This window comes from Melanostigma gelatinosum (genome assembly GCF_949748355.1).
Source record: "Melanostigma gelatinosum genome assembly, chromosome: 15".
Lineage (NCBI taxonomy): Eukaryota > Metazoa > Chordata > Actinopteri > Perciformes > Zoarcidae > Melanostigma > Melanostigma gelatinosum.
Window position 1 is genome coordinate 14,298,785 of NC_136648.1, and position 72,089 is coordinate 14,370,873.

General features: G+C 43.2%; 3 protein-coding genes across 9 annotated transcripts in view; 2 read left to right on the forward strand and 1 right to left on the reverse strand.

The window, feature by feature from the left end:
- The first annotated feature begins 6,342 nt into the window (after positions 1-6,342).
- LOC306789362 (neurocan core protein-like) lies at positions 6,343-50,539 on the forward strand. Of its 3 annotated transcripts, none has more exons than XM_079285274.1 (20): positions 6,343-6,677; positions 24,198-24,277; positions 27,835-28,038; positions 29,015-29,197; positions 29,705-29,879; positions 31,131-31,258; positions 31,730-32,014; positions 32,817-33,014; positions 33,157-33,246; positions 33,333-33,490; positions 33,588-33,747; positions 36,429-37,916; positions 41,284-41,400; positions 45,779-45,892; positions 46,802-46,853; positions 47,056-47,162; positions 47,543-47,625; positions 48,123-48,267; positions 49,283-49,465; positions 49,684-50,539. In XM_079285274.1, exons 2-20 carry the CDS (start codon positions 24,205-24,207, stop codon positions 49,800-49,802), a joined length of 4,062 nt encoding a protein of 1,353 aa, XP_079141400.1. In that variant the 5' UTR covers positions 6,343-6,677; positions 24,198-24,204; the 3' UTR covers positions 49,803-50,539. The 3 variants fall into 3 exon arrangements, with proteins under 3 accessions (XP_079141400.1, XP_079141401.1, XP_079141402.1); XM_079285275.1 differs by having other exon boundaries at positions 32,871-33,014; XM_079285276.1 differs by lacking the exon at positions 32,817-33,014.
- Positions 50,540-53,098: 2,559 nt separating this feature from the next.
- LOC306789615 (transmembrane 6 superfamily member 2-like) lies at positions 53,099-55,882 on the reverse strand (the record flags this gene model as incomplete). Its single annotated transcript, XM_079285638.1, has 10 exons — positions 53,099-53,308; positions 53,407-53,526; positions 53,613-53,705; positions 53,826-53,927; positions 54,392-54,516; positions 54,599-54,681; positions 54,766-54,869; positions 54,996-55,093; positions 55,173-55,276; positions 55,791-55,882. 10 exons carry the CDS (start codon positions 55,880-55,882, stop codon positions 53,099-53,101), a joined length of 1,131 nt encoding a protein of 376 aa, XP_079141764.1.
- Positions 55,883-70,159: 14,277 nt separating this feature from the next.
- The window catches only part of LOC306789253 (myomegalin-like), a 35,906-nt gene continuing 33,976 nt past the window's right edge, over positions 70,160-72,089 (forward strand). For all 5 annotated transcript variants that reach the window (XM_079285105.1, XM_079285109.1, XM_079285107.1 and 2 more), the window contains exon 1: positions 70,160-70,674. In XM_079285105.1, coding sequence (XP_079141231.1) covers positions 70,534-70,674 — 141 coding nt within the window. In that variant the 5' untranslated portion in view covers positions 70,160-70,533. The remainder of the gene's footprint in view (positions 70,675-72,089) is intronic.

Here is a 72,089-nt window from a genome sequence, read left to right on the forward strand (position 1 = left end):
CATTGAGATGTAAGCAAGAGTCTGACAGCCACTTAGTGACATGGACCATTTCTTCAGTGAGTTTGTCTGCTGCCTGTTTGATGTTGGGTGCATGTACAAAAATGACTGTGTCGTCAGCGTACATCTGTATATCCACCCGTGCACATACTGATGGCAGATCATTAATGTACATGCTGAAAAGAAGAGGACCAAGCACAGAGCCCTGTGGAACACCGACACTGTAATTGAGGATGGGGGATGAAACACCGTTGATCTGTACACACTGCGTTCTATTGTCCAGGTAGGATTTGAACCAGCATAGGGTGTCAGGAGAAAAATTAAATTTGGCCAATTTTGTAATTAATATGGAATGATTTACTGTATCGAAGGCTTTCTTTAGGTCTAGAAACACTGCTCCCACCACTCCCCCTTTATCTAGCTTGGCTTTAACCTGTTCTGTAAAGAAGCAGTTGGCTGTTGCAGTAGAATGCTGGGCTCTAAAGCCAAACTGCATGGGGTGGAGTCTGAAGGGACTGCTATTGAGGTGAGCAATTACTTGTTGTGCTACACACCTCTCGGCTACCTTAGAGAAAGCGGGGAGAATGCTTATTGGCCTGTAGTTATTTACATGGGTTCTATCACCTGCCTTAAAGATGGGTGTAATTATAGCTGGCTTCCAGACCCTAGGGAAAGCATTCTGTTCAAAAGACAGATTAACTAATTTAGTGATGGGATATAACAGTGACTCCTTCATATTCTTAAGAAACATGGTGTCTAGTCCGAATACATCTAAGGCTTTAGAGTTTCTAAGTGAATCTATCACCTTCAGCACATCAGTTTCAGAAATGGGTCTTAGGCTGAAGACTGGTTGAGTAAAGTCTGTGGAGGGGAGAATGGTGGGCCCATTGTTTGCATTCTGTGTGAGAGACTTAACGGTATCTACAAAGTAAGAATTAAAGGCGGTGGCGATCTCCTGCTGGTCACGTGTTAAGTTGCCATTTAAGTTAACCTGGATTTGATCTTCTGAGTTGTCACCAGTTTTCCCTGCCAGCAGCTTAATATTTTTCCAAATTATTTTAGGGTTGCCCTTTGCTTCAGTTAATATTTGGATAAAAAAGTTAGCTTTTGCCTTCCTGATTTCTTTTGTGACCTTGTTTCTAAGCATAACAAATCTGTGTCTATCAACAGTTAGTTTGGAACTGAGGGCTGATTTAAGTGCCCTATCCCGTTCTTTCATGATCTTCCAGATGTCACCCTTTATCCATGGCAGAGATGTTTTTTGCCCATGTTTTGGTTTTGAGACCTTCTGGAATCTACCTTTTATGGACTGGATGGTGGAGATCATGACCTGACTGTCTTCCTCAACATTAAGATTTTTCAGATTATATATCCAATTAATCTCTTTGATAGTGTTCTCAAATTCAGTGATGTTACCCCTAGGTATTCTGGGACGTTGTGGCTTTCTGTTTGTGGTAAAATTAAAACGGTGTTTAGTGAGTTTCCGGGCTATGAGTGTCAGATTGTGATCAGAGAGACCTGTCACCATGTTGAATGATTTAGTGATCCTTTCTGGTTTATTACTGAATACAAGATCAATCTGTGACTGGGTTGTGGAGGTGATCCTAGTAGGGCCTTTGATCAGCTGAGTTAAATCAAAAGCATCAACAACCTGCTTTAAGGGTTTCCTGACGGATTTGTTCTCCCAGTTGATGTTGAAATCACCCATTATTATGACCTCCTTTTCGAGATTACATCCTTTTAGCATAGATTGAATTTGCTCAAAGAAAATGCTTTTGGCAGTGGGTGGACGATAGATTCCAATAAGGGTGAGAGACATTTGGGGAGACAATATCACATTCAAACCAATACATTCAAGATCGTTTTCACATGGTAATTGAATCTGATTACATTGAATGGTATCTTTGATGTAAAACATTATTCCTCCATACCTATTTTCGGATCTATCCTTTCTAAATACATTATATCCAGATATGTTAACAGCAGCCGGGGGGGAGTTACTATGTAGCCAGGTCTCAGAGAGGCATAAATAGTGCAAATTAGAATGCTCAAGTAGATGTTTTATTTGATCACTTTTGGGGATGAGACTGCGGATATTCAGATGTCCTCCGAAAAGTCCTTTGGGTTTGGCGTGAGTGTCCCAAATTATTCTAGCATGGTTTACTGTACGGAGAAAACTGTGTTTTCTGAGTTTCAGAATCGCTGGGTTTAGACTTTTGCGTGCTCTTTCCAGTTTCAGAGCGAGCTTCAAACCTTGAAACTTCTACTGTGCAGAGATGACATAACAAAGTATGAAACGATGTCTGTAATGACCATCTATCTGGTTCCATGAATCGTAAAAATGAGACCAAAGTGAATATTAACTAGTCGGCCTGTGGTTAGACAGTGCGGAGGTATCCCATGTGGTTATCATCGGAGGTATCCCATGTGTTTATCATCGGAGTTATCCCATGTGGTTATCATTGGTGGCCGCCATCTCCCTGACTTCCTCCATAACTGCTCGGCTGCCTCCCAGATGGGGCCTCTTGCCTCGCAAAGACTTAAACGCAGCATGGCGGCTAAACCAAGTCTGAACAACTGCTGAGTTTATCAAATCTAGTTGAGTTCAGACCTCTCGCTATGGGAGGTATCCTGTTTTCCTCCTCTTTTTATGTGGCTCGGTTACTGGCCTGTTTGATCTCTTCACATTAACAGCATGACCATAAAAACAAACACATGAAGGAGGCCGCCCCGTAAATTCTAAGCAAACACAGGAGCCTAAACAAACATCTCCATCAGTGTGAAGAAATGATGAGGCCGCTGAAAGCTTCATTAGACTCCCTGATTCCTACCAAAAACAGCATGTGCTACTTGGCTGTCTTATTTCGCTCCCGTTAAGAAGCTATAACAGCTTTCCAGAAGTCATGTTTGCGTCATCCTGCCTCCCTTGTGTATTGTGTGTTCTCCATTGTGCGTGGATGGCTGCTCCCTCGCTGGAGAGTGATTGACATTGTCTGTCTCTTTGGCGAGGCGCCTGACATTTCTAAAAGTCAGAGCTCACATTAAGGCTGAGCCAAGCATCCTTGCATATGTGTTTGTGTGTGTGTGTGTGTGTGCATGAATTAGTGGCTATGAGCAGCACATGTGCAGCATGCTGTAAAACTGTGTAATTCAAAGTTTAATCTCGTTGGACACAAACATGCTCAGATATCCACTTTCACTTCCTGCTGTAAATTATATATTTAATATTCAGAAGTATATTTTTGCAACAGCAATTTCATTTGGAGTGTTGTTCCCTGCTGCATGATCAATGCTAGTCCCGTTTTTACTCTAATTGTAGCTTTGCTTTGGTCTCCACCATGTCCTGAGGGAAGTATCTGCCTCTTTAGCTTCTGACTGCTCCACTATGTTCACCAGCTAGTAGCTACTTTGTCTTTCGACCTCGATTTTATCAACAGCTGCCTGTTGTGTCCCACAATGACGCTGAGAAAGGTTGCAGACTGTAAAACCAAAACAAGGAGCTGAAAGACATCAAACAAATCTGTTAGTTTCTGGCTCTTAGTTTTAACAGTGAGGAACTGAGAGCTGACTGGATAAACAAGGTTGACTATCGGTACGGGGAAAGACTTGCTATAATTCAACTGGAGATTGTCTTTCCACAGTGGCACTGATCTCTTTCCAGCCCACAGAGGTATGGGAGTTTCCAATAACAAGTATTGATCCAGTCTGATATTGACGAAGTATTCCTACAGTTTGTGGTCTTCTGACATAACTATTACAAAGATTAATGGACATTGTGTCATTCTTTGTTCTAGCCTGCAGAATGATGAAGTACAAATGTGATTAAGTGCACCTCTGGTCAACAGAAAAGCTTTTTCTTTCTGTCAGCACATAAATCTGCAGGCTGCTGGGTGTAGTGCTGAGTGACTCTACGAGACACACTGTTTATGACAACAGGGCCTGAGCCAGCTGAACGTCTTCTAAGCAAATGTTAGTTCAATCATCTAAATACCTCATCGTGCTTTCTTGGTGTCTGTCTCTTTCTTTGTGGCACAAAATACAAAAAAAACTTTCTTCCAAAGAAATCCCGATTTCAAACGCAGAAATTCAGATTAAACAAAGCAGTTTGATGTCTTGGAGAACATAGTTCAGTCATATTTAATTGTATTTAGTGTGTAAACATAGTTCGCCTCTAATCCCGTTGCAACTGTTATTTTTTGGCTTCGGTTTTGTTGGCATTCAAAAACAATGGTGTGTTAATACTTTTGTGAAAAGGAAGGAGAAAATATATGCGGCCACAAAAACATTGGATCAGAAATAGCAGTGGTTAAGGCCTGATGCTCCTGATCCAGTCAGTGTGTTTGTTTTACAAGCAGACACAGTTACGGGCAAGTGTTTTTTGACTGGACCCTCATCGGCGCTGTGAGAGTGATGGGAAAAACAGAGACAAACAGGACAGTGGGGGATTCATCCGGCTCTTACCGGGTGTCTGATTCCCTCTAAACACAACAGGAGGAGGACCGGAAGGAGATGCAGGAGAATTAAACGTTTTACTGAACAAAAGCTTCAAGGCACAGCTCCAGGGAGTTCGACCTGAACAAAACAACCCTGTGTTTATGGCTGCACCATAAAACGGAAGTATTCTAAACGTCTGGTGCGTGGTGAGGAATGCTCCCCTAGTGCAAGTCAATATGAATCATGTGTATTGTTGGTGAATGCAGCCCCAGGCCTGGCTCATCACCCAATCAATTGCCTAGCTATGGTCAGATGTTGGTCTTTGCTCACTCTTTAGTACCCTGTCATGGCTGGTAGTGTTTGGTGTTACAGGTATGTTGTTAAATCACTTAACATATTTTTTCCACTGCACATTCAGTTGACTGTACTCTGTTCTAGCTTTGATCTCAGATGTTCACTGAGCATATTGTGTGTTGCAACCCCATTGTTGTCCTGCCTATACCTTTTTGGGTGAGCCCATGTGTTAATACCAGAGGTGGGGAGTGTATCATTTCAGGATGCATTATGGTGAGCTCTCGTGAGCACAGTTTCCCCTTTTTGAAAGCTCACCTGCTGCTGTTTTTATTTTGCCTGTATTGTCAAGCCAACTGGTTGCCTTATTTGTTTTGATTCTTTGTTTCTTTTGTTCCAGTGAAGCATTGTCTGACCAGCTGGGTTTGTTTTTGATTCTTTTTGTGTTCCCCTTTCTTTCAGTGAAGCGGAGTGCCACATTGTCGGGAGGCTAAGCACTCACGCCTGAGGCTCCTTCACCTTATGCAGGAAAGTACCAGCGCTGGGACACAATGTAGATTGCACCATTTTTCCTGCGAGGATTGTTGCGTTGCACCCGATGGAGCCAGCGCTAGAATTCATCGGTGAAGTCGACCTCTCCACCGGTGGCATTTCTGATGACTGACCCACAGGTATAGGTTAAACTGAGGTTCAAATGAATGTTGAAAAACCAGCGCTGCATCACTTGCCCGAATCCCAAATGAAGTGCTCTGACTTATTTAAAAAAGCAAACAAGCTGAATTATCAGACTTTAAAAGAAACATTTCACCTTTGTTCTACAAGACCTCCTATACACATAAGTGAAAAGAGGAATTGTCCTCAAGGGTTCGAGTCATTGATTCCCATGATTAGCTGCTCGATCGATGTACAAAACCAACTCCTGCCTCCATTACTCAAGGGAAATGCATGTCATGTTGAGCAACCGACTGTAGACCTGCAGTATGAGTCTGATGCTCTTCTGCTCATTTCTTCATTGATGGAAAATTGTGGAGGAGCTGAGCCTGTGCTCAGATGGCCTTGGTCAAAGCTGCCAACTATAGCAACAAACAAGCTTTTTATAATGTGCTAATGGAGACTGACTTGAGTATTGACCTTGCTGCAGTGTTGAGATGTTGGCTGTTGTGAGATGTGTCTGAGGCAGCTGTGTTTTCCACTGAATTCTGCTCGGCATCGGTCAAAAAGTTAGTCCTGGACTAATTTGTCAGAAACTGTATGATTTTTATTTTATTTCAACAGAACAGAAGGCCTGATGTTAGGTGATGCACAAGTTGAGTTGATTGATCGAAGGTATGTGTAGAAACAGAGGATGTGACATGAGGATATCAGGGGGTTTAGGTCAGACTGTAAGCTCATGGGTACATTTCAATTGAATTCAGACACCGGATCACCCTTTGAGGTTCATGTAGGAATCGGATTACGGTCATAAAGTACACCTCCCCTCCTCTCGCTCTCTTGCACCCCCCCCCCCCCCCCACCCTCCCTCTCTCTTTGAATGGGGGCGCTGGAGCCGTCTGCCTGTCACTGCTTTGCCTCTTTGTTCAAACTGATCTTGCTTCTCTCCCTCAGCGTTGCTGCTGGCGAGGAGGGGGTCGGAAGCAGCACCTTGCTGTGTGTGTCCGCGCGCATCTATTCCGATCTGGCAGATATCAACGCGTGACGATGAACGGCGCATAGGCTGCAGCTCAGCGGAGGAGAGGATAACGCTGGTGACGGAGTGACAAGTCCAAGACGTCTAGCGCTTGTGCGCACACTCACGCCGGTTTCTTCTGCCTCTGCAAAGTGCTGTTTTCAACCTTGTTTCGTCGCTCGGCCGTCTCTTCACCCTGTGGGAGCTTTGGGGAGCACCGGCACTGAGGCGCAAAGCTCACATTCCTGAGGATTGCACCACTGAGACGGGTCTCGTTTTGACAGAAAAGGTAGGACTGAAAGCATGGAAATAATTTGCTTCGCATGCACGCTTTATGAAATCAGTCATTTGGTCAGTGTGTGATATCTCAAGTCACCGGGTGGCAGGAGGCGCCTGAGACCGCTCAGCTGCTAGAAAAGGATTCAAAGTGGTTTTATTTCTTGGTTTAAATATAAAAAGGCACTTAAAAAAACTGAGGTTGCAATTCATGAAAATTGTGAAGTTCTTTTCACAATGCTTAATCATGCAATATTTAATGATATGCATATATAGGTTATTCTTGATAAATGCCTTTCCTCTCGCGCATTCACAGCCGCAACCTTCAGACGCACACACATCGCACCGTATGGGATATATTTAATTATTTACAGGTCAGAGCTTTTATTGTTGGTCTATATTTACTACCCATGTTGGGGCATGCATAAATCATCAACCCACCAAGTAATCGTGTGTCCTACGCTAAGGAGATGTCCTGTCTTCATAAGAACTTTGGTTACATATCATCTTTTAAATCTTCCTTTACAGATGTTTCAATCATTAGAAATCAGAGGGGAGAGTGCCTTCTGTTGAGAGATGCAATTGTGGAAGCAGATCTGAACTCTTGAACAGGTGTTTGTGAAATATATTATGTAAATCACAGTAATTTGGTGAACAACATGTGCTGAACATATGCCAAAAAATCTGATCTGCACCTGGGCATGGCATCAAAGATCCTGTTATATATAGGAACTGGATTATCAGTGATCCCAGGGGTTGATCTTTACATTGAAGTATCTTAGCTTTATAAACTAACACTGGAGATACAAAATGATTAAAAAGTGAGCAAATTATAGTAAAATTAGTGATTGCCTGGTGCCAAGCAGCTGAATGGATTTGTGAACGTCTTGTATTGATGCTTTCTCTGTAAACAAACACTGGCATGTAAAAATCACAGGGAAGGAGAACAGTCTGGGTCACCTTGACAAATTAGCTGTATTGTCTGAGAATATGAGAGCCCCTGCAGCCCAATAAAGCCCATTCTGTTTCTATTCACTAAGTGCAGGTCTTTTCTTCCTTGGCCTTGCTAGTGTGTCCACCACCAGCTGTGTGTCAATGCCACAAAGAAGGACGTGGTTAATCAGGCAACACCGAGCTATACGAGCCTGAAATGTTCGACGTGTGTGTGTGTGTGTGTGTGTAAGAGATAACAGAGCAGTAGTGCCTGTGGGACGAGAATAGTGAGGAATGAGGCTAAGAGACCCAGCTGAAAGTTTACAGCATGCATTTTTCATTCTGTCTGGATGTGTGCAAGTGTGTAGCCTATTTGAAAGGGCATCCATGAGCCCCGGCACGCATACAGCAGAGATGTGTAGATGTAGATGACTGCACTCATACGAGCACGGGGATCAGAGAGAGCGGTGTTGTGGGGAAGAAAAAGGTCTGACTAAAATAGAGTACAAGCTCAGTTCTGCTGCTTCACTGTCTCTGCACACTTTGCACTCAATCAGCCTCAGTGTTGTTTATCATGTCTGGCTCTGAGACGGCTGCAATTCCAGGAGACACTTTGAATCACTGGAAGATGAAAAGAGCAATGTTAGATGCTTTCAGATAGATGAAACACGAAGTGAAATGATCGGCCGATCTGCAGAAAATGCCACACATTCCCATGTTTCTGCCTGCAGCTTCTCAAAAGTTATGATTTGCCGCTTTTCTATCATTTTAAATTGAATATCTTTGTTTTGGGCTGTTGGTCGAACAAAATGTTAAGACGTCACCTTGGGCTTAATTTTTTTTGACATTTTATAGATGGCTGAGATCATAATCTGCAGATTAATTGGTCATGGAAATAGTTACTTTAAGTCCTAAAGTACTGTAATTTTTCAAAATAAAACGAAATAAAGGAGTTTAAGTGAGCAGCTTTGTCAAACATCTTGCTGATGGTGTATTTTCAATAGAAGCTAAAGTCAGTTCTCAGTCGAGGTTTGATATTCTTTTCTATGGTATGAAAGTGCCCTCACCGGTATGTCACTCAGGTGATTATGGGGTCCATCCCCCTCGAATACCGTGCTAATAGCGCACAGAATAGCGCCATAAAAATGCAAATCATGGCAAGCGCTCCTTTGTAGTGACAATCAAAATAAGCTTCACATCTGAGTCAGCCGCAGGCTTGTTTCTTTACGGTTATGCTGCCCTGGCAATGTGTTGACTTTGTTTGGATACAAATGTGATGTGTTCTGATGTACAATGCAGCAAATATTTGAGACTTCTTTGTTGCAGTCTGTCATAGCAGTAATTCACAAACAGCACATTAAACCGAGAATTGAAGTGGGAAGTTTATGATCTCTTTGAACTTTAAGGTTCATTTATAGCCAGAACGGGAACAGGCTTTAGACTAACAATGTCCTCACAGTGACTGGAGCTAAAACTGTCAACGTGTTCAGCACTGGACAGCTCCCAAATCTCAGAGCCCAAATGTTCCAACCGCAAACATTAGTCAAATAGGAAAAGAGCAGTGAATAGTTGTGTTTTGAGCTGCTGGATGGAAACACAATGTCTCCCTCTCTGCCTGGAATAGGCCTATTGAAACCAGAATGAGTCCCCAGCCACCAAAACCCAAAAGGGATTGGACAAACCAATCCATCAATCAAGTTGTCTTTAGCCTGGGAGGGACTAAAGCAGCCCACCAGGCCAATCATTACAAGCGTAGATGAGACCACAGCTGAACAGCTCACCCACACAAAGAGAGAGGTGCCTCTCTTTGTCTTTGGCCAGAGGCTCTCCTCTACGGTACTGACTGGTCGAAGACAAATGTTTGGCTTTGCAGTTGGCTGAGAAGAAGCTCTTTTAGGCAGGACCAACATTTTTATCTGCCTCTGCAACACAGAAGATTGGAATGATTAGTCACTTTCAAAGTTAATCGTCATTGCAGTTAGGATTTTCCTAAAGTCTCACCGATGGAACACGTACTCAACACTTCTTTCTTGTTGTGCTGTTGTGAGAATGAGTAGATGGCTTGTGCCTCTGTGTGCATTGGCTTTGGTTATACATACTTGAAGGACAGAGCTCTCTGTTTTTAGTCTTTTCTCACCAAGTTAATATTCCACAGACTCAGCACAGCATCAAAGATGAGGGATTTTTGGAAGAAGCTCCTCCACCACGTCTGTGTTTGCCTGTTCTTCCATATAATTTCATTGCGACTTGTTTTTCTGACCACCTTTCCCAGTGGATGGAAATGTGGTTGTGCTGTGGTGGCCTGTTTATGGAAGCTCTCAGCATCCTGTGTGTGTGGAGTCATAGACTAATCTACTCAAGTTAATAGCTGCGTCTCATGCACCTGATCCTTTATTGACTTTGTTACCAAGAGTTGACCTCAGAACCTTCACCTTTGACCTCTGGTGTCTTTATAACACAACTGGTGTAGAGGCTATACGACTAGCCAGTTCCTATGTATTTGTCGTCTGACCCTAAAATCATTCTCCCCTTCAATATTGCTATTTACTAAAACAAACATTTTACCTACCATACATGGGAACTTCATCATCTAGATTAGATTACTGCAATTCCTTATTTTCAGGCTGCTCTAATAAGTCTCTTAAATCTCTCCAGCTGATCCAGAATGCTGCAGCTCGTGTACTAACAAGAACTAAGAGGAGAGATCATATTACTCCTGTATTAGCTTCTCTGCACTGGCTCCCTGTAAAATCTAGAATAGAATTTAAAATCCTTTTACTGACCTACAAAGCCCGAACTGGTCAGGCTCCATCATATCTTAAAGAGCTTATAGTACCATACTGCCCTACTAGAGAGTTGCGATCCAGTGATTCAGGGTTACTTGTGGTTCCTAGAGTCTTAAAAAGTAGGACGGGAGCCAGAGCCTTCAGTTATCAAGCTCCTCTTCTGTGGAACCAGCTTCCCGTTTCTGTCCGGGGGGCAGACACACTCACCACATTTAAGAGTAGGCTTAAGACTTTCCTCTTTGACAGTGCTTATAGTTAGCGCTTTATAGTTAGGGCTGGCTCTGGCTTGCCTTGGACCGGCCCATGGACAAACTGGTATAGGCAAAAACTACAGGGGGACTTCCTACACTGAGCACCTCTCTCCTCCTCTTCTTCACCTCCGTCTGTATGCATTGATGTCCCATTAATGCTCATTACTAACTTTACTTCTTCCCCGGAGTATTTGTGCTTTCTCGCCTCACAGGATGACCGCAGTTTTATCTGGACACTGGTTCTTCAACCAGCCATGGCCCTGCTGACATCTACTACGATCTTCATGATTAACATTATTAATCCTATTACCGACACCATTAATGCACAGTACTGATTATTAATCCTATTACCGATACAATTAATGCACGGTACTCATTTTGTCTCTTCCCCGGAGTCCTTGTGCTTCCTCTCCTCACAGGTTTCCATGGAGCATGGTTTCATCTGGACCCTGGTCCTTCCTCCTACCATGGCCCTGCTGACTCCAACTGCTAATATCACTTTTATTATTACTCACATTACTATTTCATACTACCGATACCATTAATGCACATTATTGACCTGCTTCTTCACCAGAGTCTCTGTGCTTTCTCGCCTCACAGGTTCCTGTGTATCCGGGTTTACCTGGACCAGGTCTTGCCTCCTGTCGTGGTTGTGTCATACATTGAATGTGCTGTAATTACATTGAATGTGTTGTAATTCACTATCCTGTTCTACACATGACATCATTGCACGCCTGTCCATCCTGGGAGAGGGATCCCTCCTCTATTGCTCTCCCACAGGTTTCTTCCTCTTTCCTCCCCGTTAAAGGGGTTTTTGGGGAGTTTTTCCTGTTCTGATGTGAGGGTCCCGGGACAAGAAGATGTCAAACGTGTACATATTGTAAAGCCCTCTGAGGCAAATTTGTAATTTGTGATTTTGGGCTATACAAAAATAAATTGAATTGAATTGAATTGAATTCCTTTAAGCTGCTTTTATTATCATTTTGTAAAATAACATTGGATCAAATGACTACATGGCATGTGAAAGGGGCCGATCGTAGTGATGAACCCACTGTGACAGCCCCCGGGGTGGACAGGGGGTTTCACGACAACACTGACCAATAAACACAACCAGTCGGCAGATAAACGGTTCAAGTGAGGTTTTTACTGAAGGTAGAGAGGGGAAAGAGGTAGGATAGACACTCAAGAACACAATGTCCGCTTTCCAGAGGGAGGGTCGGGGTCCAATTCCACGGGTCGGTGCACAACGGGTATTCCTCAGACGGTCCAGGGCGCGGGCAGGAGCAGGGTAGTCGTACAGGCAGGGGTCGTGAGCCGGGCGGGTAGTCAGACGTTCCAGGGTGATCCAGGGGTAAGGCAGTCTTCTCCAAGGGTTTCTCTGATTAGCTACTTCTTCTGCTTCTTCTGCTTCCTCCTCTACTCCTACTCTCTCCCGGTTTCCTGTTGCCTGGGCCCTTTTGTAGTCCCCTCCTCCTCCTCTGATAGGGTGTGGTCGCTCCCTCGTCTCTCCTCCTCAGGTGTGGCTTGTTGGGCTGATGGTGGTTTGGCGCTCTTTTCCCTTCCCTGACATGGGGGCTCCGCCTCCATGTCAGGCAATATCGTCCCTCTATCACTACCCCTCTGGGGTTGCCCCTCCGGCTGCCACATACCCCCCCCCTTAAATCCGACCTGGGGGGAGGACTGCTCCAGGAACCTAGGGCGTCCCGTCTTGACAGGGCGTCCGCGTTTCCATGAGCGGCCCCGGATCTGTGGACAACAGAGAAAGCATACGGCTGAAGGGATAAAAACCAGCGGGTGACCCTGGCGTTATTGTCTTTCGTTCTGGACATCCATACCAGGGGGGCGTGGTCCGTGACCAGGGTAAAGTGCCGTCCCAGCAGATAGTACTTCAATTCCCCCAGAGCCCATTTGATGGCCAAACATTCCTTCTCGACCGTGGCGTATCTTGTTTCTCTAGGTAATAGTTTTCTGCTTACGTATGTGATTGGGTGCTCCTCTCCATCCCTCAGCTGGGACAGGACGGCACCCACCCCGGTCTCGGAGGCATCCGTCTGTACCACCAACGGTTGGGTAAAGTCCGGGGTCACCAGCACTGGTTCGGAACACAGTGCTTCCTTCAGCTTCTCGAAGGCGTCCTCGGTCTCTGCCGTCCAGACGATCCGATCTGGCAGCCGGTTTTTGGTTAGGTCCGTCAGGGGCGCTGCAAGGGCCGAGAACTGGGGAACAAAACGTCGGTAGTAGCTAGCTAGCCCAATAAATGCTCGTACCTGTTTCTTTGTGCGGGGGCGGGGCCACTCCCGGATCGCCTCGACTTTCCCTACCTGGGGCTTGACGCAGCCGCGGCCGATGGTGTACCCCAGGTAGTCAGCTTCCCGGAGGCCGAGGCGACATTTCTTGGGGTTGGCTGTCAGCCCCGCCCCTCGCAGAGCTTTCAGGACTGCTTCCAGTCTTTGGAGGTGAGCCCCCCATTCCTCCCCGTGTACGACGATGTCGTCCAGATAGGCTGCCGCGTATTCTCGATGGGGACGAAGTACCTGGTCCATCAGTCTCTGGTACGTGGGGGGGGCTCCGTGGAGACCGAACGGCAGCCTCTTATAGTGGTACAGGCCCATGGGAGTAGTGAAGGCCGTTTTTTCCCTGTCTTCGGGGGCCACTGCCACTTGCCAGTAGCCTTTAGTCAAGTCGAGGGTGGTTATGTATCTGGCCCTCCCGATGCGCTCTATCATTTCGTCCACCCTGGGCATCGGGTAGGCATCAAATTTTGAGATGGCGTTGAGCTGTCTAAAATCATTGCAGAATCTGACTGAGCCATCTGGTTTCGGAACCAACACTATAGGGCTGCACCACTCGCTAGTCGAGGGTTCGATGATGTCTGCCTCCAGCATACTCTGTACCTCTCTCTCTATCGCCCCCCGGCGGGCTTCGGGGATGCGGTACGGCCTTAGTTTTACCTTCTTCCCGGGCTCGGTGATTATCCGGTGTTGCACCAGTGTGGTGTATCCGGGGTCCGGGGAGAACACGTCTCGGAACCGATCCACCATTTCCCGGACGTCCTGCTTCTGCCGGGGGGTCAACTCTTCTCCCACGGGTACCTCGACTGGCTCCGTTTTTCCTGGGGTTGTAGAGAGAGAGAAACAGAGCATGGCATCCCTACTCACCCATTTCTTGAGAAGGTTAACATGATAGATCTTCGTCGGGTGCCTTCGACCTGGTTGCCTGACTCGGTAGTTTACCGGCCCCAATCTTTCCATAATTTCATAAGGTCCCCTCCATCGGGCTAAAAACTTACATTCCGCCGTGGGCACCAGGACCAACACCCGATCCCCTGGGTTAAACACTCGGGGTTGTGTTCCCCGGTTGTACACGCGGGCTTGGGCCGCCTGTGCCTCGGCCATGTGTTCTCGGACTATGGGCCAGAGTGATGCCATCCTCACCCTCATCTCCTCGACGTGGTCCACCATGGTGCGGTAGGGGGAGGGTTGGTGTTCCCAGGCTTCCTTGGCCAGGTCGCGTAGTCCCCGGGGTCGTCGACCGTACAGGAGCTCGAAGGGCGAGAATCCTGTAGACGCCTGGGGCACCTCTCTAATGGAGAACATAAGGAATGGCAGCAGTTGGTCCCAATTCTTACCGTCCTGGTCCATGGTCTTTTTCAGCATTTTTTTCAGTGTCTGGTTGAATCTCTCTACTAGGCCGTCCGTTTGGGGGTGATACACCGACGTCCTCAGTTGTGTCACCTTCATCATGCCACACAGGTCCTTCATGATCCTAGACATGAACGGGGTCCCTTGGTCGGTGAGAATCTCCTCCGGTATTCCGACCCTGGAAAACAACATCACAAGCTCCCTGGCTATGCCCTTGGTGGCCATGGAGCGTAGGGGGATGGCTTCGGGATACCGGGTGGCGTAATCAACAATAACCAGGATGTACCTGTGTCCCCTGTTGGTCTTGGGTAGGGGCCCCACTAGGTCCATCCCGATCCTGCTGAAGGGGACGGTGATGATCGGCAGGGGCACCAGCGGGTTTCTGTGATGGGGTTGTGGGGCCACTTGTTGACATTCGGGGCAGCTCCGGCAGTAATCTTCTACGGCCTTTTTTATTCCGGGCCAGTGGAACCTGGCCCTCACCCTTTCCAGGGTTTTCTCCACTCCTAGATGGGCACCTAGGAGATGGGAGTGGGCTAACTGTAGGACAGAGGGTATAAAAGGACGTGGCACCAGTAACAACCTGAGGGGGGCCCCGTCCCTCATTACTACCTGGTATAGGAGCCCGTTATATATGGCGAAATGTGTGGGAGGGAGGTCTCTTACCCCGTCCAGTGGTCGTCCGTCTACGGCGGCCACCTGCCGAAGGGCGTTGGCTAGGTTGGGGTCCTCCAACTGGGCCGTCCCAAACCTCCCTGTGAGGGGCCCGGGTAAGATGGGCTCCTCCGGGTCCTGGGGAAACAGCCCGGCCAGCTCCTCTTCGTCGAGGGAGGGGGTATCTGCTTCCTCGGGGATGGGCGGCGCCTCTCCTTCGGGCTCACTGGGGCTGGAGGGTCCGTCGTTCTCGATGGCTGTGGCATAGACGTCATCGGGGTTGGGATGGGTGGCCTCCATCAACGCCCGGGCCACGGCACTGGCGACTCCTTCCGATAGGGGAGAGGTGGAGATCTCCTCCCCCAGCCCACAGATGGCTTTCTTTTTGTACTTTCGGGGAGGGGTCGTACCTTGTTTCACCACCAGGCTGCGCCAAAGCTCCTGGAACACGGGCAGGTCTCGGCCGACGAGCACCTCTACGGGGAGTCCTTCCACGACTCCTGCAGTGCCGATGTATCTACCCCTCGTCGTGTAGATCTCTAGGGCGGTGGTGGGGTATTCGCGGGTCTCCCCATGGATGCACGTGACCGCTCGGGTGCCTGTTAGGAGCGGGTACTGAGCATACGTGGGTCTCACCAATGTAATGGCGCTCCCGGAGTCCACCATCGCTGAGGCGTCGCGGCCGTTGACTTTGACAGGGGTGAGGGGCATGTGGTCCTCGTGAGTGGCCCAGCATCCTGTAATCAAGCCGCATGGGCGACTCCCCTCACTGGCCGTGGGCATGGGTGCGTCCTGGCGGTGAGGGCATTCCCAGGCGATGTGCCCGATCTCGCCGCAGTGGTAGCACCTCCTCTCTTCCTGTCCAAACGCCGGCCGACGTCGGGGAAAGCCTGGGGGGAAGGAGGGAGACACATATTTATTTTCCTCCGTTTTAATTTTTCCTTTGCGGGTGGGCCCCTCTAATGTCTGGTTTCTTCCCCCACGCACTAAAGCTTGTGCGGCTTGGTAACCCTCCATTATTTCCACCAGGTCCTCGATGTTTCGGGGGTTTCTCTGGCCTGCCAATTTTTTTGCCTCATACGGGAGTGATCTGATGTATTTGTCCATGACCACGCGATCGGTGGGTGACACCTCGGTTGGCTCTGCGTGTAGCCAGGCCGTCGTAATCCTTTTGATCTCATGCATCTGGGCTCGCGGAGAAAGTGAGGCGTCATATGACCAGTCATGAAATCGTTGGGCTTTTAAGAACAGCGTGACCCCGCATCGCTGTAACGCTTCCGCTTTCAAAACCCGGAAGTCAACTTTTCCAGCGCGCTCTAAGTCCTGATACGTTACTTGCGTTTCATTGATCAAAAAGGGGGCTATTAACTCTGCCCAGTGATCTTCTGGCCATTTCTCGCGGAGTGCCGTTGTCTGGAATATTTGGAAAAAAACTTCAACATCGTCCGCTGCCGTTTGTTTGAGCAGGAAGCGCGCTGGATTGGCTTTCTCCACGGTATGTTGCTCCTGTTGGTTTTGTAACATGCCCTTGATTTCGCTTTGCATGGCCTCCGCGCGTTCTGTTTGCAATTCCATATATTTCTCCATTTGGCTTTGCTGTTGGTATTGTTGTTGCTGCTGGGATTGGAGGATTTGCATTTGTATTTGCATGGCTTGTTCGTGGCGCTTTTGGGTTTCTTGGTTGCTAGCGATTAGCCCCGCTAGCAGCTCTTGAAATGGCACCGGGGTGGCCATGCGTACTGGGTCGGTTGGTCTATCGGTCAGCGTTGCCAGAACCGGGTTGTGCCCACCTTCTCCACCAAGTTGTGACAGCCCCCGGGGTGGACAGGGGGTTTCACGACAACACTGACCAATAAACACAACCAGTCGGCAGATAAACGGTTCAAGTGAGGTTTTTACTGAAGGTAGAGAGGGGAAAGAGGTAGGATAGACACTCAAGAACACAATGTCCGCTTTCCAGAGGGAGGGTCGGGGTCCAATTCCACGGGTCGGTGCACAACGGGTATTCCTCAGACGGTCCAGGGCGCGGGCAGGAGCAGGGTAGTCGTACAGGCAGGGGTCGTGAGCCGGGCGGGTAGTCAGACGTTCCAGGGTGATCCAGGGGTAAGGCAGTCTTCTCCAAGGGTTTCTCTGATTAGCTACTTCTTCTGCTTCTTCTGCTTCCTCCTCTACTCCTACTCTCTCCCGGTTTCCTGTTGCCTGGGCCCTTTTGTAGTCCCCTCCTCCTCCTCTGATAGGGTGTGGTCGCTCCCTCGTCTCTCCTCCTCAGGTGTGGCTTGTTGGGCTGATGGTGGTTTGGCGCTCTTTTCCCTTCCCTGACATGGGGGCTCCGCCTCCATGTCAGGCAATATCGTCCCTCTATCACTACCCCTCTGGGGTTGCCCCTCCGGCTGCCACACCACCCAACGCTGCAGTCCCCTTCTGCGGAGCATTTTAGCATCTTTTAGCTCATTTTTTAAAATGTGTTTAATATTTTGGTTAATTCTCATTAGCTTTGTTCCTAAAAGATGGAAGGGTCATTGAGTCATCGACAGCGTTCTAATTTTCATTGGCGCCAGTTCTATTAAAGTGAATGGGGCGGGCATGGCAAGCCCCACTGTAACCCAAAGTATCTGTGTTGTTTCACCTTTGACTGAAAGATGCTTTCACAGAGTAAAAAAAACAGAACACATTGCGTGATGGCGACTAAATGTGCGTGCTTGTTTTGGTCTCGAAACAGATCATGGCTCTGTCCAACAGCTGCATACAGCTCAAGTCAAGATAGCTGCATCATGATACATATCCAAATTATCATCACTGACCAGACTGCAATCATCAACAAATCAATTTATTAATGGATCTTATTCACTGGACATAATGATATGGTCTGTCAGTTCGGTAAATATCCTAGGACTGGACTGTATGTCTGGGTTTGCCTCTGCGATTTCCATTCATGCTACTCATCTAGCCTATATTGTTAGCTAGCACACACGTAAGTAATGACAGCGATTAAGCTAGAGAGGCTGTTACATTCCCCAATACTGCAGCGACGTGTCTGTTTCTTTTACACCTTCACAAGGATTATTTCTCACCGTTAACTGTTTTGTCTCCAAATTAATGTAGGACGTCTCAACTGAGAGATTGCTTGCTAACATTAAACAAAGTGCAAATGCTAATTCAGTTAATTGACAACCAAAGTAACAAGTACCGGTATAAAGGCCCAGATTTAAAGAGGCACATCAAATTTAGCAATTTCGAGATAGTTGGCGAATGTTATTCCTTTTGAATATTATTGAATATCACTAAGAGTTTTATATTTGGTTAGTTATCGATAACAAAGACAGACAAAAGTTACTGATTAGCTGGTGAATATAGTGGAGTATTTAGCAGCTGAAGAGCCAGCTATCATCCCCCAAAGTGGCCAAAAGTTCAAAAAATTTAGGTTTAAAAGATTTATTTTGACAGTATTTAGTTCATGCATTACATTACTGTGCATAATGCTTTTCATAAAATACTGCATGGTTAGTTACTTTAAAACCCCATGGAAAAGTATATATAGAGGCCAATTTCCACCAGGAAAAGAAAAATGACATACATTGTTAGACATATCTAATGAGTCAAAATTATAGTTTTAAGTAATAATCACACAATAATCTAAATTATGGGATAGTGTGGTAACTACGGTAAGTCAAAATTGTTTCTCAAAATGTGTGCAAGTAATATGTAGGTTTTTCATATCAATGTTTCATCAGTTTTCTTGGCTGGAATGGCTCACCAGAGTCACAAGGACACATTCTTGACAATTTATTTCGCAAAACAAATCATTTTCTTTTCTTTGTAGTCTTTATCCGAGTTAGAAATGATTTATTTCCTCTAAAGGTTCACTAACAAAACGTTGGTTGATTTGATCCTTTTTGATGCATTACAGAAAAGAGCGATGATTGATTTGACCGAGGTCGCTGTCTGCCGCTCCCCGGTTTCTATTCCCTCTAAAAGCTGTTACAATGCTTCTGAAATATGTATGTGCACACTTATAAATAGTGTGGCTCCCTCATATTCAAATCAAATTCATTTAAATAGATTTTTCTGTCTGACACACGACCTTTTGTACATGCACACACAACGAAAACACACATGTGACGGTGCCAGAAAGAGAGTGAGAATGAAAAGGCGGCGAGAGAAAAAGAGCATTTCCGAGATCATCTGCTGCAGGTCTGTTGAGTGTCGCTCCGCAGCAGCTTAACAGCTCTACAGGAATCTAGCTAACAGATGGATGTTATAAGAGCTGTCAATCTCTCGCATGAATGCACAAATTGGTGATACATGCATTAAACATCACATCAGTATATTTCCTTTTGGTTTGCTGTTCCACACTGAATAATTAATGAAAATAACAGAACATGTGTAACTACCTAGTTACAACAAGTCTCTTTTTCACCCGACTTGTCTGTTTAGAGCAATTCAAATGTCCTCCTCTCTGCGCTTAACTGCACACGCATATAAAATCCTAACCTGGCCCATCCTAAGCGAGCTGGTTTAAATAGCCTGTGTCTCCATGCCCAGTAATATCAATGGTGTCAGTGTGAGAGGGAGAGGTGTGTAATCTTGAATCGGCGAGACCAGCTTTCCAGAGTCCTCTCTCCAGCTGAAGCCAGGGCCAGAGCTGCATGAGTATAGTTGCTTTGAATGTGATCAGTCACCACACAGGCACACCGAACACAATGGGTGTCTGAATGTGTGTGAGAGTGTGAGAGAGAGAGTGTGCACAATGCATGAAGGGAGCAGGAAGTGAATACCTGATTCAGCTCAGCTCAGCTCTCTTCTGATTAAGTTCCTTTTTTAAGCAATTAATGTTCATACACACTGGTTTAATTTCTCAATGGCAACAAATCTCCACCGCACCATACTACCTACCACTGTGTTTTCTTCTGTCTTTACAATCCGTTAAAGAAAATTGCGTCTGTGTTCGTGCACAGAAGTTACAATTTTGCCCACAAATCTATTAAAAATGCAACATTTTTACAAACAGCAAATTAAGAAGAATCATGGAGCTTCCACCGTAGCTTCTCTGAAGAGCTTTCATCATGGCAGTGCAGTATTGTCACGACAGTGATAAAATTACCTTCCTTTCATTCCTCCTCCTTCATGTGCTTCCTCTCCCAGCTCACCACTTTGTCTGTCACTCATCCAGAGCTGTTATTCTGCTGTACACTCCGCCGCTCTCTGGAGGTAATAGTTTTGTGAGACATGATTAAAGAAAAAGGGAAGGAGAGAAATCACCTTCTCCTGTCTGGTCCCAGGAGGGGGATACAAGACAGGGGATACAAGACCGTTTGACTCTTTACTGTAGAACTGGCTCTGCTTCCATCCCGAAGTCTACAGATTTCGTTTTCAGCCTCTCCTCTTGAGTTAGCATACGTTATATTTTTAGACACTAATTCTGTTGCTTCTTCTTGTCATCATGCCGTTGCCCAAGAAAAGAACTTCCTGTAAGAATACAAAAGAAACTCTTGGGTTTTTCCTGTCTGAAATTCATTTTCCAAAGGGGGAAAGAAGAGCGAGTTTTTTTTCTGTTGGGTAGAGAACAATATTCTTTCAAATGCCAGGCAGAAAGAAAAAAAATATTGGTTTATTTAATGTACAAATAAATATATAGCATATAGCATATAAACAGGAGCTCAAGAGTTTTACTTATTCACGCCTTAAACAAGTTGAGGAGGAAAAGTTACTTCCAAAGCTAACTGCATTTAAAGCTATTAGCAAATATCAAGTTTTTTGGTTTTGGTTACAAGTTATTTGCAAATATCAAGTTTTTTGGTTTTGGTTACAAGTTATTGAACAAAAAGGTCAGTTCAGGATTGACACAGCTGTGTGGAAACCACATCCTGCTACATCAGAGTTGAGGCAAACGTTGGTGGCTCTGTCTTGCTTCTGCTTGCTTCAGCAACATTTCTCAAACTTGTTGATACGTCCTCATTCTCAAATCCTCCTCGCTTAAGTGAAAAATATTGTTTGGAAATGAACAATAAAACCTAGCCCTGGTATGTTTTAGTGTTTATTCATAATTGTATTTTCTAAGGTAAGTAATTCTTATAACCGATCACATTTTAATGGTGACTTTCTACCAGGAACATGTAGCTTTCTCATGCTAAATGACTCCATTTAGCCCAATGTGTAATTACCAGCTGTTAAATATAGAGGACCCTTCTTGTTGAGTTTCTACTGGAAACATTAAAAAGTCAGATGGAGAACTCAAGGAGTTAGTGTTAGCCAGCTATAAAGTTTTTTTGCCAGATAAATTGACAGTCGCCTGTTAAAAGTGAGAGGTACTTCAATCTGAAAACCAGGACCCATTATTTCCAAAAATGATTTGGAAATCTGCCACTGTTATCTTTGCAAACTGCATTATGTGGGTTAATTCACAAACTAAACATTTCGTTTATTTGTTGTCTTGACTTAAACTGAGATACCAGCTGCCAGTGTGTGCTTGTGTGTAATGTGTGAAACCGGCATGTTTGTGTACTTTGTGCACATGAACTCAGGAGGTGAGTTTCAGTGACCTACCTGCATTGACTTTAGTTTGATGTGGGGCTTTATAGTAGATGTACAATGTTGCTTGGGTGTGTGTGATGACTCAACCTGGCCTGCTTAAGTAAACCTTCACAGTCTGTGAACACACACACACACACACACACACACACACACACACACACACCTACACACACACACACACACACACACACACACACACACACACTTTAATGTAGCATGATGGAAGCATTGTAAGAATAATGCTGTGCTTACAAACACGATTTATCAGCTGACATGACGTGTTCCACACTTTTCATGTTTTTTTCTTTAAAGCTATTTTCCCACCAGCTGCAGAAGCGAAGGATATTTGGGTCGAGGGGCCCGTCTTGCCTGCGTCACGACGCACATGAGGCCAGTTGGGCTCCTGCTTCAACAGATTGACAGCTTAGCGCTGAGCTGTAATGTGGGACTGCCACCCTCGTCTGTTAGCTCTCTTTGGATCTCTGTCACTCCGCTCGTCGTCTCTTACAATGAGCTGAGAATGCGTCCTATTCAGACAGCATCGTGGAAATGTGTCGGGTGGACATCCACATTGAAGTTCACTGAAGCATTTTAGAGACTTCTGGCTCTTTTCTCCTCAAGACACAGCTGTGCCTGTGAAAGTGAAGAGTGGCTTTTTAAAGTGAGGCGTTCACGACATCTGATGTCTCCTCCTTAACAAAAGGTGGTACTGGTTAGTATGCGGCCGGTGTGATTGGCTGGCCAGTGCACTGTATGTTGTAAATCCCTTCTGGTAAAACTTTGAAAGGCGGATATCTATAGAGCACACACAGCGTTATATGGTGTATCGCATCCATAGAGATGTCCATAGGCTGAACTCTGTATTCTGTTGCTGTGGATAGTGGCTGCTGGGCCCCTGCCAGCCCCTGGCCCTCCAATACAACGCTCTCTAACGCTCTCTCTTACAAGACTGGGCAAAGACCTCGGTGTCATGACCCTCTCCAAGCCTTTAGAAATCCTTTGTCCCCCACCCAGCTAGCTCCACCAATGGTTCAGGCCTTCAACATGCAGAGAGTCCAACAGCTCAACCCCAATCTGTCACAGCCCATCACAGGGTCCTAACCCACCTTCATAGATTGGATGCCTCAAAGTGTGTGGCACAGTGGGGTCCCACCCGCACCAGAATCCCCCCTTTTCCAAGAGACACCAACTTGATTGCCCACCATTAAAAATCACTCAAGAAATTGTTGTTTAATGGCAGTATTGGCAGGCGTCACATGGCCCTTTACTTCTCTGAGAGGAATGTTTTGCTTTGCCTCACTTGCTCCAGTTTTATGCGGTTGAAGGTTTTACTGAGCTTTCACATGGTCAGAGAAGAGAGCGACCATTATTCCTGTAATTTATAAGGGGTTGAACTGGTGTTGCGTAATCTCCTCTCTGAGCATCAGAGATGCTGGTGACACGAGTTGCTGTTACCTTGGTGAATGCAAAGAGGTCTTTTGCTTTCCAGGATAAATTAATACTTGAATCTAGACAGTCCAAACATGTTGGATTCATTTCTGCTCCAGCTACTTAAAATTCTTCATATGGTCTATTGCAAGCCTCTGCTGATGATGCCGTTGTAGTCAGGTAGGTATAAAGAACCAATGTTTTGTAAATACATCATTTGGATTTATTTGTGTTGCTTAGCTCCCCTTAATCAGCATTATAATACAAAGCTAGTTTTCTTCAAACAACAAACAAACAACTCTCTTCTTCATTTAATACCAGTACGGGGCAATAAAGCTCTGTCTCGGGCGTCTCTCCATTGAGCTGAGAAGCTTTGGGGCCTGAGCCAAATCCTCCGGCAATGTCAACAGCTCATTTCTGATGTGTGGTAGGATTCCCTCTATGCTGTGCAGTAGGAATGCACCAGAATCACTTTTTTTCACTGTGGTGTGCTCAAACTTAATCCATTTTTTTTTACTTCAAGAGTGGTTCTCTTAAGAATCATGATCCTGCATTTGATGTATCACTCTGTGATCAGACTAAACAACGTCTGATGGCCGGTTTTAAGCAGGTATAAGACCAGTACTGGATGACAATGTTGTATTAGTGAAATAGACAGTGGTAGCTCAGGTGGCAGAGAGGGTGAAACATGTAAATATGTGTGGACAAAGGCATTGTCTAAATGGAAAGCACTAAATACAAGTCAGTCAACTAAGTGTCGAAGTGTCTAAGTGTTCTAAGTGCCCTTAAATATGCAATGTTCTTTATTTATTTTTTACATTATAACACCAATAAATACAATGGACATGATACATTATCCGTCCCTCTCTGTGATACAGTGTACATGACTGTAGGTCCGATGTTGGGAATTATTGACCAAAATATTTTTGATGTTTTTTGGTACGATCATGCATCTTTATGGCAGTAAAACAGACTTCATGTTCTGCTAGTTTACATTATGTTGAGTTGTTTTGTTCACATGGCAGACTCACATCATTCTCTCTTACTGTTTGTAAACAAACACACATTGTATGCATGTTGATGCTGAGGGTGACAGCACTGGACACACATGCGTGCACAGATGAATTATCTTATTGTATGACTATGGATGAAGAAATACCTTTTTGATGATAATATGCTTACATGAAGGAAGATGGAGATTCTTACAACTCAAATAGCTGCAGCTAAACTGAACGATAAACAAATATTTGCAGTATACACAAACCTTTACATTTCTAGCCTCTCTCTCTCTCTCTCTCTCTCTCTGCAGGTCCAGGATGGCCCTCAGTCTGTGTGCCGCTGGGCAGCAGATCCTCCTTGCCCTGATGCTGCTGCTCTATTTAGGCTCGGGTAAGTTGTCTTCCTCCTCCCTCCTAAATTGTTGCATCTCCGTGTGCTACAAAATTCACCAGCAGTTTATGATCTGAAGGAAACTAATTTGACTAATTAATGTTGGCACACAAGTAAAAAGAAAGAGGGAAGGAGCAGCTGGACGAAAATATGGAAAAAATATCAGTTCCCACATTCATTTTCTATAGACATCAATACACACGACAGGTCTGCACTAATTTGAGTGTTGTAAGTAAGAGCTGACATGCTGAGGATGTTTTCAGACATGCTCGGTGGGACTGAGCTGGAACACCTCCAAGCCCATTTCTGCAAGTTTAGTCGACCATCTGTCCCAATTATGGAACAAAAAGACAAAACATCTCAGAGTCGCAGGTTTGAGGCCCCACGTGCAGTCTGCTGACTGCCTGTAGTAAAGATAAGTTCCTCTCCTTAATTACTTTTCCTGCAATTGGCATGCATGATAGCTGTTTAGTCTGGAGTTTCATTACAAGAAGAAACTGCATCACTTATTTCCAAAATTTAAACAAAAAACCAATACCTTAATGGTCATTATGCTCTGGCCGCAGAAAGTTATTACTCCATTCAGTCATGTATTTGTTTTTGCTGCACAAGCCGGCCTCCAAAAGTAAACAAAATAATCCAAGTACTACTAAAAAAAACCAAAAAAGCAGATTGGAACCTGCGTTTACTCCAAGATACAAGTACAAGACAACATTCTTAAGTTATAAAATCTGTTAAAACATTTACATTATTTCACTTTTGAATAAGTCATTTTCAAGTTCATCATCACAAAGTTGTCCTCAAGCAGTCAACAAAGTACCACAATATACCAAAGTGGGACATCTGGATAACAGAGTTTACTGTATGAGCTGTGGTGATGGACAGCTGGCAAGCAATGTACCAGGTTAATGATACATACTGCGTATCCATCTGCTCTGTAACGTGCAGTGCACAATGTGTTCAGTCTGCTAACAAGAACAAGTGGAGTTTAAAGCTGTTTGTTTTGGATTTAATCACGTTTTTGACCTTGGCAACTCTTGATGCTATCACAGCTCTGTGGCAGATGCCCATCGCTAGAGAATATCTGGTAAATACATGGTCGCCTGATATTTCCTGACTTCATGAGTTGATAAGAATCACCTGAATGAGCCAGTTATCAGTAACATAGGTTGTGGGATACAAAATGTCGCAAGAGATACAGTGCACCAGTTGTGTGCAGCTACCTTTTCTGCAGTTGGAGGAGCCTCTTAAATGTGATCGTATTATCAATCTGATGTACGCATTTCCTCTGCTGAAAGGAGTTGGTCCTCATTTTGGGATAAAAAAACATTTATGTGCTTTCTTGAGAGTTAGATGTCTGTACGGTAAACATGAAACTACCACGCGAGCAACCAGTCAGCTTAGCTTAGCATAAATACTCTTGAACCGAATAAATGGTGGAACAATATTGATTACTTTACACAACAAAGAAATATTAGTTTTTTTCTGTGCTTTTCAAAACACCCTAAGGAAGTCTGTTAGATGCAATTAAAAGCTCCAGGAATAGTTAGAAGACCTTTAGTTCAGATTTTCAGTCACTCGTTCATCTTAAATACAGACCTACCACATGAGTCTCCGTGGGAGTATTAGTTAGTATGTCCTTATTACATGTTTGTAAGCAATATTATTCTAAGCATGAAATCATCAAATTCATTGAGCCAGCACAATCAATTCTGTTTGTTAAACACTGTCATTGGACTTGAAAGCCTCCTTGCAGTTTGTCTTTATTGGACAGCTCACTGGACTCTGGAGGAGGACTCAGCAATAAGAGAAGGCATCTGTTAATGACAGAGTGTCCTTTCATGTCACTTCCAGATCTCTCTTCCTCCTTTTAGGCTGTATTTCTTTTGTCCCATCTGTCACCACCATGTTACAGGGCATACTTGTCATCCAAAGTCTCTCAATTTGCTCCATTCAGTTTCTTAGACTCCTTCTTATCCTCCATCCTCATCCTTGATTTTCCTTATGATTTACTCTCTCCCCCCATCCCTCTCTCATTCCTGCTCCCTGTCTTGTTCTGGCTCTCCTGCTTTTCGCTGGTATTTGTTATTCTGCGATTACATCTGATTTGGGGGGAAGGCGGCGGAGGCGTTGTTCAGCACAGAGAGATGCTCTCGGGGGGTTCAGCTTGTGAAAGCAGTCCAATCTAAATGCAGATGCAAATATCTTTTGAAGGATTTAATTCCACCATGTGCAATATTCCAAATAAGGCATTTCTTTTTGTTTTGTCACACAGCACCTCGTGTTACGCTCATATTAGTTTTCTACACATTGGTGCTTTTCACTAATGGTGAGGATTTGAATGAAGAGGACCACAAAAGAAAACAATTGTGAACATCCTTATTTAGCTTTCTAATTATGTTTTTTGCCTTTTCGTCTTCTTATGTGCCAGAGACGGTCGCGCCTCACGTTCTCCTCCCATCTCGTCACTGATGCTTGGTCAGGACTATGGCATCACTTTCTAATGCGCACAGCATACAGCTCAGTATGACAGCATCAACTAACTCGCTATAAATTATAAATGAGTATAAATTATTTGTTTTTGATCGTTTTTGTTTTTTTAATTAAATGAGCAACAAATGCATTTTAATTGAAGGTCCTTTGCACTAGTTGTTTCCACTGCATCTCACAATCTTCATGGAAATAGATAGAGTAAGATCAGTTGTCGTGGCATAACTCGGTTTTCCTTGAAATGACATTTTGAGGAAATTACTTTATAGAAAAGGTCTTTATTATGTTGAAGAAAATTGCAATTTCTACCTTTTAGATCGATAGATAGGCACTTCATTCATCCCGCAAGGGGACATTTGTTAAAGATTTTATAACATAATCTTGCTCGGTATGTGACGGTCAGGTGCACGCAGGTTAAAGCCACAAAAAGGCAGGATTTGGTTTGCAGATAATGTCTGTACAGGTGATCCTGTTGTCATGGTTACATTGAACCTGCACGTCATGGCAACCAGACGGCGTGAGTTGCTGATATCAATCTGCGTTGCCAAGAAATTGCTGTAACAGACTTTACATTGATGCTTCTCTTGCATGAAATTACTTTAAATGAATTAGTTTGAGTGACAGCTGGAGTCATTTATGTGAACGCAGAGAGAGAAAACATAGGTTAGAGGTCAGTACGTTGTAATTTGGAGCCACTGTCGTCACTTGTGTGTCTTTGTACTGTTGACTATGTTTATGTAATTGTCTGTGAGAGGATCCTTATAATAGGTCAGCGTTATGTTCGTCTGCTGGAATGATAAAACCAGTTCCTTGTTCTCGAGTGTGAACTTGCTAATGAACCCCTGAGGTCTTGTTACTGTGGCAGGCACCTTGGTTAAAGCTAGAGAACAGCCAACACTTTCTTTGTATAGAATACTGTTCGTCATTTACCCTATAATCAAACACCAGCCTTATTCATATCTGTCAACAAGTGTATTGTTCATTGTTTTCTTCCCTTACAACATATCCTCCAACATATTTACTTGCAGAATGTAATGATGTCCTGTTCTCTTGTTCGTCCTATGTAGGTGCAGCCTCATCCATAGTGAACATGCGTAGGATCACGCATCCTACTGTGCAAGAAACGCTGGCAGGCAACGCCGTCCTCCCCTGTGTCTTCACCCTTCAGACCAGCTCCTTCAGCCAGCCCTCCCACCTCCTGTGGACTCGCATCAGGGCACCAGCAAAAGGAGAGGGCGCTCCTCTGGAGCAGATTGTGATCTCTGCTGAAGGTAAAACAGAGACACGATGACGTGGTTTAGCTGTTGATTATTATAGTGGGTCACTCTACTTCTCTCAGTCAGACAATATTTCTTAGAATGCTTAGAAAGTGCACGTAAAAGGTGCTCAATATTTCCATATTAATAGTAAAATGTCATCGTTAAATTACTGTGTATTTTCACAGACTGTCATCACCTGATTTAATGAACCGATTTAATGAATTCATCTGAAGGCCTCACAAGTAAAACCATGACCAAGAACTGACAAAAGAAGCTCCTGGAATTACAATGAGATAAATCCTCGAAGTAGAGATTTTCCGCCGTACTTGTAAATGCTCCAAACCTCCCTGAGTGGAAGGATTTTTAGCAATGTCATTGCTGGCACAGATTGAAGTCATCTAGATCAGGCCCCTTGAAAGTCTTGGTGTCTTTCAGTTCATTGTTTTGGTTTTACAACCAGCAAATTTACTGTTTTGGTTCAGTCTCACTGCTAATCAACCTGGTTTTCAAAGGTAGAAGGCAGCTGTTTTCAGTGAAAAGGCTCGAAAACGTTTACTTTAAATGGAACCTCACCAACTAAATAAAATTGTTGATACAATTGTAAAGTCTTTGAAAACGTTTGACATTCTTTCCTCTACAACGCCAAATGTTAATGACAAATAACGAAACTCTTAAGGTCAAAAATGAAAACGTAATTTAATTCACTAAAACTGAGCTACTCTGCTCTGTCAGGACTGTGGGTGTGTGGTTTGATCACCCCCACAAGTGATCAAACCACATCATTCAAGTGTTGAATGTTGATTGGTCCACAAAAGTATGTGACATCACATTGGTCCAAATGAGCCCTGCCCTCCTCCAACCAGTGGGAAAAGCAAAGACAAAAACAAAAGTACAAAGGTTGTTTGTGGGAAATGTATGCTTTATCGCTCAAATCTGCAGGATGCCAATAGACACTTATAATGAAGAAACCTCTCTTTCTCTGCCAAAGGTGATGTAATCAAGGTGAATAAGGCTTTCAGTGGCCGCGTCACGCTGCCAGGATACACTGCCAACCCTCTGAATGCTACCATGGAGATCTCCATCCTCCGGACCAACGACTCGGGCACTTACCGCTGTCAGGTTGTCCTGGGTAACGAATACGAGCGAGACACGGTGCCCCTGGTGGTCTCCGGTAAGTGCAGCAGCCGCTCATTGTGAGAAAAGTTTAGTGCCCCGACTCCCTTAAGGACACATTTAGTGTTTTATTGCATTCCATTGCTAATCAGTTAGATAATGGTAGCCTGAAAACAGGAGCTCTGCCAACTTTTCTCAGCTTTTTTGTTTAATTAAACATTAATAACATTGATTCACCATATCTATATCAAAATGACTGACTTAATGTAGCCCGCTGCTCTCTGTGTCTGTGTTGTTGTTTTTATCTAGTTTTCCACTTGAGTGATTGTGTAATTCTTTTAATTAAAGAGTTTAGACTGAATACCAATGATCACTTTTCTGTGTGCCCATCTGTGAAGTTTCGGCTGAAACTCGCACAGTATTAGATCGATCTGTTTGTGGCCACAATAACATGTTTACTGATTACCTCCCACTGATTTATTGGTTTTAAACTAGGCTGTGTTGGTGTATCTCTTAAATAAATTCACATCCATCTCACCACATGTCCCTGTGTGTACCTGTATAGGTGTGGTGTTTCACTACCAGGCTCCCAGCACCAGATACGCCCTCTCATTTGCCGATGCTCAGCGGGCCTGCCAGGAAAACTCGGCTGAGATGGCCACCCCGGCCCAGCTGTGGGCAGCGCACTATGACGGCTTTGCCAGCTGTGCAGCCGGCTGGTTGGATGATCAGACCGTCCGGTGAGGAGACGTTCAATAACTTCCTTCTGTTTGTCACATCACCCTTGTTGCTTGCCAGTTGTTCCGCTGTGCTTTAAATCAGGGCTGCAACTAACAATTGTAGTCAGTGTCGATTGATCTACAGAATGTTTTCTCAATTGATTGATTAGTCCAGGTTTTCATAAACAAATTACTTTTTTTGCTGAACTCCCAGTCCAAAAACCTTGGATATTTAATGGAACCAATTCATTTAAAAAACATTGTTTAAGGGAATAGTTTTATTTTCTTGAGTTAGATGAGAAGAATGATACTCTTACATTTGTATGGTTAATATAAAGCTAACACGTTAGCGAAGCTTAGCAAGACTGGCTTGAAACCGGTGGAAATAGTGTGCAAGTAGATGATTTTTATCTTTAGACAGAGCCAGATCCCCCTGTCGCCAGTCTTTATGCTAAGCTAAGCTAACTGGCTGCTAGTGGTCAACCCGTTCTCACTCCCAACATGTCAAATAACGCAGCTTGGTCGCTGCTGCTCGGCCTTTGACACCGTAACTCATTGAGGGGAGGTGGATGGATGTCTAACAAACACAGGACTTATAGGACGCCGCTGTATGTGTCCCGTGCGAAACCAAAAGTTAACGTCGACATTTTGTGACGTGAGTCGCTATCAGTCAAGGTCAGCCACGCTCTTTTCCTAAAGTGGTTTGGTGGCCTTAATCTAAATTCCTGTGAAAAGTTTATTTTGTAACAATCAAATAGTGACCCATGGGACAAAGAGCTTCATAGTTCGAAGCTTAGTGCCACTGGCCAAGCTGCATCTTTTGATGCAATGTTGCGTGTTGGAGAAATTGATCATACCGTTCTTAGTTATAACTTGTATCACTAAACCTGCATATAATCCTAACCCTCTTCCCATATAATATGAAGACATTTGCTTTGTTTCGTGTACAGTTTGTTCATCTACTGTCAATTAATATGTAACTTCATCTGCTTCAGATTCATGTTCTTCTTTTCACCGCTGTTGTATATTTGATGCTGATTGTATTTCAGTTTATTTTACCGGTAATCTCCTGCCCTTTAAAAGAGATTAATAATTCAAATTTATTCTTAACTGACATTTAAAGTCTTGAAAATGAGAACAAACGCTTTGATATGTGAGCTGAGATAATGTTCATCCGGGAAAATGTCCACAAGACCGTGTCACTTATTTCCTATAATTTGTAAAATAAAAGGTTCGTTCCCATTTATGATGCCCGCATGGTTTTCTTCACAGCTATTCGGTCCAGTTGCCAGGGCTTGGTTGCTATGGACACAAGGAGTACTCAGCTGGAGTGAGGAACTATGGGAAGAGGGACCCCAAAGAACTGTTTGATGTGTACTGTTTGGCAAAAGAACTGGAAGGTACACAAACACACACACACACACACACACACACACATATACACACGCACGCAAAACACATAAAAAATAGCACCACACATCATATTCTGCTGCAATATTAAAGGACCGGTGAGAATCTTTTCATTATTTTTAAAGTTCAATAAAGTGAAAAACCAAAGAAACTTGCTTTTGCAACCAATATTAATCCACGGTTGAAAGTAATGCATTCATCAATTGCACCTGTCTGAGAAACCTTTGCTTAAGATCAAGCCTTTTTTAAATGAAACTACATATACATTTGTTCTGTTTTTAAATATTTACGTCTGCATAACATAACAAAGACATAACATCAAAATCCTTATCCTTTACATACCAATATAATTATTATGTGTGATGTCAACATGTAATTTCAGTGCTCAACCCATGCAGGTGTCTTCCTGACGTCCTCGTTTTCCTGACGACAAGTGCATGTCTCATGTCTCCGTACTCCAGGTGAAGTCTTTCACTCCGCAGTCCCGGGCAGGTTGTCTCTGCCGTCGGCCTCGGACCGCTGTGTGTCCCTCGGCGGGCAGCTGGCCACAGTGGGACAGCTTTATCTGGCCTGGAAGGCCGGCCTGGACAGCTGCGCACCGGGCTGGTTGTCTGATGGCAGCGTGCGCTACCCGGTGACCTGGCCTCGCCCGGACTGTGGAGGGAGCCAGCCAGGAGTCCACACCGTCGCACCCAACAGCACTGCGGACAACACCACCGTGCTATATGATGCGTACTGCTACAGAGGTACCTTAAGATATATATATATACACACACACACACACACACACACACACACACACACACACACACACACACACACACACACACACACATATATAGTGAATCTACAGAGTAATCTCAATGATCATCATCATATGAAATAATGCTTCACATCAACATTAAATTGAAATGTGTGCGGGCTGAAAATGGATACATATTATGGCTGCCACAATATCAGGTTTTCGCTGCATTATCATGGCCAAAACAATTCCCCTGAACAATAATATTGCTCAATCTGTAGAAAATTTAAGATAAACAAATAATGCTGTCAGTTCAAATTCATATTCATCTTTAACTTTGTTTATTGAGCATTTCGTGTCTTTTTTGGCAAATGAATTACACTCACAATACGAGTGTAGGTGGAGAAAGACTCTTATAATAATATATAATACATAATATATATATGATTTAAGAGGTGCTGCAGTATTTACATTTCATCATCATATGTGTATTATTCACATGATATCAATATTTCATTTTTCTATTGCGACAATCCTTAAGCACTCTCAACAGAGGTGTTGATGCTACTGTGGAAGCTTTGAGTGCAATTATTTACAATCACAGTAAATGTCATTGGCACTGTTGTAGCTATGGCAACAATAATGTCTTATGTGATCTATCACACGGTCACATGTTTGTCTGCTGGATTGAGAGAGAAAGAGAGAACAGGATGTGTTGAAGTTAAAGAAACTCAGCTTGTGTTGACTGATATCGGCCAATTTCCGCAAAATTAAAACACAGCAAACTTTTTGGTCCAACTTCATAGGATCCTTCAACAATAGCCATGTGAACGAGAAAATCTCCTCAACGTTTTTCCCAGGTAAAGTGGAGAATTCAGGCTCCATCTCTCAGATCTACACCTCCCTGTGGAAGCCCTGGAGCTACCTCGCAGGCTTAAGTGATGCTGACTCCACAAAGACTGGCAGTCCAGACGCGACTACACAGCAAACCACCACGACCGGAGGTTTCACATTTCTCTACCTTTAGCAGATCTGTAGCAGCATGGACCAGCTGATTAATCAGAGGATCAACCATCCAATCCGTAAACACAAATACAGTAGGACTGTACTTACTATCGCTATGTTTTTGCAAACTCATCCTTGCAGGGTCCACAGATGCCGGTGATGTTTCATCATCAAACTCGACAGGATCGATTGAACTGGAAGACGAGGCCTCCGTTCGCAACATTGAAGCATGTAAGGCTGCTTTCTAATATTGAATTGATTATTGATCGCAACAGAATGTAGATGTTTGCTTATAATCCGACTGATTGTGTCCTCAGCCTCAGACCCCTGGTCCTCAGAATCTTCAGGGTCATTTGTGACCCTCCAGCTGATCCCAGGACAGAACCTCTTAGACTGGGGAGAGCCGCTGGAGCCTGGCCCCGACTCTGAGGAGTTTCTCCGACCGCCGGTCAACCCCACTGCCGCTGACAAGAAGGTTGGTCCTGGTTCAAGCTTTTATTTTGAGATTTAACAAACAGGAGTAGCATCACCGGGTCAGCTAACTTTCTGTGCATCCACTTTATATTTTGAAGGTGATCTCAAAGATCGTCAAGTCCATTTGGAAGCCTTGGAACTACCTGGTGGGGACTGGAGATGAGGAAGGAACCCAAGCACCAAGACAGGCAGGGGAAGACGAAATGTCCACGAAAAAGACAGATGATGGGTCAAATTCATCCAGTGCAGCATCACCAAGTGAGTGGACTTATGTAACTTGTATGGTCGATCATCTAGACTAGAGTAACATCCCTGAGAGAGCTTATGAGTGAATGCATCTCTGAAAGGAGGATAACGGAGGAAAATCTGTAAAAAAGCAAACAGAAATTAAGTCAATTCAGTTGACACAACTGACATCTTTGAGTATACTACATTTTTTAAACTTTTCCAGTGTTAACATAATACAGTGCATCTTATTATTAGCACAGTAAGCAGTCTGGAAAGGAACACGGTCACAGATTTTGAGTTATAAAGCAACCAGGCTTGACGGCAGTGTATAATTATGAGCATGTACAGTATTCTGAACATATTGCTGTTGAGGCAGTAATTGGTCTGTGATCTTGGGGAAACACAACAACATGGTACATTAATAATTGCAGTACAAGGAAGCCCCAGGAATGAAGATCATTAGAGAAACACAGAATGAATAAGGTGTAACTGGGAGAGCAGACGCCTCGCAGTGAGGAGAACAAAAGGAGTGTGTCCAGCATCACCTCTTCCTTTGTATACTGTATAAATAAAGTGACATACATTGTATGTATATATAAAACTTCCAAAAAGGATGCGCTGGTGTTTCCTCACTTACTGCCCGGACGGGCTGTAGATCTCATATCATAGCCTTGCTGCATTGGCCGCCAGTCAAGTTCAGGACTGATTTAAGATTATTTTAATCACTTATAAGAGACTCCTTGGCCAAGCCCTGTCTACGTCTCCGAGCTACTAAATCCTTACACCGCCGAGCGTCCACTTAGGTTTTCCAACCAAAACCTGTTGGCTATACTCTTGCCAAACGCAAAATCGATAAACATCTAGAAAAGTTGCCTTTTCTATCAGTTAAAACGTTGTTTTTCCTACAATATATATGTGTTAATATGTGGGTTAATAGTTGCTGTATGGTTTGTGTGTTCTTAAGTGTCTTTGCTTTTTCTTGTATTTTGTGTTTTCTTTGTTACTGTAAAGCACTTTGTGTTTAAAAAAGGTGCTATGTGAATCCAGTCTTACTTGCTTACTTACACTGGAGGGGTACAGATGATAACAAATTGAGGAAAAAGATAACTACATTGACCCAGAATAACTATGGGGTACATTTGTGTTTTTACTTTGGGACAAACTGTAGACTACAGCCTTTATGTTACTGTGTATGTTGTAAAGTATTGCCTACGACATTGAATCGGGTGCAATATCGTACTTAAAGCGGTCTTCAGAAACCTGAGGTGGTTCAGCTTTATGTGGATTGACACTGCTGTTACACAAGATGAGTTTCATTACAGGAGATTTATGATGAGGTTTCTACATTAAATACAATTGAACTGAAAACCAGAGTTGTCCATCTCACGGCCAAGGCATCTGTAACTTTAATACCGTGTCTCAGTGTAACTGTCATGACCAGTGAGGAACACAAGCACTTTATTGAGAGTAAAACCACAACATCAAAATTAAGAAATAATATGAGGATTTCATCAATGAAGCCCATGTCTTCAAACAGTAAACTAAACAGTTTCAACTTGCATTTAAAAAAAGAGCAGAACTAATGTTAAAACCACAAGCAAAAGCTAAATACAATTGTTCTATAGTACTTTATCAATAGCTGCATGGCAGACATACAGCATGTAGTGGGATACTGTCATATCCATGCAGAGAAATCCTGTCTCTGTTGAGCTGGATGCCCATTATTAACACTGAGGCACAGGCATGAAAACATCAGGTCTCTTTCAAAGAGAGAGATGATGGAAAAAGAGTTAAATCCAACTCATCAAACTGTACTCCTCTTTCCTGTCTCTGGGTGCAGCAGGTTTATCTGTATGTGATTTTACGAGGATGAAAGTGGTTTCCAAATGGCAGGCATCCATTTAGTGTTTGTTAAAACTGTGTTACAGAGTTGTTGATTTAATTCTGAGGCTGTGGTGGTCTTTAGTTTCACTCTGTTTCACCTGACTGCGTTTGTTTTTGTCTTAATGTGGGTGCAGAGGGGTTTTAAACCTTCACCTACGTCTGTGTTGTCTTTGTCATTTGTTTATTTGTTGTAGTTAACGGTGGCTGTTTTAAATAAACAGTTCCTTTAAGTGTCAAGTCGAACATGCCTGAGCTTTCAGAAAAATAAATGACATTTAATCTGCTGTAATTACAACTTCAAGTCAGAGGTTACTCTGATATGACATGAACACGGCGTTATGTTGGTTTGAAGGCTCACACGTACACTCAGTGCTGAATGTTGTGTGTTTCAAACGAGCACTTTCTGCTGATTGGCAGTGAGACAGGTGAGTAATGTTTGCCATTGCGTATCCATCTCTACTGTGTTCAGTGGTCACATATATATCTCTGTGACAATAATGCATACATACTGTATTGGGAAATGTTCAGACATTTATTTCAAATGTTTTTCTTTACAGTGTTCCCAGAGGTTTGCTAGCTGACTGTGATCTCATTGAAGTGTAGACGGTGCTGGTACAGTGATAGAGGAAAAACAGCTGACGGACAGCTCAGACAGCTTAAAAGTGTTTGTTTTGTCTCCCCTGGCAAAGCAAAGTGAATCCATAAGAAGATTTTTGCTTTGTTCGTCACTCTTGGCTTTGTTTTTTGCAGTATTCTCTCTGTCTGCAAAATTGGATCCCTGACTTCACTCGTTCTATTCTTTTTTATTTGTTTTGTGCCCTCTGCAGGTTTGTTTTCCTGGGGCAGTTCATGGTTCAGCAGCACCACAAGGGAAAACTCTACACCACCCAGAGAAGAATCTCCCACTCGTCTGGCATCTACTTTGGCCGCCTCCAGTAACTCTATGACTACAGAGAGCACCAAGAGCTGGGAGACTTCAGATACGCACACGTCCACCGCCTCCAGCTCTGCACCCGGAATCACCTCATCCAAAGGGGAGACATGGGTCCGTGTTGAATCAGCGACCACAACCCAGCCGGGTGACAAGAGGGAGGAGACGGTAACCTCCAGAGGCAGCGGTAGAGGAGGCAGAGGAAGAGGGAAGAAGAACAGAGGGGAGGACAGGAACAGGGGAGAAGAGAAGGGGAGAGGAGAGGATAAAGGGAAAGGAGAAGAAGAGGGAAGTGGAGGAATCACTGGAGCAGAAGCAAAAGGGGAGATACAAGTTTCACGTCGACCAGCTGGAACAAGCAAACCAAGAGAAAGATCCAGAGAACGATCTAGAGACAGGGCTCACAGGAAGGGACAGTCCACCACTACCACTTCTACCACTACTACTGCTAGTCCTCTGGAGCTCACAGTGATGATCACAACTGGGTCGGAAAGGGCTGACTTATCTACATCTGAATCCCTGTCCACCTCACCGGCAAAAATCCCATCCCTATCAAGCTCACCAGATCCATACCAATCCCTCTCCTCATCTCCATCACCTTTGTTCTCTGTTACTGCGTCTCCATCTCCCTCCTCCTCCCAACCATCCCCATCTCAATCCCTGTTTGAATCCCAATCCCAATCTCCATCCCCATCCCCGTCCAGACCATCTTCCTCCTCTCCATCCCCGTCCAGTCCATCTTCTTCCTCCCCATCCCCGTCCAGTCCATCTTCCTCCTCCCCATCCCCGTCCAGTCCATCTTCCTCCTCCCCATCCCCGTCCAGTCCATCTTCCTCCTCCCCATCCCCGTCCAGTCCATCTTCCTCCTCCCCATCCCCGTCCAGTCCATCTTCCTCCTCCCCATCCCCGTCCAGTCCATCTTCCTCCTCCCCATCCCCGTCCAGTCCATCTTCTTCCTCCCCATCCCCGTCCAGTCCATCTTCCTCCTCCCCATCCCCATCTAGTCTATCTTCCTCCTCCCCATCCCCATCTCCACCCACTTCCTCACCTTCATCCAATTCCCAAACCCCATCCCTCTCGACCTCACCATCATCCCCCCGTTCCCCATTTCAAACTGTCGGCTCAGGAGACCCAGCTCCATCTACTCGCTCAGACATCCAGGACAGCTCCACTAAGAACCTGACATCGTCCCACTGGGTCCCAGTGGCGAAAGCACTTCTGAACAGCTCTCTGGATCAGCCTCCATTACTGTCGGGACCCCCAGATATGGAGGAGCCTGCTTGGTCTCACGCTGTGGGGTCAGGGGCCCTGTTACCTGGCAACATGGAGGATGAGAGCAGCAGAGGCGGAGTCAACATCAGTACCATAACTCTCAGCCCAACAGGTGATCATTGTATGCCTGTTTTCAGATGTTTTGTCATCCATGTATCTGTATATTCATTGCAATTAATTGATATTATTCTTCAAAAAACACAATTTTGATTTGATAGGCTTCAGTGATAATTCAGATTTTATGCAATGTGGGTCTTATTTTTGTAGTTTTGACCATCGCTTCTATTGCCAATAGTAAGAATGTGTACACCACATTGCTTTTCTGCAAAGATGCTAAGATAGCTGTTGATTTTTTAAATTTCTCCAAATCAGAGTTTGGCTACTTGTTGAAGGAATAAATGTATATTTCTTGCGGCGTATTTTGATGAAAGGATCGATCTAGCCCGGTGCAGTCTGAAAGTAACAAAATCTATATCCACCGCCGGTGAAGAAATGGATCGGCACATACCCCTGTTGGGCTTTGCACCACGAATAAGGGCATCAACAAATCACATTGTGCTTATTCTATATTGAACAACAACACGGAGGCACCTTCGGTCCGAAACCACGACGGTTTGCTAGCTACTCCATTTAACCTTGACAAAGGCAGCTTCTTACCTTTCACAATAAATGCCCTTGAAATATTCACTGCGTAACTGTTTCCCAGAGGAAACTCAAATTCACTCAGTATCTTACGGTAGCTCAGGCTATCCAACAGTCTACCTCAGACAGACTGTCAGACGCTGCTGTCGGTCAATAGGATCTGGTTGGTCCCCTGCCTATGCAAATCTATGAGAACATTTTAATGAAACAGATTCAAATATGCACCGCTGCTGGTATGAATAGCTTTGATGCTAAATATTCGATGTGCCTACATGTCTCAGGATTTACTTTGGTAGGTTCACTGTTATCATCACTGATAGGAAATGAAGGCAGATGAAAGTAAGACCCAAGGTGTACATATGTAAGTGTCCTTTAATATTGCCTTTTCATTTCCTCCCCTGACCTCGACACTGGCATATTTATTCAAAAAGCTCAGTGTTTATTCCCTTGGCTACACACCTTTTATTCCCACCAGATGCAGAGACCACATTCCCGCCACCACACAATCTGTTGATTAAGTCTGCGCCTCATGTATTTCTCAGTGAAGCTCCTGGCTGGCCACCTGGTTTACTTGTTTTTTTGGTCATGATAATGAGAGCTCACACAGAGAACATCCTATCAGCTGGCGGCCATCATCCTATCACACATTTCTTTATGGTGATTTATTTTACTCCCTGTGAAAGCGGCTCATGTCTGTGGCAGATATGGCTGAGCTCGAGTATGAGAGTGGAAAACAGATGTAAAATGTATCGACAAGAAGCCGAGGGCAACCATCTGGGCTTGTGGTGTACAGTATGAGGGTTGATTGATTGACTGACACCCTGGAGTCATGCAGGCAGAAGGCCATAAACACACTAACACACGGTGATGTCTTTGCTACACAAACAGGAGAAGTGGATGGATGCGCTTGAGATTCAACCACAATAGTGGCTTCCATCTCTCTCTCTCTCTCTCTCTCTCTCTCTCTCTCTCTCTCTCTCTCTCTCTCTCTCTCTCTCTCTCATCTCCAGTTCAGTCCCTTGTGGTTGGGTTTCATGGTGGTGGTCAGTATTTTCTGTCCTGACTGGATCAAGGAGCACTTCATCAGTCAGTTAAATCAATGAGGACAGAAAAAAAAGAAGCCTCGGGTTAGATTCAAGGACCTTCAGGAGCAAAGCAAATTGATCAAAACAAACACATTCAGACACACAAGGATTCAACACACAATGCAGTCACCTCGCTTTCCATTTTTTGATCTTTTTTAAAAACAGAGACAGTGACATTTTTATCAAACCATCTTTCTGTTACACTTAAACTGCAGATGGTTTCTTGTTTCCGCCTTCCTCCAAGTGCTTCCCTGCACTCACAGAAATGCCAACGCCACCTGTGAGGTTTAAAGTGCTTCTCCGAAAATCACATTTCCAAAGGGAATCATATTTCCACTGCAGCTTTTATTACTCGAAGCAAAGGCTACGTGTGATGTGTGGATGAATACTTAAGGTATCCCAACGTTGCCTCTGCCACTTATCACCTTCCTGTGCTGTTTCTGTAAACGTATTCGTTGGATTTAGCTGTTGCCAGCTTATTGCTGTTGTTTGTGCCGGTGGTGTCGGCCGCTGTGCAAAGCGAGGGACAGTCCACTCTGTCAACTCCTTCTACCGACTTCTATTGATTTTTCTGCACCACTCGCTTTAATGAACGGCCGAGTTTATCTTTCACACACACACACGCTGTTGTAAATCTGCTTGTCATAACAGTTGGGATTTGTCAAGGCGTGCCCTGACCTTGACTGACGCGGAGGCCTGGACTGATGTACATTCAAGGAAATGCATGGCTGGTTTTAACACCTGACTTCAGCAGAATTCAAACCACGAGCAGAGGATTGGCTCGTGGCACAACTTAACATAAATCTACTGAGAAATCTTGCTCTTTTGATTGAAAACCCTTCTTTTCATTATTTTTTTATCCTTCGATATCTGCCTCTGGGTAGTTATTGGACAGGATCAGCCTCAAGGCTAATCACAGCCAGATTTTCGCTCTTCGTACCGTGTAAACACAAACACACAAACCTACACACATACACACTGTCAACCTCACACACACCACCCCCTCCTAAGCAGTCCTCGGTGTCAGAGAGAGCTGGCAGAACAAAGACTCCCACAGCTGAGCTTTTGCGGCCAGGATGAACGAGTGGTGGTTTCCAAAGACCTTAAGTTGCTATAATGAGCATTTCGGGGGAGAAACACGTGGTAGTGTGTCAATTGATATGGAAATGTGTAATTGTGGAAGGAGACCACACACGCACACATTTAGGGGGTGAATAGCGGGGCCGAGGCCCTCAGCGGGAGGTCTGCTCATTTCTGTTGAGGACGGCTAATGTCTGAAGTTCTCACGCTGCCCACTACGCTCGGTGGACTGAGCCAAGGCCTCGCTTTCCATATGGTAACCATGACAACTGTGGCTGTGAGGCGATGGCGAGGTTGAGGCTCTCTGGCTTCTGATCCCTTTGAAAAGAGACAGAGTGTGAAATGGATATGCTTGTGTGTGTTATACCCGCTCGTTTTGAGTAAGCTGCATAGCATATTTTTTTCAGTCATGCCTTTTTGATTTTCATTTAAAATCCTAGAAGTGGTGAGAGTGGAACATTGTGTTAAAGCCATCCGACTTTAGAAGATCACCATGGACATAAATATTTAACTATTATTCAGCTGGTGAGCTTCAAGACACATGTTTTGTCCTCGGCCAAAATAAATCCCATCTACACACAGAAAGCATTCTCCCGTACAGTATCACCAATCAACTCCCTCATTTTGAATCCCAACATTCCCCTCCTCCCTCCATCTGTCTGTCTCTTGTAGACGAGGTGGATCCCTGCGTGACAAACCCGTGTCTGCACGGAGGAAAGTGCCTTCCGCAGGGAACGGGCTACAGCTGCTACTGCCCACAAGGATACACTGGGGAGAACTGTGAGATTGGTGAGTGATGCTTACACAAACACACACACACTCATACATGCACACACATCCCACACAAGCACACACACACATGCAAGTATCCACACATAGTCACGATAATGCCAGCCCTGCCTTAATACATATTGACGTAAGGCTCTCCAATGGCCTATTGGCAGGTCAAAGGTCGAGCTGTGTGTGACAATGAGGGAGGACTTTTAATGGGGACTGGGGTCAAAGGTTATGATCATACCTTCGACAGCGGGGCGATGATATTGGTCCTTCACTGTCAAACTATTGGGAGCTTTCACTGCCGAGGTTCTTCTTTACAAACTAAATTCCTGTAGTAGTGGTCGCATGGAGCAAAGAAATAAGTATCCGCTTACAGTCAGTTCATTTTTTGAGCTCAATTGATTTCTTGTCCCTGCAAAAATACCTAAAGGTTAATGATTTCTACAAAAATAAATAAATCGTTCCTCACCCGATGGCCTTTATGCCCAACTAACTTCACAGAAATCCATTCACAGAATTTGATGATATGTTGCTGGCAGAAGCAGCAACTAACAGAGGAAGGAGGACATATATCATTGTTCAGGTACAACGATGCTGATCACTGTTGTTTGTGGTTACACCTTCAGAGGTTCGAGATTCATTTTACTACAGGGGGTCAGGGCCAGCAGACACAAAACCTATTGTGACCTGCATGAACTGCAAGACAAAGAGGGACTGACAGAATCTACATTCTAAATCTTCTCGATCAATTCTTCTTCATCTACATGCAATCTCCTCCCTCTCTCTGTCTTCGGGTTGTTCTTCCTATCTGTTTGGCTGTAGCACAGTAAGGTCAGGTCTGAATTATGTGGTGGAACTCTATGTGATGTGAGAAGATGTGATCCTATGTCTTCAAGGTGAGAATGAACATCTGCAAATAACCAGCGTATACACTGTGGTCAGTGGGTGCACCTCAAAACTTGACCACAAACGGCAGATGCGCATTATATTGCACCTTATATTGATAGGCTTTATGCCGCATGTAAACAAAATCGTATGGGTACCAACAGCATTGTAAAGATAACAGACCAATCATCACATTTGGCTTTTTATAGCTGAAGTGGAAAATGTATTGTGCAGGCTCTGAAAACACATGCTGTCTCATCTCCACTCAGCATCTCAACGACAGGACCTGCTGCCTCATGAGCCTCTTGTACTCCTTTGCCTTTTGTAGGATGGTTAATAATATAGAGCCAGACAGGAAATGACTGGAGAGACAGTGTCACATGACATACAATACATGTTGACCTGGCTTTAACATCAGAAGATGGTGTTTGTTTACATTTCAATCATTTGCCCAACAGGGGACCTACTGCAATCAATTTGAGCAATACCACATAACAAGCAGTACACTAGCATACATGAAACACAGCCATGGACTGTCAGTATTTCTACTGCTATTTTTGTTTGAATAATTTCCCCTGATCTAAAGGCCCATGACAGACCCAGATGTATTCACTTACTTCTTCTTATTAGAAATCTTCTCAGGACTGTGCTTGAAAGGCCGTTTTGATAGGAGAAGTTGTTCATTGTTGGTAGTGCTTTCTGTACGGTGACTATTCTAAATGTCTGTAGTTTGTGTCAGACCCGTGATTCTGATCCGCTTCAAGTTTTAATGCCACACTCGACCAAGCCTCATAAAAATCGGGCCAGTATTTTTCTCATAATCCTGCTAACAAACAAACAAATAAAAGAAAATTAAAACATGACCTCCTTGGGGGAGGTAATGCGTGAAACACATACAGTAACACATATTTGTTTTGTTTTATTAGCACCATAAGACTTCCCAAAATCCATATCCAAATAATAAAAAGTGTGACATCAGAGCTCAAGAAGCTATAAGCTTATACAACGAACCTGATATATATACTAGGGGTGTAACGGTTCACAAGATTCACGGTTGGGTTGGGTACGGTACAGTGGAGCTACGGTTCGGTACAGTGGAGCTACGGTTCGGTACGTTTCGGTACAGTAGAAAACTATAAATGCCAGAGAAATGTACTTTATTTTAAAATATATTTATTCATTACAACTAACATCATGAAGTTATTCTTTGACTTTGAACAATGATGGAACGATACCTGAGTGACCCGTCTTCTGGGGTGTCTTCTTAGCAACACATAAAAAACAAAAACTGCTCCTTAATGTTATGGAGTATTGTTACTTACATCTTGCAAAAGAGATTTTTAATCTCAATGGGACTACCTGGTTAAATAAAGGTTTAAAAAAATAAAAAATAAATACAACTTTTTTTTTCAAACGTATTCGGTTCGTCATGCGAACCGAACCGTGAGCCTCGTACCGAACGGTTCAATACGAATACGCGTACCGTTACACCCCTAATATATATATATATTTAAAACCGTCTTGGGCTCTACCCTTAAAGTTTACCGAGTGCCAAGTTTTATCTGTTCAGTGTCACAGAAAGATGGACGGATGGAGAAACAGACAATTGAACTGACAGCCAGCAGCTGATGTGTGGGTATGCTGGAGGGCTTTGTTATGAATTTGCAGAATTTGCAGTATTATCTCTCTGAGGAGCAGCTTCCCCTCTGCATAATGGATGAGAGGGACGAGGGGATCAGACTTTTTACGTTGAACAACAAAGAGCTGGACTGATTTTAAAGGAGAGAGTTGGTGGTGTATGTTTAACTATGAACTAACACATTGAGACGTCATTCAAGGCCGTCATCAGCTGTTTTCATATTTATATAACAATATTAAAACTATAAGATAGGTTTTGGCAATACACAAACCATTTAACATTTGTTTTATGACAAGTTTGAGGCCTGAGGAATTACATGTTCTTGTTTTCTCATGCGTTGAGAAAAAATAAATGTTTGAAAAAAACTTACTTGGAAATTCAATCTCTGCACTTTTCGGTTAAACACATTCGTGATTATTTTCAGATAAATTCTCTCTCGTGGAGATTAAATTCACAATTTGAATTGAGTTCCATCCACATGGTTTCATCTCTAATAAATCACGTTGGTACATCTAAGTTTTTTGTAAATATAAGCTATATTTAATACCAAATTATAATGTCACAGTGTTATTCCTCTGCTGCAAAAGTAGAGATTTTCAAATTCTACACAGAGTGGCTTTCAGCGATTTAAACCAATGAACCAAGTTGTCAAGGAAGACTACTTCTTATCTTCTTAAATTGCTATGATCTTACGGACAAACAACATTGTTTGATCGATCGCTCAACTTCAAGCCTGTTGAGAGAAAACACACAAACCACTGGTTTAAGTTCCTATCTGTCCAAAAAGAAAAGCCTCAGCTGCCATTTCTATAAACAAACAGTTTTTGCTGTTGGATTAAAGTTAGATCAAACATGAAACATTTTGAAGAAAACGTTAAACTACAACTTGGATTCGAAAAACAAACTTAATTCGCCCCACTTGTACCCTGAAACATGCTTTATTGATAAACCACAATTTAGTTCAGATTACAAACTAAGCCTTATTGCAACCAACCCTCGTTGTGTGCAGTGACAGCACTCTGAAGCAGATATTTCATGAGGCTAAAGGTCATTCTAGTTCAATCTGTCTGAATAATTTAGTTCTTTACAGCCACTGACTGAATGATTCAAATGTATAAGGAGCTTTGTTTTTGCTCTCTTGCTGTGAGTTTTAATAGATTTCTGCAGTCCTGGGGTGTATCTATTATTATGGGTCCAAAACAGCCCCCACAGTGGTGAGAGAAAATGACATGCTCTCTGTTTACAATAATAAAGTGATACTCTATCGATCGCTGTGAGGAGATGTTCCTTTTTCTTGTTTTTTTTTCACAGAGAGGTTAGACAGCACTCTAGCACAGCAGCCCTGGAGCTGGTATCTGTCTTTGCTTCTTCTGCATTGTGGATGACTGCCAAAATGGGGTCTCAAACCTAAATCCTCTGGTCAGGTTTCTCCTCTCTGCTGACTAGTCCACCACATTTATAACTGCTTTAAAGGAAAAGCAATGCAAAGTGCTATTTCTCCCTCATGCAGCCTTTTTGTAAATGGAGACAAAGGACAGGAGACAAAAGAAGAGATTAGACATTAATCAAGTCAACCTTACGCTCTTTACTGTATGATGCATACAGATGCATGAAGAAGGATGTAATAACACTTGAAGTGTCTTCCTCAGTGAGAGAATGAGGACAAACTAGGACGGGTAAAGGGCATTGTCTGTATTCTCCTCACATTCACACTGGACTCACCAAAATGGACAATTTCACCGTTCGAAATCAGGACTAAAGAGTTTGTTTCTCTCTTTATGAACAACATGATCAGCAGAATACATCCTGTTAATTTGAACTCTGATGAGATATGCAACCCTTGCTGCTTTTTTTCCTTTTTCACAGATGTTGACGACTGCCAGTCTGAGCCATGTGAAAATGGAGGCACTTGCATCGACAAGATTGATTCATTCCTCTGCCTTTGCCTGCCCAGCTATGGAGGAGACGCGTGTGAGAAAGGTGAGAATGAGAACACTGCATCAACAAATTCAGCACATTGTCGTATGTGCAGCCACAGCGGCGAACTCGCTAAGATTCTCGGTCATCTTGCAGTAAAATGTTTGTTGCAAACTGTGCTGGTGAAAATAATCTTGATCGCTGTGCAGCGTCTCAGCTGTATGTCATAACCTGTATAATGTAATGTGTGTCGTTTAAAGATGCCCTGTGCAGTTTTCTTGTTTCCCTAAAATGGATCAAATGGAAGTAGGCAAGCAAAGTTTATTAAAAAAGCACTTTTCAAAACAAAAGACAAAAAGTTCTTTGTCAAATAAAGAAAATGGGAAAGAGGGACATTAAACAGCACAGAGAAGATAATATATAATATATACGAGGCACGACTCACAAGTGTGTCTGTGTGTTAGGTGGCTCTAATCCCCCCCCCCCCTCATACCCCACACTCAAACCAACATGCACATAAGCGCTGATTCATCACCTCATTGTTTTAGCCTCCTCCAGCTTCAGATCTGCTCTCCATGTGTGTGTGTGTGTGTGTGTGTGTGTGTGTGTGTGTGTGTGTGTGTGTGTGTGTGTCTGTGTGTGTGCGGGCGTGCCATAAAGTAGTAATTAGAATGAATGAATATCTAACCTTTGCTGTTATAAATTAATACACTGGCTCTGATGTTATTAATGAATACTAATAGTGCAGAGAGAGGGCCACATGTGTTGTGAATTGAAAACGAGCCTGTTTAATTAGTTCATGTATTTAGCCTCTCAAGATGGTAAAAGAAAGCTTCCTCTCTCCTCCCATCTTGCACAGAGCATTTGATCTCACTTTGTGTCCCTTTGCTCTTTTACTGCGCTTTTTCGTGCCCTTCAATAAATGATCTTAGCTTCTCTCGCATCTTCTCTTTTTTCTCTTCATCTTTTCAGATGTAGAAGGTTGCGAGCACGGTTGGAGGAAGTTCCACGGCCACTGCTACAGGTATAAATGATGAAAAACTGTCTCTGCTGTTAAAATAGATATATTTAACTGCAACCACAGGTGCCTCATCTGTCTGCATTACTCTTTTACACCCTGGAGTTATTCGTGATATACTTACCACAGCGCTCTGTACCATTTAAACTTGTCTTGCTGCGTAAGGTATGAAATATGCATTTTCCTTTCCACTTTCACTGTCCCACAGGTACTTCACCCACAGACACACCTGGGAGGATGCAGAGAAAGACTGCAGAGAGCACAGTGCTCACCTCAGTAGCGTCATCTCAGCTACTGAGCAGGAGTTCATCAACGGTATGTGTTTATTTCTGTCATAAACAATCTACACATCAGACACTTGAATGTTTTTTGAATGCCAAATGTTTATATATTCAGAAACAAAATAGAATAAACATATCTCATCTCGTATAGCAAAGGGGAGGTGTTGTGCATTTAATTGAAACTGAAAACAGCATGGACACTAAAAGTTAATTTTACTTCTTTCCATCGTCTTTCTGAGTTGTTCATTTGTTGTATGATGTCGGGAGAGCATGGAAGACAAAGCAAGACGATGGAGGAAGTCACAAATAGAACGAAGCAGGAGTGAAATAACACAGATAAAAGACGGTGGAATCAACAAGAGGGAGCAGAAAAACAGATCAGTGTATCAACAGTTGTGCCGTTGTCTTTTACAGGTCTGGGTCATGACAATGCCTGGATCGGTCTGAATGACCGCACAGTGGAGGAAGACTTTCAGTGGACCGACAGCAACGACCTGGTCAGTGATCGCTTTTGAATTGTGCTGTTATGTGAGAATCTCCAACTCCAACTTTAAGGCCCCTTCAAAGTTTTTGGAGAAAAACGACATCAGTTATTATTGATTGAAACAATTGATCAGGTTTTATCGAGAGCAGCCTTCCAACAACAGCAGACAACCCACAACTGACATCAGATTTATGATTCAAATGTTGCTAAATCCTGAGCTGGGCAGAAGCATTTCAAACCAGTGAGAAGAGCGCATTGGAAAACACAAAGAGAGACAGCTTAACATTTGCAGAAAGATTTGTGTTCATAAAGGACCCATTGCTCATAGTAAGATACTTGTTTTCATTTTTAGCATTTTAATTACAACTGAGCCCCAATTAGTGAAATCTCATGCGTAATGTAACAAATGTCATTCCCCTGAAAGTGTTCATCATTGCTTTTACAAGAGTCTTTTACAAGACTCTCTGATGGTGCTGACAAATGAAAGCAACTGTTTTTGCTGTTGTGCAGGTATATGAAAACTGGAGGGAGAGCCAGCCAGATAACTTCTTTGCGGGCGGGGAGGACTGTGTGGTGACTATTGCCCATGAGGACGGCAAGTGGAACGACGTGCCCTGCAACTACAACCTGCCCTACATCTGCAAGAAAGGCACAGGTACTGAAATCCTGCTGGTCTCAATCGAACCAAACAGCACGCAAAATGTGCAAATGAACAGCTTGTTTTGCACATTCAGGTCCAGTGTGACTCTCCCATCAAATCTAAGCTTAATCACGTCATAAGGAGAGATTGTTGCTGTCTTCATACATCGTGCTTGTGTTGTCTCACTGACCAGCTGGCTACCTGTTAGTCATCACTGCTCATCATCAATTATTGTGCTCTTTGTGTAGAAAAGATTCAGCGGTTGGTCATTTGCACCTTTTTCTCCCTTAAAGGTCACAGCCGCAGATGCTCCAAAACAAAATTGACAACAAACATAAACTTAAGTGAAGATTGTGAGTCAGTCTCAAACCTGTATTGATTTTCGAGAGCAATATCAATCTCAATCTTCTCTTTATTGCCGACTCTCCCTTGGGCTCTCTTACACTTGTCCAGACAGCAGAACCGTTAGTTGCAGTTATTGCCAATTACTGCGGTGTCCACAAATATGAAATCAGCCAGTTTGCCAAGTTTTCCTAACCGTCTCCCACACCTTCCCTCTGTGACCCGACTCGAGAACTTGTAGGATGCAAAGAAAGCTAAAGACTGGAACACGCTGGAGAAACGGAGGATGGTGAGGAGTTAGAAAAGGATGGATAAGGATGGAGGAGGACACGGAGAAAAGGATTAAGTATCTGGCTGCGGCCTCGTTGCTCAGAGACCCATCACCTCCTCCTGGTCTCTCCTCAAATCACATGCAGATACAGCAACAAGGCTGCCATCTAGAGGCAAAGCACACCTGCAATATTGAATTTGGTCAATGCCCTAGCAGTACAGAAAATGCACTAATATTGTAGTATCTGTACTTAAAAGACTCATAATAAGTGTAACAAGTTGACACTAGTATTCTAGCTGTTTCATCATGGAGGGTCATACACACTTCTGGCACCATATGCACGTCTGGATTGATGAGAAATAGTTATTGTATATACCTCTCATCTCTACGATGGTTTTATTTCATGATTTCCTGCAGTGCTGTGTGGGACGCCACCCGCAGTGGAGAACGCCCATTTGATAGGTCGGCGAAGGTCTCATTATGACATCCATGCAGTGGTACGCTACCAGTGCTCCGAGGGCTTCTTCCAGCGTCACATCCCCACTGCTCGCTGCCGGGCCGACGGGAGCTGGGAGAGACCCAGGATCATCTGCACAAAGTGTGAGTGTTCAATGTCTCGTTTAAACCTTTGTTTCATGTAAGTAAAGGTTGGTAACGGCACTCAGGACTTAACCAGGGAAATATGGTTGCCATTTTTAGTCACCTTATATTTTAATATGTGCCAGAGAAGTGCAAAGAAAGCAAGAAACAGAAGGTAGTTGTGCATCTACTACAGTACATGTAAGACATAAAACTTGTTTGTTTCCCTCCACGTTTAGCCCGGCGGTCACACCGGTACCGACGCCACCACCACAATCAGCACAACGAACGCAGCGGCCACAGGAGACACGGAGTAGAGGGACAAAAGGCCAGAGAGGACACACACAGCTACTACTGAACCAAATAACACAACCTTCTTCAAAGGCTAGGTGCTAACCATGGCCCATAAAGAAAGACAGTAGTCCACATCATTTCCTTTCCTATTTCTACTTTATTTCTCCTGATCAATCAGGTTTTATTACACTAACATACAGTTTATCCCTTCTTCTTTTTTTACCCTACCCTGCTAACTGAGGTCCATGCGAACACTAACTACAACACTAACTCTTATTAACGCCTCCCTCCGAAATATCTCCACACAGTAAATCCTCCTCCTGTCTCTGAACTAAAACCCTCTCTGTCGGTCAGACTAACAGCCGTGTGTGAGCGTGTGTGAGCGTGTGTGAGCGTGTGCATGTAAGAGAGAAACTTAGAAAAGTGCGGAGTCACTTTTCTTTGTTGTCGCAAATATTTGCTTGTTCTACATGAAAAAATGACTCTCATCCTCGTGTTCTGTTAGCAAAGCACAGATGTAATTGAAGCGAGTTAGCGTTCAGTCCCCGGTGATCCTGAGCTTTTTGTATGTGTACTGTAGCTGTTACTTTTTCCATTGAGCCCGTGAATAGTTAGTTTTACTCCACTGACTTGCTTTTTCTAATATTTGCTATTTTTCGTGTTATCTTGCTATTTATTATGACTTGTTTGCTGGTGAATATGCTTTCTTTTTTTACTTATACTTCAGAGAGCCAATGTAACAACGTTTTTCTATACCAGTACATAAATCAAACAATCAACAATAAATGAAATGAATCATTAGATTGCGTCTAATCTCTGTATTGTAAATATCGTGGTGTTTCTTTTTGGCTGGTCCCTGATCAATAGCTTGACCTGGTCTTGCCCTCTCAGCTGGTGAATATGTCCCATTGACATAGATAGTGAGGATGGGATTACACAATACTTTCTTGAGATAACCACCTGATTGTATCTGAATTGCTCAATACTTTCAATCTTTGCACGGCTATATTTACCTGATGGGTATATGTCACTTTTGTTTTTGGTCTTTGGTCTCTTTGATATTGGATTGGTCATCCACTTTTTTGGTGTTCTTATGACTTTTTGTCCTGCTGTTGTATTCCATTCTTAATAAAGTGAGAAAATTAACAGCATTTCTGGTATTTTTTTAATTTTGTATTTAAGCCAACAAAACATCAACTGGTTTTCGGCTTCAAACATGCACATTGTATTGGCGATGCTTGTAACACTTTGATCCAGACTTAAATATCTCGACTGGATGGCTTACCATAACACTTGGTAGATATGTATGGTCCCCAGAGGATGAACCAGGGGCAGAATTTTAATTCCAATGGTCATAACAAAAAGATTCCATACAGCAAAAAGGATTGAGTTGAAATTTGCACTTACCCTAATATCTGCCCAAAACCTCAAAGCAATATACATATCAAAATATGTATTCATTTAAAAAAAGAGGCTTTTAACTACAAAGTTGTCAAAAGAAGACATTTTACACAGACACTTTACTTTTTCTTAAGATATGATGGCATATTGGCACTGTTCAGGCACTTACATCAAGAAACGTTTGTGTTTCTATGAAAATTGATGTAAATGTATTTTATAATATGCAGATGATTTGCTGTTCTTAATCCTTCACCTCTTTCTTTGCAGAAGTGTTGACAACACCAGAACTCACAGTTTTGCTACGGCGACGTCAAATAAAATGCCAAAATACACGTATAGCCAATTTGTACGCGACTGTTCTTCGTGCACGTTAATAGTTTCTACTGTTTCCCTCCCTTGATCTCGGCTGAATCTGCGTTTCCCTTTCTGCAGGCTTGTAGTGCCGTCTCTGGGATATTTGGAAAACTTCAATATAAGCCCCACAATTAAATCGGACCGTTTTTCTGATAAATCGATGAGGGTTACATGGCATTTATGAGAATTTGTTTATTTTTAATATAAGAATATAAGTGAAAATATAATCCGACAGAAATCTATCTATGGTTCTTCAATTCTGTGTAAAGAGCCCAGGCAGGCCCTGTGTTATCTGGATATTTATGTTTAATCAATTCAGTATTTTTGTAAATCTTTAGTCATTTAAAACCACTTGCATATCCCAGTGTTTTTCGACATGAAGCTAATTTTCTATAACTTTATCTCTTCTCTGCCATGACTACAGTCTAATGGGAACATGTGTAACTTTAAATTACAAAATGGGAATTTCAGCCCACAACCTCTGAGAAAGAAGGGCAACAATTTCAATCCATGTGAAAACGATATGCCATACGAAAATGACACTTTGGAACCAAAAACAAAGAAATGTTTGGGCCATGGACAGCTGACCCGACGTGTCATGTGATCATTTGTGTGGTTGTGGCTCACCTAAATCCAGGGTCCACTTCTTATCAGTTTGACGAAAGAAGAAGAGTTAACTGACCCAGCAGTTCACAGCACATGAGGCACAATCTGCTCAGGTTGCAACATTAGATCTATGATCAACTTTTGGAAGTAAAGATAAGACTTCATCCAAGACATTCACACCTGGCTCACGTATCCTATTATAATCATAAAAAAGCCCAATTTAATGCTCCATTTTTATTTATTGTACAAAAGAAAGTGGCACATGAAACAAAAAAACAACACTGAGTCACGACAAGAGCTGAAATCAATTAATCTATTAGTTGATGGACAGAACTATTTTGATAATCAATTAAGTTTGAGGAGTTGCTTCTTTTCTCCATTTTATATCATTGTAAACTGAATATTATTGGGTTTTGAACTGTTGTTCCATCATCAAATATTTTACACAATATAAAGGCAGCAGGTGGAGTTTTTCCATCATCTAATTATCCGCTGAATTAGCATCGGCTATTATCTCCCTTATCAGCAACTTTTAGTTATTCAGCCTTTTAAGCAATCAGTGAATCTTTTTTCTGAAAAAGGTACTTAGTTTTTAAACAATGAAAACTATCAATTATAGATGAGTGAAAATAAACTTCAAGCTGTGGAGTTGTGGTGTGGATCGAAACAGTGGTGTTGCCAAACTGTATGATCCAGGTCAATAGTCTCAGTTTGGGAAGATGCCAACTGGATATCTGCATGAGTCACCTGAAAGCTGATGACAGTCCTCAACTCCATCAACAGCCTTCTTATCAGAGTCCAATAGTTCATGCAGGGAGTGCTACTGCTGCCTGAGGTGACTTATTTTGAACAGTTGAGTGACGTTTTTAGATTTTCTTTGGGGTTTTAGGTTAAAAAAATTGCGTTTCATGCAGTTTGTGTGACAAAGAGAGTCCCCAGAAAACATGAGCCGTGTCTCAGCGTGAAGTATTCCGCCATAGTTTGTGGCTGGTGTGTGGTCTAGTTCTTCTTCTTCCCGTTGTTGGTCTGTCCCTCGGGAACAGGTTTCATAAAATAAGTGGGGTTGGTGTGGCAGCGCAGGGCCAGCAGAGCCGGCACAGCAGCCAGCAGCACATTTAGGGTGACAACAGGCCACCATTTGTCTGCTGGGACTCGGTATGTGAAGGGAGTGCGGGAGTGCAGAGATGCTCCGATATGGCACCACTGGGTCTGAGGAAACAGCAGGAGAAAGTCAGCTTTTATGCTGTATTTTGCTTTTTCAAGGAATATAAATATAACTAACAGCAAAGCCATAAACAATCAGTCACCTGAGCCATGGCCCCAGCAAAGAAGATGGTCCAGTCCAACATCCAGGTGCATCCAGGTGTTTTCAGACCATAGGTGAAGACAGTCAGCAGAGGCAGAGCATAGAACAAATACACCAGCATCTGCAGGAGTGATGCAGAAAAATATCATTTATCATTTTGAACCAGAATGTTGAGTATATCTGGTTTCAGCTTTTCTCAGGACGCACCATCACCCTCGAAAAGCCAACTGGGTCTTTGAGGTAGGGCTCGTACTGGTAGATGTAGGTGAAACAGGTGTCTAGAGGGCAGTCCAGCACCACCTGGAGCAGAGCAGCAGCAGCAGTTATAGCATCCGTACTCTGTGACCTCACGTCTCAGGGAGTTCATTCAGAAGCAGAAATGTTGGACAGATTCAAAAGCTTCCATGTAGTTTTACTCACAAAGCCTCTGAATACGCAGAAGGCCATTGCTCCAAGTGACAGAATCGATAGAATCAGGTCAGCAGGTCGAGACAGCAGACCTTTCTTCTGCTCCGCTGAAATCTAGTCAACACAGGAAAAATCTCAGTAAATGTGCCATATTCAATCACTTCAATTACTTCAAGTGGTCATTAAAGTCTGACCAGTATAGGCAGATGTGCTTGGACTGCATTTATATTTGTCTTCATTCATTTTTTTAAATGTGTTTTTTTTCCTTTTTTGAATTGAATGCCCAGTTGTTAACAAATACAGGCTAATATCAAGTAAATAAGCACAAATTAGTTGATCCCCTATGGCAGAGGTCCACAACATGGGGGTCAGGACCCAGACAAGGGGTCGCGAGATTATTATCAGAGTGAGGAAAAAGGAATAAAACACATAAATGTCTTCACTTTTTCTGCAAAGATAAATACTATACCGATTTACCTTGCGGTCCTCTGACAAAAGCTCAAATGAAACAATCTAAAAAGGGACAAGGGTTCTATAGATACACATAATATAATATAGTCTGAACTGCTGAGATTTACCTTGTCTGCTGGGATGACTGGAATCTCTCTGGGTCGGCTAAAGAGCAGCGAAGCCGCCCAGAAAGGCACCAAGAAGAAGGGGGCGTTCCTCCAAAAGGCTGGTCGGATGTTCGACCCGTATTTACCTGCACAAATGAGAAGATCAATAAGAGAAACGGACACAAACAACATGGAGGATGTGATGAATCAAACATAGGCAGCTCTCACCAATGACCACCCCTGGGATGTGAACAATTTGATGTGCGATTGATGAGCCCGCCCACAGCAGCGCCAGGCTACGATAGGACTTCCTGCATGGACAGAAAATCAACAGGTATCAGAGGACTCACTGAACACATGGCGGACGGGTTTCTGACGGCGATGCCACAGCTTACCCTTTGAACATGCGGTGGATGATGGTGAGGAAGAGGACCAAGTGAACGATGCCTTCCCAGTAAGACATCATCACAGCATAGGCGGTGCTTAGATGAGGCTCGCCCTGAAGAGATGGCGTCACATGATGAATTTTAACTTTAGACAGATAAAAGTCTGAAATACAAACCATTATTGAGAAGTTGTCTCAGGCAGAGAGGGGGACGGTTTCACTCAGTGTGGGTCCTCTTACCATCTTTAGGTAGAAACCCATGAAGCCAGAGATGAACCCATCCTGCTCTAAAGCATTAGTCAGGCCCAACATGCAGGTGAAGGACAACTCTGCAAACACTGAACAGACACGAAGAGGCACAGTGAAAAAAAACACATCTTTATGACATTGATTAAAGTGTCTGTCATATGGTTGTACCATAGAATAAAGGGTCCACTTTCATCTTGTTCGGCACAATGATGAGGAGGACGATGAGAACTAATCCCAGGACGACCATTCCCATTCCAAGGATAGGAAGAGGTCTGAGGAGTAATGGTGGGAGGTCATACATCAATTTGCAAATTGTGCTTTAGAACATGATCTTCATGTCACAGAAAAAAAATCATCAGACTGGTCGAAAATTAAAATAACTGTTAGATGCATTCTTGATTACATTCATACTTTCATCAGAAAAAAAGAGGTGAGAAATGAAGGATTATGGGTTGTAGATAACATCATTTCATTATATATCCTCCATTTTCTTTTTAAAACATTATTTCGATCCAAAAGGACCCTACCAGTAAATAAACTATATTGTTAAGTCTTCACTTTTAAAATAGTCTAAATTTGAGCCTTAAGGTTGAAATGCATTTTGTTGTCTGTGTTGGCTTTAGGAATCTCAACAGCAACTTAAAACGAGGAGTTGACCTCCTTTCCCCTCAGGCTGTGGGCCGCATTATAAGCCTATCAATATGAGCAGCTTTAGGCCCACAGTGCAATGCCTTCAAACAGCAGGCCAAGATGACAGTGCAGTTATTAGAGGGCATGCACACTTACTCCTGAAGCGCAGGGATGTTGTTCATGGCGTACAAAACTCCAGGAGCCAAGAGAGAAAGGATCAAAACGCAGACTTCCACCGGCGGCCTCATTGTTGATACGTTGTTTGACTTCTCTTAGAAATAAATGTCCACATACAAAGTGTCTCTGCTAAACACGCTTGGTTGTGAAACGAGGCATGTTAGAAGCCAGTGTGCTCTCCACTGCCGCCGACGGAAGGTCATTAAATGGAGTGTCTCCGCTGCCTTGTAGTCCGTGATGAAACGACACCGTTGCTCCAATGCGTTTGCTATCTAGCAGGTCTCAAAGTTCAACACGGGAGGAGTCACGTCTGATGAGAGGAACTTTAAAGGGAGATCGTGCAAAGTGCAGATAATGGACTTCGTGCGTGATGCGTAAAATGTGTGTCATTCCCAAAACAAGCACTTTGATATTTCTGGCTGCAATTGATGAGTTCAACCGATCTGCTGTGCGCCACTCAAATCACACAATCTGTTGTTCACCATGCAGCGTATGCTTGTACCGACTGCCACCTGGTGGAGGTGTTTACCGTGTTTATCTTTCTTTCCTTCGTGGCTTTTCCCCTACACCTTTGAGCTTCTGATTTCAAATTGTATCCAGTTCATGAATAGTATGTAGATGAGATGAGTCTGTAATAGGAAAGGAATCTGAGTCATGCTGCTGTATGTTTGCAGTGTTGTCTGGGCCACTGTGGGCCCTGTGGGCTCGATTGAGGAGCCATCTGCCCTGTTTGGTGTAAGATTAAGAACTCCTCCGTCTGATGTCTCCGGTCTTGATGAGTTGCTGGATTATATCTGACAGAGAACATAAAGTTCAGAACAAGGATTATGGTGTTTAAGTCATTCTTACATTTCTTGAGCAGTTTCTCCACAAAATACTGTCTCATACCGCTTTTCTTTCTGCATATATTGCAAAGAATGAGCATGTGCATCATGCATCACATCTTCTGGATGATCATTTGTAAAGCGGGCCTACATCTAATGCAACTTTATCTTCTGTAGCAAAGCGGCAGGAAGAGGATTACGCTGCTGCTGCTGCCACAGAAACGTAGTGGCCAGTGGAAAGAGAGAGCAGGGGGGGGGGGGGTATAGAGGAGGAACGGACAGAGAGGCGATTAAATCAGACACACGGACAAACTTCGCATACACAGCAGACACAGTTTTTTGAGGTGACACATATTCCTAAAAAGAGTTCACCCAGTCTGCAGCAATGCTGCACCCTTTAATCATCGCCATCGTGATCGCAAACACCTCTCTAACCGTCGTCTATTGGGCCTTCATACTGAGTGATGCTTACTCCAAGTGGCTGCTGGAGCCAGAAGACAAACCCAAGAAGTTGGTCATGCCGGCGTGAGGGAGCCACAGTCAATATGGACTGACTTATTTATTGGGTGTCTTGGGTTTTTATTTTGCTTAGTGAGCAAGAGCTGTTCAGCTTCTAGTGCTTTCTATGGAGTCTGATTTTGCAATGGATCTGCTTGTGTGTGTCATCTGGAGAGGACTTGGAAACTAACATACGCCTTTTACTGAACTGAATGGATCCTGCAAGTGAAAGAGAAAATCCGTCTTACAGGTAATGCCGAAGATTTTTCTAAAACTTTAGTGCAGGAAAATACATTAAATTGCATGTTTGCTTATCTGCGGTTTGTCTTGTAGCTGAATTTGTGGTTTACAGTGTGAATCAGCTGTAGAAAACTGCACCACACTTCAGTGTCAACAGGTACTTCAGCTGATGAACTCCGTCTTCTGTTTTGCTGTCTGCTGAAAAGTTGTTGCCGCTGACAGCGACAGTGTCAAGCAAATCCTATCATGGATTAGTAAAGATGATGCTGACGCAGAGCCTGCCTCTCCTGACAGCCTCATCACATTCAGACAGACGCATTCAGAGACATCACACTGCTTTTTCATTACACCCATTCTTCCAATTAGTTCATTTTTCTTTTTTTCATCTGGTTCCTTGTTTACGGGAGGACTTGTTTTCCAACCAAGTGTATCATCCTTTCGACTTCTACACAACATGACACACGTCTTCTATTATGGTCTGCACCCGGTCTCTTGGTTCATCCTCTTTGCGAATGTTAGCTTCGCCATCATAGAATGGAAATTTCTTCTTTCTCGGTTTTGCAAAGTTCCCGAGCTACCAAAGGACAATGACTCTATAGTGTAGGGGAGAGATTTACATCCTGATGCTCCACCGAGAAGATCTGAGAGGAGGAGAGCTTATTTTTGGATCACTGTGTACCTACCCACTTCATCACAGTTTTTTTTTGAGTTTGCTGTGATAGAGCAGTCACTTCGGTGAGCCTTTTTGTTTGCATGACCTTAACTTTCTGGACTGTGCTTGTGGTTATTTCCAGAGCCGTTTGTATACGACACAGGCCAATTTGGAAGTCCTTTCATTTACAAGTCAAAGAAAAGATCTGTGGAGCAGTATCTGTAGTCTTGACTACGAGGTAAGGAGTCATACAACTTCACCATAACACCCTAAAACTTCCTTATTTCATCAACATTCGTCATTTTTAATCTCTAACATTTTCTCATTCTATATTAGAAAGAGAGTCGATATGTTTGTTCTTTGTCATTTGATGATGTAGTTATCCCCATGGGGATATTTACTGGTCATATTTTGAAATATCAGCATCTGCTCTGTGATCAAGCAAGAAATGAGACGTGAAAGTATCTGAATTATGTGACAGGAAATATACAGAATATAAAAGTAGACCTGCTGTGCTTGGAATAATTTCAAAGCATAGGATATCCATAAAGTGATGCCACTTTAAACCCAATATAGACTGGGTTTACTGTAATGTATGTTTCATATTTATATATATATATATATATATAAATATGCAACTTAGTCATGGAGGACCATAAGCCTCTTTGCCGTATTACTGTCCACCTCTCCTCGCTTACATCTCTAATCCCTACAGATGGAAAGCTGATATTGCCCTGTGACACACTCAATCCTATTAACTCTGCCTGTCCCATATTCACCTCTGGTCCGTCTCACACTCCTCGCTCCCCTGGAAGTGTGGCCGAGAACCCCTCTCCAAAACACTACAAGGACGAATTCTGGGATTTAAGTCTAGACAAAAGATTAGTACAGTTGGCACACTTATGGTATCGCATTTTTCTTGTCTGGTGAACTAGATTTTCTGAAGCACTATTTTGTGTCAAAGCGTGCTGTCACTTACAAGAAACCGTGTTTTCATTAGTCAACCATCTGACATCGATCCCTCTTCCCTACTTCAGGAAATAATAAAATGTTAAAAGTCTCTGATGCACCTTTTCCATGCGTTATCCAAGTGTTCACAGTGTGGCAAAGGAGCTCGGACCTGCAAGAAGACAATAAATCACCCAAAGAAACAGCCCCGAAGCTTCACCACGTTCCTTGAACACACCATCCTATGAAGACAGTATCCACTTGTAAAAAACAACTTTACCAAAGCAACTAAAACCATGAACCAACAACCAGTTGTGTCACTAAACGCCTCAGGAGGAGCTCTGCTTTTGAACCTCACACAGCTGGTGTTTGAGCACCGACAGCTCCTCCAGCTGTCCAACTACATACCGCCGGTGAGAGATGCTATAACTCTGCCGCGCAATGTGATCTATGTCCTAGTCGGGGTGGTTTTGGTAATAGTGGCCACATACGCCGTAGTGGGACATCTGATGAAAGATCTATTCCATGACCTAGCAGGTAACCCCCGGCTGGTGTCTCCTTCATATCACTCTCTCCAATCTGGTGTCTTTGAGTCCTTTTTCCTTCTTGAGCTCTTGGGCCAAGGCTGCATCCGTGGTTTGTCTTTGCCTTTTTCCCCTTTTGGGTGACCATGTTGTTTGATGACTCTCCTTCACATTAACCCTGAGGTTTGTGTGCAAAGGTCAACCTTCCCAACAGTTTCTTTGTTATACCATCAAGGTGATTGGCAAAAATGGATTCAAATTTGAGTGCTGCTAAAGTAACAAAGGGGTACTCTGCTGATTTTTGATTGCACTTCCACAAAGTTGGGAGGCCAACTATCCATAATTTTAGGCCTCAAAACACCGGATCCTCAGGCTCTATGACAAGTAAACTGAAGTTCATATGTAAAATTGGCGGAGTGCCCCTTTAAAAAACACACACTAAGAAGTCACAGACAATCGTTTACTTTCATTCTAACATGTTTTTCTCCTCACAGACTGGATTCTTGGCCCCAAACCAGTGGAGGATGATTCAGAGGAAGGGAGAGCAGAAATAGAAGAAGAGCGCCGACTGAGCATTTGCAGTAAGCTGATGGAGAGAGACGGGCTGCAGATGGAAAAGGACGGACTGCTGCCCGGTTTCTACCAGGGAGACGGAGGCTGCCATCGTCCATCCGTCCCTCCTCCACTGAGATGCTCCATCGCCGTATCATACCCCAGAGAAAAACGAATATCTATTCACAGTTTGACCTTCGCCTGCCCCGTGACCCCTTATGCCACTCCCCTTTGAGTTTCTACTTCAGCATTCAGCTTTGGTTGCTTATCTCATTTCAGTGCAGTGATCAGTGTTGCATCTTTGCTGTAGTGATGCATGATGCTCAGTCATTTTTGTTTTATATAAAATACATGTTGCTCAACAGTTACAGCTTGTACTAATTCTGCTGAGAAACAAAAGCTTATCTTGATTACTTATTGAAAATGTATGTAAACATGGCCCATTATGTCAGTCATTCCAAATATATGTGCACTATATCTTTGTTCGCTGCCCAAACCTTTTTTTTCTCATGCTAAAATGATTTAATTATGCACCACGTAAACTTCAAGATGTTGATGTGAGCTGTAAAAATACATTTCATTTAAAAAACTGACATTTCAATCCAAAGATTATATATGTATGTATGTGACTATATATGTTCCATGAAAATATCAAGAAAGCTTAGTCAAATTGCATGATGTATTGTCATTTCTGTGCATTTTCTTCACCAAACAGTCAAGCGGTCACAACCTGCATTTTACCGCTACGTCACACATGTTGCTGTAATGTATCGTGGAAGAAGAAACATGTCCGTTTGATCTGTTCTGGTGTTGGACTTCTCTGCAGGAAACAACTGAATAAAACAAGAGTGCTGTTATGTCTTGTCCTTGTCCTTTAATCCATCTTACCTTCCTCTAATACCTGGGCAGTGACCTTATTTATGTCAAGGATTACTTTACATGAGTCATAAATACTATTGGATAATGATGCAAATAGATAGATAGATAGATAGACAGACAGATAGATAGATAGATAGATAGATAGATAGATAGATAGACAGATAGATAGATAGATAGGCCTATATAGAATGATAAATAGATAGATGTGCATGCTTTTCTATATGCATCAGGTAAATTCTCATTAGGAAAACTGCTCGCAGCATCATTCCTCTGACCTTGACTACCTCAAGCTGCTGCAGCTAATCTAGTTTTCATCTGCGTAGCTCCACAAGGAAACAGATAGGGACAGAGAAACTAAATTAAAAAGGTGTCAGGGTGAAAGATGCAGCTGTACTTTTAATTGAAGTCGTACTTGCTTCGTGTTGCCAGGAGTGTGAAGACACCCAGTGAATCGGAGGACTGTTGCCTGCTGCTTTGCTGCGATATAGACGTTTTTATTCACGTTCTGCATGCAAAACCTTTGTTGAAAGTATAATGTATGTTCATTGTGTTACATCATGTGAAGCAATGAAGTATTTCCTCCTGATCCTTTTGCGCTTTGTGAGATGAGACCTTTGTGCCGGCTTCTTTTGATGCAGCGATGACTCTGCGATATTAAGTGGATTCCCAGGCTGACAGCAGCTTTGAAGACTCTCAGACAGCAACGGAGGTGATGGAGGACAACTTAAATGTTCGTTACAGGGAGGACGATGGGACGGTGTTGTTTGAGAGCTACATACCTCCCTCCCGGGATGCTATCCACCTGCCTACCTATGTCCTCTACCTGATCATGGCCATCTTTGTCGTGCTCGGTGTTCTTTACGCCATCATCGGTCACCTCATCAAGGACCTTGTTCATGATTTTGCAGGTGTGTTACTGTAGCCTACTGGTCCTTCCCTCCCTCTAAGATAGTCAAAGTGTCTGTTTCTGCTATAGAATCATCACTCACAGCTCTTCTCTTGCATCGACTCTGTCCCTCTTTCCCTCTCTTTCTGTTTTCTAGACTGGGTGCTCGGGGTGCAGCCTGAGGAAGTGGTGGTGAACTATTGCGAGGCCAAAGATAAGTTTGTGGCAGACTGGTGCCCAGAAACCTCCCCAGAACTAGAGGCGATGGCCCGGGCCGAGGAGAACAAGATGTTTGACAGGGACTTCGAGCAAACCCCGCCATCTGGATCATCTCTGCAGAACCCCGGGGGAGCAAGTCGGGTGTGATCTTTGAGAAGAGGACTTAGGAAAAGGAACATGACATCAGATGAGAGACTCGTTGTTAATGTAGCTGGATCTTCTGTATCTGGTGTGATCGTACTGAGATGACTGAGATGTGACGTGAATGGCTGTAATGAAGCTGTAATGGTGGAAATGTCTTGCGATAGACACAGGAGGTGTCTCTGGCTGGAGGCGCTGAATGCCTGAGTGCACAGTGGTCTCATGAGGACATCTAGTGTCTATTGGGGTCATTGCAGCGGATTTGCAGTAATACACAGGAACCACATTACAGATACAAGAAAAAGAGATTAAAAAATGACTAAATATGCCTTCATTTATGCTAAAGATTGTTTTAAAAGTTTAAGCTTGCATTGCTTTTTTGTGTGGAAATGACTGATAAGAATAAAAACCATGTCTCATGTGTAGTGCGTCTATGAAAGGTGTTAATGTAAAGTTAAGTGTATCAAGTGTAGCTATTGCAGAGAGCCTCATTTTAATAAACACAGGTGGAAACATGTTTTCAGTTCATTATTCATTTATATATTTATGTGTATACTGTACATTAAATGTACTCAGTAGTCAGATGCCCACATTGGTGTTATAAAACAAGACAACCAAAATTGTCAACACTAAAATGTTTAATATTGATTCAATAATTACATTAGAAAGGGTGGTGAAACATAATCTTTGGGGAGAAGTACGGTAGTTTTTGGATGCATAAAATAACAGCAGCCCAACTCACTGTCACACAAGTTATGAATTATAAAACAATACTGCTCTGAGGGTCTTCACATCAGCTACGAGTGTATTATTTGATCTGAATTCAGTTACATGCCCATATAAATGAAACAGCAAGGACATTTGGAGACGTACTGTGAACTGTGAAAGTATTACACAAAATACTAGAAGCAAGCAGTCTGGCAATACAATTGTGCAGTAGCAGGTCACAGTCGGGTGTATAATTGCAGCTCCAACTGCCTCGGCTGGATTCCCAATTAATGAATGAACCCTTTTAACCATGACAAGTATCTTATCCTGATTTTAACCAGTCTAAACCGAACCCTATTCTTAAAGGGTTGGTTCATCCAAATGAAGAAAAATTTAAAAAATATTAAGAATCTGAATGTACCTAGATATAGATATAATCAGAACGTCACTTTATATTAAATTATAGTACAAAGAGAAGTCATCAGGTCAAAGCTTGGGTTGTTAGAACTTGCCAGCACAAACACACATCTGAAGGAGTGTGGCACCACCCTCCAGGAGAGGGCGCCATACTAAAAATGTGCCCATAAACTACAAACCACCACGCCTGATACTGTCAACGCAGCCCCTCCAGGCTAATGTGAATGTGGTGGTTTTAGAGGTGACAACCAAATAGGCTTCCAATAAGAAGTTAGTGTGAAACAGAACTTCTTAGCTTTGATATTTCTGGACCTTTATCAGCTCAGAGGAATGATTCTGGTTCTGTTGCCTCCAACAAGAGCTGTACCCCCGCTCACATCCTCCTGCTGTGACTGACTGCTGAAGAGAACAATGACATGATCTTATTAACTTTGTCCCACCTAATCCCCTCAGCACCCCCGAGTCAATGACACTATCTACAATAAATAAACAATCAGCAGCTGCTGCAACCTGATAGAGATAACAGCTGAGTAGGATCTCACAGAACTTCACAGTGTTTGCATTTATATTTCACTGGGGAAAAGTCGGTAATTGGTCAAAATCATATCAACAGTTCTGTGCAAGAGCATGTTTTTAAGGCCTGTAAACAACTGTTTGTTATTCGGTCTCAGAAAGACTTTGATTGAAAACAAGTTTGTGGAAAAATCAAATACAGAGAATCGTTTTGAAGGATGCAGCCGATCCTCAGAGGGCACACTATTTGAAACAGTTTTCAAAGTATGTTGCAATCATTCTGTTAAAATGAGAAACTAGAGGCGAGATAATGGGAGTATATTGAAATGCAACCTTCGGCTCTCTGTTTGCAGTTAAAACATGGTTGTGGTACTTTTAATTTGGAAAATGCAGCTGTCTTCAGTCAAATCAGGAAATGTTCAGTTTATTATTTTTGAAGGATCCTTAGAAAGCGTTTTCACTTGCGAAGCAGAATATTGCTCCTCTCGGTTTATAGTGGTGGGCTGGTTGAACAGCAGGGGCTCTGCTCTGTGGGATGGGGGCTCTGTGACATCCCTGCTTTCATTTCTCAGGGCGCGCGCACCCCCCCCCGCCCCCCCAGACCCGAGCGGTGTGCCGATGCTGGACCGCGCTCATCGACATGTTCCCGTGTGTGGTTGTATGTTCTCTATTCGATAATGGACGAGTGATTTGAAGGCAGCGGCTCACCGGCATGGATGCCCGTTGACTGAAGGAACAGCCTCTATGGATTGGAGCTCATCGCCGCCGGAGCAAATCTGGGGAGAGTCTGAAAGGTGAGGAGGCATTTTTAGCCGATTGTGTGTGTGGGGGAGACACCGCAGCGGAAGTCCATATTGCTCAATGTGTATTTTAACAAAACGCGACCCGGGTTTACAACCTGCGTTGGAATTAAAATCCTCTTTCGGTTGTAATGCCGTTATTTTCTATCAAATGTTTTCAGTCTTCTGTCATAAAGCATCCGTACATCCTGCACTAAAGGCCTGGCTGTATCACACACAGCAGCATCTGCATGCTTTATGGATCGGTGGATATTGCTATTGAGGCCACTGGCGATATACATTTAAACTTTGATGCCACATTGTCTGTATTTCCCCCCAAATGCATTGGTAATATAGTTTTCTGATGAAATATAAGGACAAGGACGCGCTTCTGGAGGGTAATTATCGCATACTTTGCACAAATGATTGCCTTGCAATACAGTAGCACATATTTAAAGGGCCCAAATGTGCTTTTGGGCAATCGGCAAGGCAAGGCAAGTTTATTTGTATATAGCACATTTCAACAACAAGGTAATTCAAAGTGCTTCACATAAAACCATTAAAAGCATCAAAACATAAGGCAAAGGAAAAGGAGATTTAAAAACAATTAAGAACATTCATTAAAACATTAAAAAACAGTGCAAGAAATAAAATGCAGTAGTAAAATGCAGAAATGCAGGAAATTGATTGATATATGAATTGAATGTGGTTCAATTAAAGGCAGCAGCAAACAGAAAAGTCTTCAATCTTGATTTAAATGAGCTGAGGGTCTCAGCAGACCTGCAGCTTTAATAGGGCCTGGGATACACCAGGCCCAGAAGTAATACATAAGATTATAAAATGAATTTATATACTCAGGTGCTGAGGTAGCACGACAGAATGACTCATTGAATGACTTTCAATAATCACAACCTGCATCAAATACAGTATAAGAGTCAGCCTAGAGGTTTTTATCTTTAGAGGTTTTTATCTTTCTCATGTCGATCATGTTTTATGTGGCATTGTCTGGTGTTATTTATCCTTTGTAATATGTTTTTGTCTGCTGTGTACTGTGTTGTTGTGTACTGTGGACTGTGTCGTCTGTATGAGTTTTTGGGTGGCAAAAGAGTTTCCCCACTGGGGATTAATAAAGTTTTCTAATCTAATCGAATCTAATCTACTATTCATTCAGACTAAGTGATTGCAGTCCCTCCAGTTCAAGTTCTCCATGGGCTCTGTGGTATTGTATGTAGGTTACTGCATCACCAAATCCCTCCCACATACAGGAGACTCACAATTACTATAAATGGACCATCCCACTGATATTTGCACAGTCCAAGCAGTAGGCTTACAGTAAAAAAGTAGTGATGTTGATACAATGACGCAGCATGAAGACTATTTATCCACAGGGTGAACTCGTAAACCATCAGCATGCACCAACTGTCTGTACATTTTCTGATGGAGCAGCTGTCAGAGGAATGTACACACCGAGACTGGAAGGGGGAGCAATGGACTTAGAGATATGCAGTCCTGTTTAAACAGTGGTAATGCTACTGTGGCTGTTTTCAGTGCTTTTGGTTGTTAGACAGCAGGTAGGCTTGAGAGGCTCGATTGAACTTTAACCCTCGGTGGCTCCTCCTATCCCTCCTCTCCCCTGCTGGGACTCCCTGATGACCCCCAATTCCCTAAAGAGGTGCAAATGAGATCATGCTGTTTAGTGAGAGGATTTAGTGCCTTTTACAACGCTTATTGTGTCTGATATTCACACCTCTACAAATGTTGTGATGGATATGCTGCTGTTGTATTTTTTATTTTGCCGGTTTATTTCTCTCTCTCTCTCTCTCTCATGTGTAGTGTGTGCTACCTTTTTGTGTTTCTCTGGACAGTGCTGTGAAAGAGCAGACTTCATCCAAGATCCCAGGTCACATGACAGGTACATAGCTCTCATTTTAAAATAGCTCGTAGGCTTGTGTAAAAATCATTTCCACGATTCCAGAATTACTGGCGATTCAAGGAATTTTGTCCCTCTGCTTAGATTTGTGCAGTGATGAAACAGACAACTCTCCTCCTCTTCAGCTCCACACACTCAGGGAGTTTGAACAGGTAAGAGTCTTGATTTGTAATTGTCGATGAGCTTGATGTGCGTGAGTGTCCTTCAGCACACTGACCAATACTCTAGTAGTGAGTTAGAACAATGGAAATAGGCTCTCCAGTGCCATCTTGTGGCTTCTCGTCTTCCTATATAAGAAGCAATGAGCTGATTTGGCTTGCTTTGATGCAGTGTTCTCGCTATGGGATCAGATCACTAAATGTTGAGAATGTATGTGTTATAAATCCATGCTTATATCCAAACTCTCTGCAACATGTTATTAAACTACTGTACAGAAAAGGAGAACACCTGCAGCTGATATCTGATGGAAAACACCCTGAAGTCTCCTGGTGGTGAAAGTCCGCCTCTGGGTACAGCATGGCCCACTTAAGGATTTCTCGAATATTAATTATTAATTATATTAACACTAATCTATATTAAATATCCCTTTTGGCAGCAAGGTGTTGTACTATGGTGTACTAAGCATGCTTGATTTCAAACTCCTTTGTTTTGGAGCTTTAAAACTCCAGAGTAGGGAAGATACTAGACGTAAACGTAGAAAAAGATATGCGTTTCAAATTGGAAACGTAGTGTTGTGGATGTAGCCTATAGGTATGAGTTAGAGCCAGGAGACGGTCAGCTAGCTTAAGACTGGAAACAGGGGGAGACAGTGAGCCTGTGAATCGTACAGTTAGGCTCCAACACAGATACTGTTGTAACTTCTTGGAGAGAACAAAATACTTTATCGAGAAACAACAGAAGCCTCTCAATCAATACAGTGTTACATTGATTCCAAGTCAACACACTTTTACTTCAATACACACCAGACGCATACCAGATCAGAATAAAACGCAAGCCAGCACTAAAACGGTCACTGAAAAGTCACCACCAGTGATAGTCCTTTCATGTTATTTTGGAGGTGCGGCTGAGCCTCATAAAACGGGAGGTGTCACCAACTAGTCACGGAAGCTGAAGTTACTTTATAAAACTACTCAGAGCTGCAGATTCTTGGATGTGTCACATTCACAATGAAATAAACACATACTGCACACACATATTGACACACATTCACTCCCACGTGTTTTTCTTTGATGGAGAGCTGAAAAGTGAGTGTGTGTGAGTTGTGTCATGTGTGGAGTTTAAAAACACACAGTGTGTACATGATGTCATCCCTCATGTTGGGCGGAGACTCCGCATGGCGCCTGTCCTATCTTTGCTATCTTTGCTCAGAATTATTTATCAACAGCACGTAATGTGAAGTAAAGGTTCACTCGATGAATGAAGCAAGAACTAATAATGACGTCATTGCATGTGCTGGTAACATGTTTCAGTTACTTCATTGTTGATGCTCTTTGCACTGGGAATTTGTCTTGAAGCTTGATTTTACTTGAGCTTGTATTATGAGAGCAAAAAGAGTAAGTGGAGCGTGTCGTCCTTTCTGTTATTTTACTTCTGTTCACTCATCTCTCTGTGGGACATTCAAGGATTCACCGCTGGGTGAGATGCAGGACACCTCCCTATTAATAGCACTGTGGCTCACAGCTCCCAGGTCTCCGATTTCATCCAACTTCTTCCCGATAAGTCCCATCAGTCACACTACCTTCGCATGCTGGTTAACCTTTGTCAGGGCAGTTTCTGAATTTAACATAACTGTTCAACTATCACAGTCAAATTATAGAAAGTTGCATGTTCTCTCAAAGGTGGGATGATGTTGACTCATCCCCTTCAATAACGTTCATACTCTCAGTGTGGCCAATAGGGGGCACCAAAACACCAAACCATGCCGTCAGCCATGACATGATGTATACCACTCATGAAGTTGTTTTGGCTAACTCTAGTTTCACATCCAACAGACACAAAGAAACCTCAGCATTCACTCGTGTTTCTTGACACCAAAATGACTGTAACGTTAAGTCCAATCTTTACTGTCCTTTTAGCTCTGTTTTGGTCTCCACCAACGCCTGAGAAAAATATCTCGGCATTTAGCTCACTAGTCTGTGCAGCAGTCGGTTTATCAGATCCTTTTCTTTCTCTGAAATGGTTGCCTGCAACTGCTAGAAACTCAATTTATTGAGACTGGTGAGACTGAACCATAAAGTAAATAACTATACTGCCGAAACTATTAACTATAATTGACCAACTAAAATAGATGAAAAAAGCTCTGCAGAGCTGCTTAGTTGGGTCATCACTAAGAGCAATCGCCCTTTCACATGGACTTTGTCATTTGACTCATTGTTAATCTTTATGTAGAAAATATTGATTCATGTAACTATAGGACTGTAATACTATGAGTCTGTATCCTCTTTACATTGAGGCATTGTCAATACTCTCAGCCAGACATGCTACATATTCTTATTTTATGAAAAGATAAGATGAACTTCACTTAATAAGTACTGTACTTAAGTACAATTTGGAGATACTTCCACTTTACTTTAGTAATTATCTTTTAAATTTTTTTATGCATTTACAAAAATATTTCACATTTTTCTGTACTACATTTATTTGACAGCTGTAGAAAGGCTTCGAGTTACTTTTAAGATCAAGGTATACAAACCATATGATCAGTTTTTCAGAAAAGATGCATCGTTATATTGTACATTAAACTAAATTATATAGTTAAAATGACTTTAACCAACCACATAAAATGATTAATATTGTATCTGTAATAATCCAATCATAAAATATTACACAGGTTCTATATATTTTTGATACTTAAAGTACATGTTGCTGTACTTTTACGTTTACTGTACTTTTACTTGTTACATTAGGTTATTAAGTAAAATGTATTCAGAAAACCCATCATTTTGGATGTGAGGGCGACTAAACCTGCTCTAGGATACTAAATATGTTTGACCCAGTTGGAGTTCAGAGGGTTGAAGCAGCAAGAACATATACACCTACACACATCTATTAGTTAGACAAAAAGAGATGAAGTAGTTTGCTCAAAGTGGTGTGTAATTGTATAGTGTCTTCCAAAGAAACACTTCGTTAATCAAGTGTTTTTTGAGCCACTCTGAATGTGTTAAAGTATTAACCTTGCAAAATAGCAAAATAAAACAGATATTGAGATTGTCACTTCAGTAGAGACTAAATGAAGGCAATTGTGATTATATAACATTCTGGCTGCTGTGGACAGAGTTTCAGCTATTCTCTCAATGTGGATCAACCTCCACTCACTCAAACATATGTTATAAACAGTTCGGGAAGTGGTTAAAGTGGAAAAACCAAAAGGCGGCAGATAAAATAATAAAGGACAAAAAGGACACAAATCTGACACGCTCTCTTCTCTTCGTGTCCCTGTTTGTGTCTCCTGTTTTGCAGAGGGGTGAGATTTCCCTTCATATCACAACTGCTTGTGAGCCCCGCACCTCTTACCTCCCCTCCCCCTTCTCCCCCTCCACCCATCTCCCCTGGCAGACTGGGATTCCAGGGATGTCTCATCCTGTAAAATAAGCTCCTGTCCCGTCCCATAGCAGACCAGAACACACTATGGAGCTGACATGGCTACATCGCTGAGCGGCCGGACTGCAGAGTCGCCCTCTGCACTGCAAACACCCCGATAGACTCTAGCGTGTGTGTGTGTGTGTGTGTGAATGTGTCAGTCTTAGTGTGTGTTTGTGATGGTATCCCAATGGCCTGTTAGAGGCTAGGACACCACTTTGTAAATAATTGGATTATTTTGACATGATGCTCTTTTGGAGAAGGAGGTAGCATGTCTAACGGTTACCGGACTCTAACAGATGGACATGCCATGACAGTCGCAGTCCTCTGAAATGGACTCCCTATTCCCCCATGATACGGATAGGTCGAAGACGACTGTTCATTTCTGACCCATAACGGACGTGTCAAGCCGCGTCGGTGCTCTTTGACGGCCATGTCTAACGGTTACCGTACTTTGTCACAGCACCTGAATGACTTGAAGAGGGAGAACTTCAGCCTCAAGCTCCGGATCTACTTCCTGGAGGAGAGGATACAGCAGAAGTACGAGGAGAGCAGTGAGGATGTCTATCGTACGGTGAGTAGGGCACCTCTCGTCGAGCATGAGGAAATGACTAATGATGAATGGGACTACAAGGGGTGTGGGGAGATGTTGTGAAGGGGCCAAGGGTCACTTCACTACCAACAATATGATCAAAAATCATTCATTTTGCTTTGTGGAGGGATTTGACACTGAGAAGGTCATCAAAATAATCAATTTGTGCCTTATGTCATAGAAAATGATTGTTATCATGACTGTATACAGGTGTGTTGTCCTGAAGAGTTGCTTTACAGAGACACTTCCACTGTTTGTTGACCCAGCTGTCGCACTGATGTGGTTGAAGTGATGGGCCATGTGTTTGTTTTACCAAGTATATGTTTTTAAATATGGCTGACCTGTGAGGACATTAACGAGCTCTGGAACTAATATTTGTGTGTGTACTTCACCTATCTGTCCAGCAAGACCTCTGTTTTGAGACCCTGTGACATCTGTGAACTTGTAATGGAATGTCAGGCTTTGATGACAATTGTTTTGTTAAAGTTTATCATGGCGGCATGTGTGTGAGCCGTGAGCAGGATATTGATCCTCTTCCTTTTTTGGTCCAGACCAAAATGTGTCGTAACACCAAGTTGTTACTCAAACGGTAGTACCACAGCAGTCTCTGGTCTCATTTTACCTTATTTGGATAATTTTGTAATACATTGTACTAAATGACATGTACAGGTGTGTGTTTGGAACAAAGAGAGCACGAGTTGGATTTGGGATAAGGAGAGGAGAAGCTGGATCGAAGCATCCTTGCGTTTGTCAAATACTTCCTGATTTACATTTTAAAATGTCAACTCTAAATTGTGGCCTGCTTTTATTCCTTGCTACACTAACGATGACAGGCCAAGGCAGCGGCTGATGCACATTGTGTAAATGTTGGATTTGAATTAGAAAAGGGTCGAAAAGGACAGTGCTGTACAGATCCGAAAGCCTAGTTACTCTTTAATCAATCGGTAAGAATAAAACAGTATCAACAATCCCTTCCTTCACTACTACAAGTTTGTTTTTATGTGAGTGTGAAAGTTCATTCTTTATCCTGGTAATAATAGTCTAACAAAAGTAATGAAAGACAGCAACACCCCCTGAAAATCTGGTTGTTGCTTACCTCCAGGAACTCCTCAACCTGATGCAGTGAACGTGTGGCTCTTACCATCTTTTATTTCAATCTGCAAACTCTATGCTTTTATATCCACATATAAATCTGTGCATTGAAAGAGCTTATGGTCCAAATACAACGGTTGAACAATGTTGCCTCGAAGAAACAACAAACTGTTGGGAATTTTAATGTCTTACCTCGATATCCATGTTGAAAAATGATTTACCTTTGGAAATGTAATCAGGTACACACATTATTCCGTAGTTTACTCGGTGAAGGTCTGTGTATATCTGTTCACTTTGCCCCTGCT

Excerpts from the sequence above, each read along its gene's own strand:
- LOC306789362 (XM_079285274.1), top strand. The coding sequence starts at position 24,205 with ATGGCCCTCAGTCTGTGTGCCGCTGGGCAGCAGATCCTCCTTGCCCTG. Across the intron at positions 24,278-27,834 it reads GCTGCTCTATTTAGGCTCGG|GTGCAGCCTCATCCATAGTG; the intron begins GTAAGTTGTCTT and ends CGTCCTATGTAG. Across the intron at positions 31,259-31,729 it reads TTTGGCAAAAGAACTGGAAG|GTGAAGTCTTTCACTCCGCA; the intron begins GTACACAAACAC and ends TCCGTACTCCAG.